The sequence below is a fragment of the Malania oleifera genome, chromosome 12 (assembly GCF_029873635.1).
Source record: "Malania oleifera isolate guangnan ecotype guangnan chromosome 12, ASM2987363v1, whole genome shotgun sequence".
NCBI lineage: Eukaryota > Viridiplantae > Streptophyta > Magnoliopsida > Santalales > Ximeniaceae > Malania > Malania oleifera.
The window spans coordinates 13623461-13695549 of record NC_080428.1 but is presented as its reverse complement, the minus strand read 5'-3'; the positions used below and the strand labels follow the sequence as shown (position 1 = coordinate 13695549).

Sequence of the window (72089 nt, the reverse complement as noted above, 5' to 3'; positions counted from 1 at the left end):
AAATTAAATGAGAGTAGGGAAGAGAGTGACACCACGAGTTTTATGAGGTTCGGCTATACCCGCCAACGTCCTCGCCTTAGGCAACACACCTAAGGATTCCACTATACCATTCCTTTACGAGTAGGAGCAATCTTACACACTCTTTTATGAGCAGAAGCAACCTTACAATCTCTCCTTCAATAGGCTAGAGTTCACCTCTCCAAACGATACCCCACGCTTGGTCTAACAATGATTCAAATACCTGAACCGTCTACAAAAAACAAGAACAAATTTAGTGTATAAAGACACTCTCAACAAGAGTTGATTAGTACAACAATAAAGCACAACTATATACTTCAATTCAAAATAATAATAGAAAGAATTTGAAACTTTAGAAGTATATCACCGTGAGCTTTCTTTCTTGATTGAAAGAATTCAGAATATGCTCAAAAATTCGTGAGAGTTTCATAACAAAACTCAGTAGGGAACTTTAGAGAGTTTGAGAGCAAAAAAGCTTTGAGAGATTTGAGAGTAAGAGAACTTTAATTGCTGTGTATTGCTTGGTGTTTTGAATTCTTAGCCTTGGGAGGTATTTATAGATGTTTATAAAGGAGTATTTCGTGTTCCCCAAGTGACTTGGAGTGCTTCCCAAGTTTTCATAACATTTAGAATTCAAAAACTCAATTTTGGAAACTTCCCATTATTTTTAAAATTTGAATTCTCAAAGAGTCAATCGACTGGGTATGAGGAGTCAGTTGCCTACATCATTAAAAAACTAAGAATTTCAAAGGTTGTAAGGAGTCAGTTGACTGGGTCATTATAAGTCATTTGCCTGGGTCCTCTTGGGTTCTCTTAAAATCATTCTATTGATTTGTCATTCACCTGTATCAACATTGTCAGGCGTCTGGACAGACCAAAAAACTGAATTTTCATTTTGTTTTCAAATTCTATTTGCTTTTTTGCTTTCCCCAAAATAGTTTAAGACTTTTGAAAAATCTTTTCTAAGGTTTTTCAAAATATGTTCGCTAAGTCAATGAGTTTCTTAAAAAGCTTCAAATCCAATCATATCATCATTTGAATGAAGTACTTACATAGAGACTCTTTTAATACTTTAAACATATTCTAAGCTTGGAGTCTTCGTGCTTGTCATTTGCTTATTCCATCTTGCCTTTGAGCTTCAATTCTCTAAGTTTTCATTGTGTCATTTTGGAATTTATGCTTTCATGTTTTTTAAGCTTTTATTCCCTTTTGTAGTCTTGTAATAAGCTTCATGATTAAAGACCTGATTCTTGAAGTATCATCACTTTCACCAAAACATGTTAAATTACCTTTAATTTGTTATCATCAAAATAAGATTAGTAAGTCATGTTAGGCCAACAAGACCGGTTCCAAATCATTTTGTAATTCCTCTTGAGATAGTAGAGTTTTTTATCCCATCCGCCCGCGGAGTAGACATAGTCGAACCACATAAAATTTTTATTTCATCTCTATTTATTTTCCTATATCTTTTATAACATATATACTACAAACTTGAAATTTTCCGATGATGGATTCTCGACAAAATGCATTTTCCTGTCTTCCAAGTGTTATTTTGATTTTTCAAGAAAACATTATATTTATTTTTATTTTTTGTGCTAGGTGACCGCCTCTGTCACCATACACTCAGTCATGGCTACCAGCCCCACTCCCATCTGCTCCGCCGCCGCGAATCCTTCCCAGTGTCGTCAATCACCATTCGCAAGCGGAGAGCGTCAGAGCGGAGTGGAGAGGAAAAATGCTCTAATAACATGTAAAATAAATAAAAATGTATATTCCGAAATTGTTTAATATATAAAAAATGCTCTGATACCACTTGTTAGCACCGGAGGAGTCCATAGGTGTGCTTGATACACATGGGTAAGCACCAACTTGACCCAAAAGCTTAAGCCAATTCGATCTTGAGTCCAACCAGGTATATAAGCACCAATCATTTACTCACTTTTTCCAATGTGGGACAAACTCACAAGTGGAATTCTCAATAATCTTGAAAACTAAGGTGTAGTCTCAAGAGGCGGGGTGAATTGGATTTTAAAACATTTCTCTTAATTCCTTTTAAGACTTCTTAACCTATTTTATTTCTTTTAACCAATTCTTGACTTGTTTGTTTAATTTTTCAGTCACACAAGAACTTAATTTCTTTTATACAATCAACAACACAACTATTTAAACAATCAAGTAATCAATCAATCCACCAAACCAATTATCCAATCAAACACAATATCCAAACGAAGATATATAAGATACAAGATTCCAACTCTTGTTTATCGCAGCCCTGAAAATATGAAAGTTTGATTCAAGTCCTGTAGAGAATGTAATTTGTTTCTCAATTTAATATTCAACAAAACATTCACACTCTTCCCAAAATTCAGAATTCAAATAAACTCTTAGTTAATTTATCTTTGGGATGTAAACCAAGTAACGTACTCCCGTATGGTTTCCGTAAAATATGGTTTAACCAACGTACTCCCTTTCGGTTTCCACAACCCAAATCAAAATTAAACTTTAAGTTTACTTGATTTCCAAATATACGTAGTATATATGATTACCAATTAAACCATCCACGCAATTTATATGTACTGAAAATAAAAAGTAAGGGAAAGAGAGAGTGAGATCGGAATTTTTACGAGGTTCGGCTTATACCTAGCCTATGTCCTCGCCTTTGGCAAACCACCAAAGGATTCACTCAAATCAGTTCCTTTACCGGGTGGAACGACACCGATTACGCACTCCTTCAGTAGGCTAGAGCCCGCCTCTCCAAACGATGTACCCTCGTTCGGTCACCCCTTTAATTAGGCTAGAGCCCGCCTCTCTAAGTGATATCCCCACACTTAGCCAACAATCCAAATAACCTTGAACCATCAATATTTACAAGATACAAATCAAATAGATGTGTACAAAGAATGCTCTCAAATAGAGCTGATTAGTACAATTGAAAAACTAGTATACTTCAATTTAAAATTACCAAAGGATTGTAGCAAGAAGCTTAATGTAAATATCATCGGTATACTTCTCTTGATACGGATCAAGAATTCAATTCATATACTTCAGAGAAGATGTAAAAAAGCTCAGAGATTTCTCAAGAAATTCGCAGCAATTCAGAGCTTAGGGCAGATAGCAAGATAGCTTTGAGTGAGAGAGCTTTTGAAAGATTGTTCAATGCATGCTAGGTTTGATTTTCATAAACCATGTATTTATAGGCTTAGAAACACTCTCATTCGTGTTGCCCAAGTTTACTTGGAGTGCCCCCCAAGTTTCTAAAAAGATTAGGGCGCAAGTAAATTAAATTTGAAAATAAGAAATTTGAAAAATCTGACCGTTGCCGAACTTCGGTTGCCTGAGGTGCAACCTCAGTCACCTGAAGTGGGTTCAGGAGCCTGAAGATACAGGGTTAAGCGCCTGAAGCAACACTGCCTATTTTAATTTTATTTAGCAAATTCTTCGATCGCTTGAGGTTTACACCTCGGTCGCCTGAAGTTGTCTTTTTCTTATTTTTCTTTTCTTTTTCAAAAATATTTGACTTCCTTGTTTTTTTGCTTTTAAAATAAAGTCTCTAAATCCATTTATATCCCCTAATGAGCTTCATTTCATTCACAATGACATTTTTACCTTTGAAGTACTTACATGAAGATTTCCTAAAAAATATAAACACTTCTTGTTCTTTGAAAACTTCATGGTTATTTTTGAGTTTTTAGTTCATTCCATCTTCAACTATCTTTGAGCTTCCCTTTTTGATCACTTCATGATACATCATACACCTTTGAGCTTGTTGGTGATCTTTCAAAACTTTGTTGGTTTTGTCTTTTTCCTGAAAACATCATTACTTGAACACACAACACATGAAATCTTTCCTTCATTTGTTACCATCAAAACAAGAGGTGAAAACCTTGTTAGGCTAACAATCTCCCCCTTTTTGATGATGACAAATAAGGAACAAAAATCGAGAAAAACTTTTAGAATGCTCCCTCTTACAATAAGCATAGATTCAAGTAATGTTTTATAAAGTAGTCCAAAACTCAACAAGGTATTTGCAAATCCTTATAACATATTATAATATTGTATATTTATCAAGGCATTTGCATATCTCATATATTGCATATATTCAACATCCATAACTCATATATTTCATATAGTTAACATTCATAGAAAATTGCATTTTCAACATTCAGCTCAGCATTTTCCATTTCTATAAACCATTCATATATTTTTGCTCTCTAAACCATCTATCCCCCTTTGACATCATGCAAAAAGGGATACAAAATTGTAATACAAAGAGCAAAGAACCATATAGATACGCATCAAGGTAAAAGAGTCATAAGTAGTACAAACCAAAACACATCACTAAGATGTGATCCACAGCAATACAATGCATCACAAAAATAGTTGTATTTAAGTTTACATCTTAAAAGCTAAGAAACTTAATCATAATGTCTTTCATAGTTAGCACTATCAGAGGCATCACTTGCATCATCTTCTTCCTTTTTTTCTTCATCTTCATTGTCATCATCACCATCATCTTCAGATTCTTCATTACTAGCATTCGTTTCTTCTTCTTCATCTCCTTCTTTATCTTCTTCAGATGCTTCTGCCGATGAGTCATTGCTACGGGGTATGGAGCTACTGTCCATAGGATCACCATAAGAAGAACTACCCCGTATTTGCTCAATGTGCGTAAGACGCTGATCTAAGGAAGAGTAGTTATCCTGTAGAGACTTAAGACCATCACGCATATCTTGGATGAAGGATGTGAATTCATTATAGAATGATATGAACCAAGAAAAAGCTTCAGTTGCGAATCCTTGAGCCTGAGGTGGATAAGAAGGTGCAGTTGCTGCTTTCATTGTCTACCTCCTTTTTAAGAACCACTCCTGATTTCATTTTTCATATCCTATCTGTTTGAGGGTCGTGGAGATAAAGAGGTCATGCCTAGTCCTTTTGATGAAAAAATCTGATGAAGATGTGATATTCTGATTCACAAAGATCATATTAAGAGCTCCCTCATATGGAAGAGTAACTCGAGTTGCATCCATCTTACCCCACATCCATTTCATAATAAGGCTAGCCAAATCAAGTTTCTTCCCCTTTTACAAACACCACAATACAAAGCAGTCTATATACGAGAGATGGTCATATGATCCGACTTGTGGTAGAATGTTATTAGTGATAATCTTTTGGAGGATTAGAGCTTTCATGTTAAGCTGCTTATATAGTGGTGGATGTCCAAAATAGGTAGGTTCATTCTCCATTATCAACGGTAAAAATTCTTCTGGTGTAAAATCTTGTTGAAGTATCCAAGATTGGGCAAATGTAAGGCATTCAAACTCTCCCCGAGTAATGTGGAGAATGGGAGCTAACGTTTGAGGAGTGAGGGCTATTTTCTTTCCCTCAACTTTAGTTGATAAGATATTCTCCCCTTGAACCATATTTCCATAGAATATCTTGACAAGGTTTGGAAAAAGTCCTTTAGCTTGGTATACAATAAAGTTTTTCCATCCTATGTTGTGGAATAACGATAGGATTTTATGAAACTCAGTGTTGAAGAATTGAACATCAAGAACCTTACCGAATATAGGATCTATAGACTGAAGATGGGTTCGATATACATGCTTTGAATGAGGAGTTACCAACCATTGCTCAATGTTGGTATCATCTCTGCTTGAAGACGAACCACGATGTGTCGTTTGTTTTGTTCGAGGCATCGTGAAGTTTTTGGAGCAAGCTAATGGCTTCTTTCAAACCCTTGAATAGGTATGATCGTGCTAAGAGATTCTGATTTGAAGGTTTTAAAGCAAGAGATTGAAGAGAATCTGGTGTTGAAACTTTGGGTGAGTCATGCGATACGGTTTAGGAGCCTAAAGTCTAAAAAAGAATAGGGTTTCGTGCATTTAATATATAAGAAATTCGCAACTTCAGGCGCCTGAAGAATAAGTTCAGTCGCCTGAGGATTTTTTGGAATGAAATTCAGCAAGCAGTAGCTATTCAGTCGCCTGAGATCTAGAGCTCAGGCGCCTGAAGTACATGTAGGTGCTTAAATTTATCAGTTCAGTCAACCGAAGTTCTTCAATTTTTGAAATTTCCTTATTTTCTTGTTTTGAAACCTTTCTAACTTACTTCCCTTATTGTATAATGGTTCAAGATTCTCTTTTAGACACACACCTCTCTTTTAGTAAAAACTTATGTAATAAGCTTTTTCTTTTCTTTTGATTTTCATTTGAACATCCAACCTTCACGTATCCTACTACTTTCTATTTTATATGTGTATGATGTTCCATAATATTTAATATTAATTGAAGTTAGTATTTCATTTATGGTACCCATATTTTCTTGGATTCGGATGATTTATCAAGGGATGTTTCTTTGATTCTTCATATTTGTTTAGTCTTCACACCCTTTCTTTTAAATGGACATTCAAACTTTATATGTCCCTTTTTCTTACATTGATAGCATATGGTGTTAGTGTAGACATTAGAGGATGTGTTAGCATAATCTTTGGATGCTTTCAAAAAATAACCCATGTAAAGATTCTTTTTCTTTTTATTTTCAATCCCATTAAATCCAATGCCTTCTTTGTTTAAGGTCATCCTTTGTGAGCCTATCATTTTGTCAAAGTTTTCCTTTCCTTTTGTGAAATTGTAAATGATCTTTTCTTTGTCTTTAATTTGATTTTTAAGATCATTTATTTTAATATCTTTCTTGTCATCAACCTTCTATTGTGATTTCTCTAATTCTTGAGATAATTTTCTGATTTTATCCTCTAATCCATAAATATATATGTCTTTCTTATATTCCATAGAAGATAGGGATCAAAGATCTTCTATCATCTTTTCATTTTTGCTTTCTAGTTTCTTGATTTTTAAATCTTTTTCATTTTCAGCAAGATTTTTAGATTCTAATTCTTTTATTGCAGCATCATACTTATTTTCTATTTTCTTGAGTTTTGAATCTTTATCATTTTCAACAATCTTACTTGATTCTAGCTCTTTCATCATCCCATCCATCTTGTTTTTCAATGAAGTGTTTTGTTTAGTTACTTTGATTAGCATCTTATGTACTTTGAATAAATCATTTTATAATTCATCATAAGATGACATACACTCATCATTGGATTCATTTGATGAATCACTACAAGAATTATTTAAGGATTTGGATGAGGAGTTTTCCTCATCATCCCATGTCATAAAGCAAGTGTAAGCAACCTCTTGGTCACTTGATTCACATTCCGAACTACTTGTACTATCCTAAGTAGTGACTTTCATGACCTTTTTGTTTTTCTTCTTAGACTTTTTCTTTAGTAATGGACATTCCGGTTTTATATGTTCAACTTTGTTGCAATTATAACATGTAGGAGTTTTATTTTTAGATTTCTTTTTTCTAATTTCTTCTTCCTCCTCTTCATCTGATTCAAACTTGGATTTTCTTTTGACTTTATTTTTCCTTCTTAGTATCTTTGCAAGTTTATTAGATATGAAGGTTAGTTCATCTTCATCCATCTCTTCTTCACTACTGGAGTTTCCTTTTGAGGCTTTGAAGGCTATAGTTTTTTGGGCTTTGGTTTTTCCACTCCTTTCATTCATTGTCATTTCGTATGTGAGTAGAGAACCTATTAGCTCATCTAAGGAGGTTTTTTTCAAATTTCTTCCTTCCGTTATGATAGTGGCTTTTGGTTCCCATATCGGTGGAAGCCCTCTAAGAATTTTTCTTATCATCTCATAGGTAGTGTAGGTTTTTCCTAAGGCATTTAGGGAATTTATTATGTGAGTGAACCTAGTGTACATGCTAGTTATAGATTCATCTAGGTTCATCTTAAAAGCTACATATTCGTTTGTAAGCATATCAATCCTATTATCCCTAACATCTATAGTGCTTTTGTAAGTGACTTCTAACTTGCCCTATATTTCCTTAGCCGATTTGCAAGTCATTACTCCATTAAATTCATTAGCATCTAAAGCACAATATAAAGCATTCATGGCACTAGAATTAACTTGCAGCATCTTATGATCTAAGTCTGTCATATCAATTTTCTCCTTAGGAACTTGTTTTCCTTCAACTAGTTTAAGGGAAATTAGGTCACCATTGTGACAACCTCCCAAGCTTTCAAATTCATAGTTTGAAGATATATTCTCATACACTGTTTCCAAAAAGTATAGTTCAAACCACTAAAGATGGGTGGCCAGGTTGAGGATTGACCCTTTCCGAAGGGAGTTACTCCTATGTGTGCCATTAGATCTTTCTATAACTACTTGTTAGGATTTTTTATAACCCCGCTCTGATACCAATTGAAAACTAAGGTGCAGTCCCAAGAGGGGGGGGTGAATTGGATTTTAAAAAATTTCTCTTAATTCCTTCAAAGACTTCTTAACCTATTTTATTTCTTTTAACCAATTCTTGACTTGCTTGTTTAATTTGTCAATCATACAAGAACTTAGTTTCTTTTTATACAATCAACAACACAACTATTTAAACAATCAAGTAATCAATCAATCCACCAAACCAATTATCCAATCAAACATAATATCCAAACCAAGATATATAAGATACAAGATTCCAGCTCTTGTTTATCGCAGCCTTGAAAATATGAAAGTTTGATTCAAGCCCTGTAGAGAATGTAATTTGTTTCTCAATTTAATATTCAACAAAACATTCACACTCTTCCCAAAATTCAGAATTCAAATAAACTCTTAGTTAATTTATCTTTGGGATGTAAACCAAGTAACGTACTCCCGTATGGTTTTCACAAAGTATGGTTTAACCAACGTACTCCCTTTTGGTTTCCACAACCCAAATCAAAATTAGACTTTAAGTTTACTTGATTTCCAAATATGCGTAGTATATATGATTACCAATTAAACCATCCACGAAATTTATATGTGCTAAAAATAAAGAGTAAGGGAAAGAGAGAGTGAGATCGAAATTTTTACGAGGTTCGGCTTATACCCAGCCTACGTCCTCGCCTTTGGCAAACCACCAAAGGATTCACTCAAATCAGTTCCTTTACCGGGCGGAACAACACCGATTACACACTCCCTCAGTAGGCTAGAGCTCGCCTCTCCAAACGATGTACTCTCATTCGGTCACTCCTTTAATTAGGCTAGAGCTCGCCTCTATAAGCGATATCCTCACACTTAGCCAACAATCCAAATAACCTTGAATCGTCAATATCTACAAGATACAAATCAAATAGATGTGTACAAAGAATGCTCTCAAATAGAGCTGATTAGTACAATTGAAAAACTAATATACTTCAATTTAAAAATACCAAAGGAATGAAGCAAGAAACTTAATGTAAATATCACCGATTTACTTCTCTTGATACGGATCAAGAATTCAATTCATATGCTTCAGAGAAGATGTAAAAAAGCTCAGAAATTTCTCCAGAGATTCGCAGCAATTCAAAGCTTAGGGCAGATAGCAAGATAGCTTTGAGTGAGAGAGCTTTTGAAAGATTGTTCAATGCTTGTTAGGTTTGATTTTCATAAACCATGTATTTATAGGCTTAGAAACACTCTCATTCGTGCTGCCCAAGTTTACTTGGAGTGCCCCCCAAGTTTCTAAAAAGATTAGGGCACAAGTAAATTAAATTTGAAAACAAGAAGTTTGAAAAATCTGACCGTTTTTGAACTTCAGTTGCCTGAGGTGCAACCTCAATCGCTTGAAGTGGGTTTAAGAGCCTGAAGATATAGGGTTAGGCGCCTGAAGGAACACTGCCTGTTCTAATTTTATTCAGCAAATTCTTCGGTCGCCTGAGGTTTACACCTCGGTCTCCTGAAGTTGTCTTTTTCTTATTTTTCTTTTCTTTTTCAAAAATATTTGACTTCCTTGCTTTCTTCCTTTTAAAATAAAGTTTCTAAGTCCATTTACATCCCCTAATGATTTTCATTTCATTCACAATGACATTTTTACCTTTGAAGTATTTACATGAAGATTTCTTAAAAAATATAAACACTTATTGTTCTTTGAAAACTTCATGGTTATCTTTGAGATTTGAGTTCATTCCATCTTCAACTACCTTTGAGCTTCCCTTTTTGATCACTTCATGATACATCATACACCTTTGATCTTGTTGGTGATCTTTCGAAGTTTTGTTGGTTTTGTCTTTTCCCTGAAAACATCATTACTTGAACACACAACACATTAAACCTTTCCTTCATTTGTTACCATCAAAACAAAAGGTGAAAGCCTTGTTAAGCTAATAAATCTCCCCCTCACTTGTGAGTTCCAATTGCTTCGCCTTGAACGAAAGCTATCTTATCCCTCATAGGACTAATTCTCTAATAGTTTGCTCAAGTGGGCCTTACCACTGCGTCTTACGTGTTTCAGATTGTATTCCCCAAGTGGGCCTCCGAGCCAATTTTACCTCCCACGTTTTGACCCTATTTGGATCTATCTTAACTGCTTAGATGATCTTTATTAGCCTTAGTCACATACTCCCACACTTAGAGTTATGAACCATCGACTCTAATACCACTTGTTAGCACCAAAGGAGTCCATAGGTGTGTTTGATACATATGGGTAAGCACCAACTTGACCCAAAATTTTAAGCGTATTGGAGCTTGAGTCCAAGCAAGCATATAAGCACCAATCATTTACTCACTTTTTTCAATGTGGGACAAACTCACAAGTGGAATTCTCAATAATTTTTTAGAGTTATTAGTTTATTTGTTAATTCAATTGTTAGTTTAGTTATGGGTTATTGTGTATATATACTCTTGTAATCTTCTTTTTGTATATTGAACAATTCCAGAATATACAGTTTATTTATTTTACATGGTATAAGAGCATTTTTCCTCTCTGCTCCGCTCTGATGCTCTCCGCATGTGAATGGCAATTGACGAATTGTTCGTCGTTGCTGGGAACGAAAGCCACAAGACCTGCATTGTCTTCGGTGGCTGAGGCTTTGTCGGAAGATTGCTTGTTCTCTGGCTCCTTAAACTCAGCAACTGGATCATACAAATCGTTGATTCCGCTCAGTCTTTCGAGCTTGATCTGTCTAAGCGCGACTCGCTTCTCTTTGAAGCTTTCTCAGATCATCGCGATTCGTATGTGCAAGTCGATGTTCGCCTCTCTGAACACTGCTCACTGGGCTCCTTTGATTGTTCTGGTATTGTGATTTGCTTGCAAATCTTGGCCGCTTTCAAGCGAAAAAAAAAAAATCGAATATACCTTCTGCATTTCGTTGTTAGCAAATCATAATGTTGTTGCGGGTTTTGTTCTCTGCGAACTCTTTAACTCTTTCTAGTTTTGAAGTTCAGAATTTCTGCTGCCGTCTAATTTTTTTATTTTTTCATTTCTTTCTTCAATCTTTTTGTTTCTTTTTCTATTTCTATGGTAGAACCTGAGTTTTCTGCGCATTCTGCTTCTATGGTAAATGCTGATTGTGCTCCAAGTGTTCGAAAGAATGACACAATATAGTTAAGAATTTCACTTGTGACTTTGTCATATATTGGAAAATTTGAGTGGATGATGGGTGCTTATATACATGGTTGAGTTCAAGACTCAATAGGTTTAAGTTTTTGAGTCAAATTGGTGTTCACTCATATGTATCAAGTCCACCTATGGACTCCTCCAATTTTAACAAGTTGTATCAGAGCCGACAATTCGTAATTTTGAGTGAGCGACATCGTAAAAAGTCGAGAGGTGAAACTAATTATCCTGACGTGCTAACAATTGGAGGACCAAGTGTGTGACCAAGATCAATAAGGATCATCTAGGTTAGGGATGAATTCGAATAGGGTCAAGACGTAAGAGGTAAGATTGGTTCGGAGGCACGTGGAATGCAATCTGATGCACGTAAGGGGCTAGTAGTAAGACCCACTTGAGTAACCGTTGGAAAATTGAGCTTATTCCCGTAAGGAAGACGGTTTTCGTTTAGAAGGGAGTAGTTGAAACTCACAAGTAATAAGAAGATTGTTGAGAATTTTACTTGTGAGTTTATCCATATTAAAAAATTTATCCCACATTAAAAAATTTGATTAATGATGTGTATTATATACGTTGAGTGTATCAAGCATAATGAACTTCTAATTGCAGGGAATTGAGAGAACAGAGTCTTGTGGACTAGAAGGATTTGATGACGCCGTTTCCTTGGCCGCCAGCTTTCAACCTCGTCTTCGCCCTCATCCACGGCCTCTAGGGCAAGCTCGTCAGTCTCCAGGTCTCCGTCTTTTCGCCTCTCCAGCAATCTCTCGAACGAACCAGACAAGTCCTCGGCCTGTCTCCACTTCGTGTCCGACTGCGACGGAGAACCGAAGGTCAGTCTGGTGGTATTCCAGATCCAGGGGAGCATCCGGCGGCCTCTCCATCTGGGCAGGAGCAGAACAAAAGGAAAAAAAGCGAAAAGAGAAAAGAAAGCCAACAAGCAGCTGCAGCATCTCGTTCAGAGAGAACAGATGAGAGAGGCAGCAGGAAAGGCTAGAGGGAAAATAGGAAACTAAAGAGGAATTTGAAAAATTAGGAGAGAGAGAGAGAGGGAGGGGGGGGGGGGGGGGGGGGGCGGAAGGACGGTTCAAGCTCCTCAACGCGTCCGTGATACTTAGCTTTACACATTGAAATTTCTTTCCTTGTATGGTTGGGATTGAAACCAAATTTTAGAAGAATCCATCAGTTGTTGGTTTGCAACAGTCTGTCTCTGTGAGTCCAGGAGGGGAGGAAAAAAAAAGAGATGGGAGAGAGGAAGGTGCTGAACAAGTATTATCCTCCAGATTTTGATCCCTCGAAGCTGCCGAGGGTACGTAGACCAAAGAACCAGCAGATAAAGGTGCGGATGATGCTTCCCATGAGCATACGCTGCAACACCTGCGGCAATTACATCTACAAAGGCACCAAGTTCAATTCCCGTAAGGAAGACGTCATTGGCGAGGTCAGTTCCTTTCGTGATCCTATCTTTCTTTTATTTTTATTTTAAAAGGCTAATATTTCTGAATGAATACATTTATACGGATGGTCTCTGTTTCAATTTTCAGTTATTTTCTGTAATTTCCATTTGTTTCGATTAAGTCCCATCTAACTTCAAGTTCCCAAATTTACTTTGTTGCATATTTGAAGTTACCTTGAGATACAGGAATAATTGAAGATTGCACTCTATTTTTATGTTCATTGCATAATCTCGCTGCATTAACATTGACTAAATTTTATATTTTGATTTTAAACAAATTCTCTTGGTTGTTGGGGATTATTCAAAATTAATTTTTTGTTTTTTATGAGTAAAGAGAAATTTGTATTAGCAGGGCATCAAGGGGATGCCATCCCAAGGTGCAAAGCATCAACCACTTTGTAGAGTGTTGCAAACATCAAGGAATACATTAAGATCATTAACAATTTGCTCACTAAGCCAACTAGAAACAACAGCAATCCACTTCTCTTTGCAAATCTGAAGTGGTGTAGCTGTATCTTTGAAGGCTCTCTTATTTCTTTCTTTCCAAGCACACCATGAGGTGGCTAGAGGGTTGAGATTCAAAGCCTTTTGCTTCTCCTTGATGGCTTTGATGCCATTCCAAGCCCAAATCTCCCCTTCAATGGAATTTGCAATAACCCACTAATATCCAATCAAGGGTAGAACCATATTCCGCCCCCGGGCATATGGCTGGGTGGTAAGGGCGAGCCTTAGAACATGCTGGTAACCCCAGTGGTCCGGGTTCGATTCCTGCTAGTCGCACTGCACATTTGCGATTTATCTCCTGCGTGTTGGCTGTGGGCACAACTGGCGTAGGCAACAGATTAGTCTGTGCAAAAATGTTTGGGATACTGTTGTTAATCCAAAAAAAGCGTAGAACCATATTCCAGAAGTTCGTCCAGGGGCACTGGAGAAGAATGTGGTTAACTGATTCTGCATTAGCCATACAAAGAATACATCTATTTGTGATTGTAAGCCCCCTTTTCTACAGATTGTCAAGGGTTAAAATATTTCCATGTGACTCCCAAACAAAAAAAGCAACCTTTGAAGGGGTTGCTGTCCTTCAAATATGAATCCAAGGGGAGTTGTTGCAATTTGTGTTTTGTTCAAAGCCCATTTTGGTCTGTCGAGGATGTTTTGGTAGCATAAATTATAGACATTTCTGTAAAAGCCAGAGAGTGCATGAAGTTTCTAATCTGTCACATTCGTAGTAAAAGGAATATTCCATAAAATTCCTTGATTAGTGATTTGGAGATGATTGTTAAGGACATTTTTGTCACACATGAATGAAACTTAAAGTTTAAATCATAAATTCTTACTATTTATATGATTACAATCACTACTCTCTCCGCAAAGCCCTGTCCAGAGGAGGTTTTCTTCCCCATGTAACCTTGAGGCCCTCAAACCTTCGAAGGCTAGATGGAAGGAGGAATTAGCTTATTCAGCCCAACTTGACCTCGAAGAAGATGAGAGCAGTTCACATCCTAGGGAGCCATTGTCTTGCAGGTAAGATTTTATCAGAGAAGGCACTGAATGAACTTGCCATAAGAGTATTATTCAAAAAGCATGGAGCTTTATGGTGAAATGTCCATGATATATTTGGGGAGGGGGGGGGGATGGCTTTAATTTTATTTTTGCCAATGCAAAAACCAAGGAAAAGGTTCTTAAATAAGCCCCATGCTTTGTAATGGGACAAATAATGGTTTTATCTGCATGGAAACGGTGGAAAAGCTTTAGTGAACCAACATTCACTGAAGGACCATTCTGGATATAGATTTGAGGGCTATGCTAGCATATCTCAAAGAGGAGAACATCAGGAGAATAGGAGAGACAGCAGGAAAGATCCTTGAAATTGACATCCCAAACAATTTCATAGAGCTATAGAGGAAGTTTATTAGAGCAAGAGTCATGGTAAACTTCATGAAGCCACCACAGCAGGATTTTGGTTGAAAAGAAAAGAAGATAACCAATAGCTTAGGTATGAAATTAGAGCAAGAGTCATGGTAAACTTCATGAAGCCACCACAGCAGGATTTTGGTTGAAAAGAAAAGAAGATAAAGAAATATGGATGAAGTTTAGGTATGAACATTTAGATTACTGCTGTATATGTGGTAAAATGATAAATGTCTTGAGGAAGGTAGGTCAATGATCAATTGGTGAGACAGTCTATGGATCCGATCTGAGAGTGTCCTATGGGGTGTTTCGAGAATTAAGGTCGGATGATCATCAAGGCAGGAGGCAGAAGCTGAACAGAAAGGATCTCCAAACCCTAGGTCAAAGACAGGGATGGTGCGTGAAAACCAACCTATAGAAGTGAGTAACAGGGTATTGGATACCCAAATAGTAGAAAATCAAATGGAGACAAGTGTACAAGGGAATAACAACGGCGGGGAAAACACTGCAGGAGGTGAGTACGAAGAAGTTGGGGACATTCCTAATTCAGAGTGCAAAGCAAAAAAAACCCAAATCAATAGAATAATGACAGATGTCCTAATAACTAGTCTGAAGGTAACACAATGATGGGAATAAGTGAAGTAGAGATAGCAATAGTAGAAAAGGGAAGGGGAGAGAGCACAAGCTCAGTGGGGTCAAATGAGAACAGGAACAAGGCCAACGCCCAACTAGAGAATCCAGAGGCAAGCACAATAAGAAAAAGTACAAGTGCCAATCTGCAAAAATGCAGAGGTATGATTCTTGGCTGATTGAATACTTCAATAAATTATCATTGAAAAGGAAATCTATTTGTGTAACTTCCCTCAGCTGGAAAAGAAGGAAGATGAGTGGAGGTTACTTATTATTGGGAGTTGAAGAAGTAGTAATGGAGATGATAGAATTCATGTCCAAAGATGAAGAATCAGGATCAACAGAAGTAAAGGGAGATTAATCACTCAGAAAATCAATAGATTCAAAAAAATCCAGAGGATGATGGAGGGAAAAGATTACCCAAAAGACTCAGATACTATTTCATGAAGAATGCAAATAAAATAGCTGAGGAGGCAGGCTTAACCATGCCCCACAGGTTGCCATGATCATTTTTGGCTTGGAATCGTTGGGGGCTGGGCCATAGCTTGACAATTTGATACTTAAAAGGCCATGATAAAGGAGAATAAACCTGACTGCATCTTCCATTCTGAAACTAAATGCACATGTACGAGATTGAAAAGACTATTAGACTCAGGAATCACACGGCTTCAATTGTGGAACCATACAACACCAAGGGTGGTTTGTGCTTGAGTTGGAGGGAGGGAATGCAAGTTCAGATAGTGGGAGAAAACACCAATCTAATCTCAGCACTAGTCAGCCAAGGAAAGGAATTGTGGCTTTTAAACTGTGTTTATGCCCCACCATATCACTGGAACCATGCTAAATTCTGGGAAAATTTTAATCAGATGCTGGAGGAGTTTCAAGGGCCTATGGTATGTGTGGGTATTTAAGCTTAACAGGTTCCATGGATAAAAGGAGGAACAAGGGAACCATCTCCCTCCAAAAAAGGACCATAGACTGTAATGAATGTCAAGGTCTCATTGACCTAGGCTTTAGTGGCAATCCTTATATGTGGAGCAATAGAAGAGAAGGATGGGCAAACATTAAAGAAAAGACTGGGCTGAGTTATTGCAAACATAGCATGGAGTAAATATTTTCCCTGAGCAATTGGGAATCATTTACCAGCTGTCGAATCAAACCACAACCCCATAGTGCTCGACACCCCGTGAGACCAACTTCCTTAAGCTATTCAGAATTGAATGGATGTGGATCAGAGACCAAAACAGCAGCCAAATTATTCAATAAGCCTGGGAGCAGACAGTACAAGGTTCTAATGCATATGGCCTTTGCAGGAAAACAACAAATACCAAAAAAAGCCCTTAGGAGATGGAACAAGGAACACTTTGGGTTTGTTTTGCCTGATGAAATGGCTCAGAAGTCAAATTGATGCAATCCAACACCAACTGGCAGCGAGAGAGAACCTGATGTTGAAGAAGCTCTTGAAAGGAAGTTAGAAGAATAAACCTTAAGAGAGGAACTTCTCTGGAGGCAAAGATCAAGAGTTAAATGGATGCTTGAAAGAGATGCAAACTTCAATTTTTTTCATTTCTCAACAATCATTAGATGAAAGAGGAATTTTATTGACATGTTGAAGAAAACAAATGGTCAATAGAAAGATTATCGTATTGAAATAGGGAAGGAGTTTGTAAGCTACCTTGAAAATGTGTTTGCCAGCTCAAACCCAATCAGTCCAGAACACTAGGACCACCTAATTATCGTCTGCGTATCATCTGAAGAGAATGCCAAGCTCTGGTTAATGGTCACGGAGGAGGAAATCAAGGAAACTGTGGGCCCAATGCACCCTTTTAGGGCTCCAGGACCTGATGGAATGCAAGAAATCCTGTGTAATGTAAGCTACAAGCTGATTTCCGGCCTGTTAATCAGTTGGCTGAAGCCGTTTATGGAGAAATTGATTTTTCCCAACCAGGCTTTTGTAAAAGGGATTGCAATATCAGACAATCTGCTCCAATTCAAGAAATTTTTCATTCCTTTGAGAGGAATAATAGAAAGGAGCCTTGATGGAATAATAGAAAGGAGCCTTGGTGGGTGTTAAAATTGACCTGAGCAAGGCTTATGATAAAATGGAATGAAATCTGATCCTAAAAAACCACTTTGATTTTGGCCAATACTTTACCAAAGTCATTGAGGAATGGATAAGCACATCATCCTTCTCACTGTTAATCAAGGATCATTAGGTTTCATAGAAAATCACAGAGGGTTAAGGCAGGTGACCTGTATTCCCCCTTCCTTTTTATTATTGCCATAGGAAAAATACTTTTGCAGATGCTACTGCGACCAGAAGAACCAGGGGAGATTCACGGGATTAACTAGCAAGAAATTGCCAGCCTATAAACCATCTTCTCTTTGTGGATGATGTATTCATTTTCTGCGGAGCAAATTATTAAAATGCTGAAGCTTTAATGGAGGTCCTGGACACCTTCAGTGAATGGTCTGGCCAAACCTTAAATAAGGAATAACTCAGGGATTATTTTCAGTTCAAATATAAGTAGAAGAGGGGCAGCCTCTTTAAAGTCCAGTCTGGGACAAAAGGAGCCTATAAGCCATCCTCTTTGCGGATGACATATTCATTTTCTGCGGAGCAAATCATTAAAATGCTGAAGCTTTAATGGAGATCCTGGACACCTTCAGTGAATGGTCAGGCCAAACATTAAATAAGGATAAGTCAGGGATTATTTTCAGTTCAAATATAAGTAGAAGAGGGGCAGCCTGTTTAAAGTCCAGTCTGGGGCTAAAGGAGTGTTGAGACCAAATGTAAAATGCCTGAGGATGCCTTTTAATTCAGGGGAAACCAAAGAAAAATGACTTTGTGGCAATAATGGAAAAGCTATCAAACAAACTGTGTGTCTGGAAATCCACAGTTTTATCCTATGCTGAAAGAAGTATGCTTCTAAAGCCTGTGGTGATGGCATTGCCAGTGTAGGCTATGGCAGTAATGAAAATCCCAAAATCAGTTTGCAATAATTGGAACTCCCTGGTGAGGAATTTTTGGTGGATAAACAATAATGGGCAAAGATACCTAGCTCTAAAATGCTGGGAAGCTCTCTGCAGGCCTAAGTAAAAGAAGGGTCTAGGTTTTACTGTTTTAGAAGGTTGGAAGACAGAAATAAGTTGCTGACTCGGTGCTTTCCGGATTGTGTTTGCAAATTGCAGCAGGAGGCAAAGCTTCCTGGACCACCATGCTTGAACAGAAATATTGTAGGAGCAGCAGTGTTATGTTGCTAAAAGAAAACCAAATTATGATTCATACGTTTGGAATACCATCCAAAGTTGCAGGGACATCATAAGGAGAAGATCATGTTATTAGTGGGCTCAGCAGAGTGCGTTAATAGTTGGACAGACCTGTGGATTCATCACTGCCTGGGTTCATCCCCCACTCCGAAACAAGACATAGACATGGATCCACTGTATGGTGCCATCCAAGGTACAGGAATTGTTACTGAATGAGGATAAGAGTTGGAAAATGGAATTGATACAATTTATTATTGATGATCAAAGCAGTGAGGCTATCAGCTACAATATTCCAATTTCTCTCGAGATGAGTAAAGATAAAGCAAAGTGGATTCCAAACAGCACGGGTGAGTTTACAGTTAGATCGCCTACTAGATTGATCAAAGTAATTCTTCGAATGACACTTCAAACCTGGAACAATATGGAAACAAAAAATCCATGAGAAGCACAAAATCATCCTGTGGAGAGTCATCTCAGGCGCAACCTAAAAATCCAACTAGTATTTCAATTAGCACCTCCTGCCCAATCTGCGACTCAAGTATAGAAAACTCAACAATCTCTTCTTCAAATGGCATCTTGCTAGATCCCTGTGGTTCTTCTTCTAGGGCCTAAAGATAGACAATATCAACATTGAATATCTGGCTCGCTGGGTAGAAAAAACTCTGAATCTGAAAACTCTCTACTATTGCAATAATCCTTGGAGACATCATCTACCTCTCTTCACTAGCATCCTGTTTGAAAAGGTCTGGAAGCTTAGAAATGGAGTTATTTTTCACTGAAAAATGATAGATCGGAGCAAGATTGTAGAAGAGATTCTGAATGCCTTCGACAAGTGCAGGGAATGTAGAAGCAGCTCTTAGCCTTCTGCCAGCATTAGAGAGTTCAATTTTGATGCTGCCAGATGACCTAATATTGGGAAAAGTTTGCAGCTTGTGTAGTCAGGTATGCCGCTGGTGCCATTCTTGGGGCCTGGTAAGCCCCCTTTAAGACTATTGATCCCTTGGTTTGAGAAGCTTATGCTGCCCGGTTTGCCCTGTCCAAAGCTTTCCCTCAAGGGGAATCACCATGTTATTGAGGGAGATTCCAAGACAGTGATAGAAGAGATTGCTATGGAGGGCCACATCCCTCAATGGGAATATATAACTCTGGTGGTGGAAATCAAAAAGCAATTGGTCATCTTCCTTGCAAAATTTATCTTTATCTTCAGATAAAGGAACTCAGTTGTGCATGCATTGTGCTTGTGGGCAGCCTCCTCCTGTATCTCTAATGAGGTTTGCCTACTAGGTAGGTGGAGCCAACATATGAATCAACTTCTGCCATTCTACATAATCTAGGACGACATTGTCCAAACTTGAAGTGCCATAAAATCTTTTTTTGCCATCCCCATGCAATTTATTGTAGGTTTACTCCTACCTAAACACATACTAATTCTCTCTTCCTTTCCAGTGCGTTATCTTGTCAATATTGCAAGTGCTTAAATCATCTCAACCACCCTCTTCTCTTTTTTATCCTGCTAGCATAACTTTTAGCTTACTATGAAAATGTTCATTCTTTGCGTCATCTTTTAAAGTCAGACTGCTAATCCATCTCAACTTTTTCATTTCTCTTAGTTTTTGAATTTGTTGTTTTTTAGCTACACAACATTCTGATTTTGATCTATATAACAAAGATGGTTGTGTAGTTACCTATTTGTAGGTATCTGATGAGCACATAGTAGTGATATGCTCTTCTCCATTTAATCAAAACTCGTTTAACTCTAAGCACCTTATCTTGTTCAGATGAAATGCAACAGAAGACCCAGAATTACCAACAAACCAATGTTTATAGGACTAGATAACAATAGCCCAATTATGTTTTGTTGTTAAGAGGTCCTGATTTGACTAATTCAAGTGGTAGCTAGGAGAACAAAATTGAAGAAGTGAAGCCATGTGGATATTTAAAAGGAACTGAGTTGCCTTTTCCTTTCTGCATAAATTGTGTGTTGGAGGCATGAGTAAGCATTAGTAAAGTTTATGCTACTTGCTTTTTCTTTTTTTTTTTAGGGGTGAAAAGCTTAATTTCTTTCTAAATTGAAATTTCTGTGTCTTAGCATAAATATTGTAAGCTTAATGTTGTATATATAACTTTATATGGTTTCCATATGCAATTTAACTATTTAGTTTCCAGTGTACATTTATCTACTTCTAAACTTTAGTATCCATATAAATCTAATGACATGAAAGTTTTGGGTGTCGTTTTTTCCTATTCGAAGCACCAAAGTGATGATATTGAAGTTTTTATCTATTAAAAAAAGTCCTAGCCGTATCTGTTTTTTTATTATTTTCTATTTCTTTTTTCCATTACTTTTGAGATTCTTAGATTTTTCAGGGTTGATTTCCTGTATAAGATTCGAATGTGATGCTTAGTGAACTGAGTTGTTAATGTTAATCCTTTCCAGGCTTACTTGGGAATCCAAATATTCAGATTCTACTTCAAATGTACAAAGTGTTCAGCTGAGCTTACAATAAAGACAGATCCACAAAATTCAGATTATGTTGTTGAATATGGCGCAACGCGAAATTTTGAGCCTTGGCGTGCAGAGGATGAGGTGAAATTTGTAGCTTTCCATGCTACTGCATTTACATGTTCAGTTATCTTTCTATCCCAAAAAAAAAAATGTCAATTATCCCAGCATAGTTCTTAACATTGAATTCATCTATGAACAATTTATTTTTCCTTTTTTTCAGGAAGCAGAGAAGGAGAAGCTGAAAAAGGATGCTGAAGAGATGGGGGATGCAATGAAATCCTTGGAAAACCGAACCTTGGATTCAAAACGAGAGATGGATATCCTTGCTGCATTGGATGAAATGAAGTCCATGAGGGTACTCTCTTATAATTGGATATCTTTTATCTGGATAACTTGCATAAGACCCTAGATGCCAAATAATTTAGGACTTTTCTGATGTATCAATTGCGATTGCTTGCAAGTTGATACCTTTTGATACAACAGACAAAAATAATGAAATAGATTCTTGTTGTGTGGCATTCATTCTATGCTCGAGCTGTGAATGACGACCAAATTGATCCTTTGTGTAGGTTCTATACTTCTCCGTTGACACTGTTGACACTCTATTTTTGCCCGAGCCAAATGTAACAAAGGGGTTACTATATTATTATTATTATTATTATTTAGTATTTTTATTATCATTATTATTATTATTATTTTTATTGTTATTATTATTACTAATATATTATTATTATTTTTATTATTATTATTATTATCGTATTGTTATTATTATTATTATTATTGTTATTATTATTATCCTTATTTTTATTATTGTTATTATTATTATGATTATGATTATTATTATGATTATTATTACTATTATTACAAAAAATACAAAGCAAAAATAAAAAAGAGAAAAAGGTCTTCTTTTTAGGGTTTTCAAGAACAAAAGCCTATAAATAGGCTACACGCACACACAAGAAGGGGGCGGAGACAAAAAAACAAAAAAAGGAAGCCCGGAGGCCTCCCCGCACAGCACCTCCCTCTCTGTGCTCGCCTGCAACTGCAACAGCAGCAGCATCCGATGATCTCCTTCTCCCTCTCTCTCTCAATACCCTCTCACTCTACTCCTCTCCATCCACGGCAAGAGCAACCGTCCACCCTCATTCTCACCTCCCCTCTCTCACGCACGCAGCTCCTTATCTCATCTCACAACCATCTTCCACAGCCACGACATCCAAGAGCAGACCCACCACTCTTCCCTCCCGGCACCATCAGAAGAAGAGCTTTCACGGCCATACACCCACAACACAGTGGTCGAACTCCGGCCATCCCTCATGATCCTGGCTGCTCCTCCACACACGCCAATGATCATACTCTCGTTCGCAGACACTCAGAGGCGTCACCACGGCTGAGAAGGCAGCAGCTTGCCCATCTCCAGCCAGCCATCATTCTCACACAGTCACCTCACGACTTACCCTTTGTTCACAAGACTCGGGCTCTCCTCTGTTATCCTCATCGCCACAGCCACTGCCGTCGACTCTCGGCACCAGCATTGTCGTCTCGACCCAGCCGTGGCACTGCTCTTCTCTGGCAGCCCTTGCAGTCCCCCAGATCCTGGCAGCCCCACGTTGAGTCTCACACCAAAACATACACCTTTACACACATTTTAACACACCAAAACACACACAAAACCACACAGCAAAACCACAAACACACGCACCCCATGCATGCTAACACGCCCATATGTATATAATTTAATATTTTATTTGGTTTAAAATATTTAAAGTTTAAGTTTTTATTGTATATGTATATTATTTTTATTATTTCATATTTTTTGTTTATTTATTTAGGGTTGTGTTGTATTAATTTTCAATTTATTTTGTTTAATGCCCACATATTATTATTGTAATTGTATTATGTAAGTCATATTTAATTAGGGTGTTCTTATTACCATGTTTATTGTTTACATGTTATTTAGGGTTTTTAATTTATTTAGTATATTTATCATGTTTATGGTTTATATTGTATGTAGGGTTTTGGTTATTTTATATGTTATTTTAGGGTTTTCATGGTATGTTTTGGATTTTAATTGTACATTTAGGGCTTTAATTATCACATGATTTATTTAAGGTTTGATTGGTTTCTCACAATATTGGTATTAATGGTAAGGCCTTAGTTGTTTTCATGGTTACTATTTGTACCTAAAGTATATTTATTTAAGGTTTGAATTGTTTCTATATTATCATTTTTATGAATTAATAGTTTTTATATATATATTGTACGTTAACTTTAGGGTTTGATTATTTTCACGTCTTTACTATTATATTATGATATGTATTGTATTATCATTCTTACTATTATTGTAGAGTATTATTAATGTATGTGCTATGTTATTATAGTAAGTACGTTATTGCTTTAATTATAGCGTATTATTAAGATATGTGACTTATTATTATAGTAAAAGGTGTTACCATATATATACATATGTATGTCAAGGTAAGTATTATTATCATAAAAGGTATGTCTTATTATTATATATATAGTAAGTTGTCTGTCATTATTATTATCACAGTATGTGCTATTATTATGTACATATAGTAAGATATTTATTACTATTACGTATTTTTAAAATTTTAGCATAGTATAGCTCGTTATGGTGCTGTTTGGTAATTTCAGTATTTAATTGTACTATATGTTTATACTTTATGAATTGCTGTCTTTATTTTCTTTAAGTAATTTTGTATTATATTATTATGCCTTTTGTGTGTTTTCCTATGATTTTAAAGAGAAGGGTATGAGCTTTTGGGCTTCACGTACCCCGGTTATGAGGAAATATATATTATATATATTTTTGTGTGTATTTCAAAAATTCACTAAAGGGGAGTAATATAAAAGATTTTTCAAATTTATTTTGGGATAATTTCGTAATTAATTAGGTACCGTTCATAGGAAGGGGCGCGCAGGAGGTGCTCGTACCTTCCCCTCGCGTAACCGAACTCCCAATCACGTCTTTGGTAACGTACACCGATTCTACCCTTAATTGGGTAGTAATAAAGTGTTCTAATTACACTAAAAGTTTAGTGGCGACTCCATTCCTATTTTTTCTTGAAAATATAAAATAATTTTTATTTCGCCACCCCGGCGCACACGCGCTTTGGGACGTCGCGACAGCTTGGCGACTGGTGATGCTGTAGAGAGTCGAGCTAGTAATTAATTAGAAATTATCTCGAGTTCAAATTTAATAAATCTTTTAGTTGCTCCTTATTTTGTGAACATTAATTGTAAGTATTTTATTTCCATATTTTTTTAAATAAACATAGTAATTGCAAATATTTTATTTCCAAATTTTTTTAATTGCAAATATTTTCTTTCCAATTTTTTTTAGATAAAGAATATTAATTGTAAATATTTTATTTTCAAATTTTTTAAATAAGCATAGTAATTGTAAATATTTTATTTCCAAATTTTTTAGATAAACATATTAATTGCAAATATTTTCTTTCCAAATTTTTTTAGATAAGCAAATTTTAATTGCAAATATTTTGTTTCCAAATTTTTTATTGCAAATATTTTGTTTCCAAATTTTATTAATTGCAAATATTTTATTTTCAAATTTTTTAAATAAAGCATTTTATTTGTACATATTTTGTTTCCAAATTTTAACTGCAAATATTTTGTTTCGAAATCTTTTTTATAAATTGCAAATATTTTGTTTCCAAATTTTTTAAATAAAGCATTTTATTTGTACATATTTTGTTTCCAAATTTTAACTGCAACTATTTTGTTTCCAAATTTTAAAATAAGCGTGTTAATTGTAAATATCTTGTTTCCACATTTTGAATAAGCATGTGATTGATTGTAAACACTTTATTTCCTTTGTTATTTGAATAAACATGTGATTAATTGTTAATATTTTGTTTCCTTTGTTATTGAGTAAGCGTGTGATTACTTGTGAATATCTTGTTTGAATAAGCATGTAATAAAGGTGAGGGTAGAGAGTATAAGTTAAAATGGATGAATTCACACACCTGCACACGCCCTATACCCGGGTTTTTCTAATAAGAATAGATAGGGGTATAGTAGCGTTTGTCCCTTCGTAGCTTAAGCTTGATGGAGCCTGCGAACCACCCCGCTCAATGCGAGTTTTGTTCGGACCCCTATGGGGGAAGATGGAATTTCAAATTGGGGACTTGTATTTATAGGGAATAGAGCCTACCCACACGTACTCGTCTATGGTTTTCCCTAACTACGATTGAGCCATGAAGAAACCTTGTAAAATAGGTGTATCTACCGTGGGTTGGGATAGAAGTCACATCCTTCTTCACATTATGTAATCGAGTCTTTTGTATATATGTTTTTAGATACTTTGTAATATGTCTTGCATTTTGCATCCATTCTAGGCATCCATACCACTTAGCCAATATTTTGGAAAAGCCCAATAATGAGACCATGACCCATCCTTTCAAAAAAAATAAAACACTTGGCCTAAGCATTTTAAAAGATGGGTCGGTCCCATCCTTTTCAAATAAATCAGACCCAACTCTTTTTAAAAACAAATCTAGGCCCGTCCTTTTTCTAAACAAAAAACCTGACCTAAGCCTGATTTTCAAAAAGGGCCAAACCCATATTTCAAAAGGGGGATTTGGCCCTATTACTTAAAAATCCAGGCCAACATTTTTAAAACAATCCAAGCCCAACTCTCTTTAAACACGGGCCTCGACCCATCAGAAAATATCTTGAAACCCATATTTTGAAACACTCGAGGTTCAAGTGCACATCAAAGTCCACAAGCCTGCGTTGAACCCAATGGGTTGACTTGCCCGAGTTAATCCCAAACCCAGATCATAACCTGATCTTTCGTAGGATCTAAGGTACATGGACCATCATCAAGGAAAGGTATGGTCGAGGGAGGAATTGAATTGAATCAGTGGTCCATCAATGGTTGGCTTAATTAGGAAACCTTTCATTAGTCGATAGGGATTTTTCCAGAATTCTGGTAAAGTAGTTATTTAGGTTACATCGCATTCATGCAATTCATGCATAATTTCACATATGGCCATGCACAATAGGCTGCATGCATGTTCATATCTCTGTTTGTATGTATGTGTGCACTTGTTACATCCATGCATAAACACCCATTGCATCCCATGGTCATGCATTAAATACTCACGCATTCATGCATTACATAATCATGCATTTGTGGTTCTAAGAAAAGGAAGTTTTGATCCGTAGCTCTCTTAAGGAAAGAAGCCGCCTGAGTAATCAAAAGCAATATTGAGACCACTACGCACCCGTACAACACCAGGCTAAAGGCAAGAGAAATGAGTGAACAACTGAAAAACAGAGTTATGGGTCTGGAACAGGGACAAGATTAAATAAATGATAAAATAAGTAAGGTTCTAGAACTGCTAATGAACAAAGGAAAAACAGTGTTGGTTGATCTTGAGACAGATGCGGACCCCGCTCATCCTCCAGGCAAAGGTCATTAGGATTAACAGAGTCGAAAGTATTAGACCCTTCCATTACTTTCAAGCGTTCTTCCAGTACGCCACAGCGACGCTTGGCCTCGGATCTGTTTATCCCCATATCAGAAGCTACTAACGGGGGAATTCTTGCCATTGGGAACCCCTGTGCCGGCACATTAGGGATGAATGGAGAGATATTTGGCGTTGGACCTTCCATGACGACAGGTGGTGGAGATGATGTTTGTCCATGAACTGGGGTGAACCCTGGAGGATCAATCTGCACTGCTTTTCCTTTGTTCATCAGCACCTCTAGAACCTTACTTATTTTATCATTTATTTCCTCTTGTTCCTATTCCAGACCCATAACTCTGTTTTCTAGTTGTTCACTCATTTCTCTTGCCTTTCGCCTAGTGTTGTACGGGTGCGTAGTGGTCTCAATATTGTTTTTGATTACTCAGACGACTTCTTTCCTTAAGAGAACTGTGGATCAAAACTTTCTTTTCTTAGAACCACAAATGCATGATTATGTAATGCATGAATGCGTGAGTGTTTAACGCATGACCATGGGATGCAATGGGTGTTTATGCATGGATGTAACTAGTGCACACATACATACAAACAGAGATATGAACATGCATGCAGCCTATTGTGCATGACTATGCGTGAAATTGTGCATGAATGCGATGTAACCTAAATAATTATTTCACCAGAATTCTGGAAAAATCCCTATCGACTAATGAAAGGTTTCCTGATTAAGCCAACCATTGATGGACCACTGATTCAATTCAATTCCTCCCTCGACCATACCTTTCCTTGATGATGGTCCATGTACCTTAGATCCTACGAAGTATCAGGTTATGATCTGGGTTTGGGATTAACTTGGGTGAGTCAACCCATTGGGTTGGTTCAACGCAGGCTTGTGGACTTTGATGTGCACTTGGACCTCGGGTGTTTCAAAATATGGGCTTCAAGCTATTTTCTGATGGGTCGAGGCCCGAATTTAAAGAGAGTTGGGCTTGGATTGTTTTAAAAATGTTGGCCTGGATTGCCGAAGCCCCCTTTTGAAATATGGGTTTGGCCCTTTTTGAAAATTAGGCCTAGGTTGGGTTTTTTGTATAAAAAAAGGTTGGGCCTAGATTTGTTTTTAAAAAAGTTGGGTCCGATTTATTTGAAAAGGATTGCATCGATCCATCTGGGCCATGGTCTCATTATTGGACTTTTCCAAAATATTGGCTAAGTGGTATGAATGCCTTGAATGGATGCAAAATGCAAGACATATTACAAAGTATCTAAAAACATATATACAAAAGACTCTATTACATAATGTGAAGAAGGATGTGGCTTCTATCTCAACTCACGGTAGATACACCTATTTTACAGGGTTTCTTCATGACTCTATCGTAGTTAGGGAAAACCATAGATGAGTACGTGTGGGTAGGCTCTATTCCCTATAAAAACAAGTCCCCAGTTTGAAATTTCATCTTCCCCCATAGGGTTATGAACAAAACTCGCACTGAGTGGGTGGTTCGCGGGTCCCATCAAGCTTAAGCTACGAAGGGACAAACGCTATTACACCCCTATCTATTCTTATAAGGAAAACTCGGGTATAGGGCGTGTGCAAGTGTGTGAATTCATCCATTTTAGCCTATACCCTCTGCCCCCACCTTTATTACATGCTTATTCAAACAAAATATTCACAAGTAATCACATGCTTACTCAATAACAAAGGAAACAAAATATTTACAATTAATTACATGTTTATTCAAACAACAAAGGAAATAAAGTGTTTACAATCAATCACATGCTTATTCAAAATGTGGAAACAAGATATTCACAATTAACACGCTTATTCTAAAAATTTGGAAACAAAATATTTGCAATTTATAAAAAAGATTTGGAAACAAAATATTTGCAGTTAAAATTTGGAAACAAAATATGTACAAATAAAATGCTTTATTTAAAAAATTTAGAAACAAAATATTTGCAATTAAAATTTGCTCATCTAAAAAATTTGGGAATAAAATATTTGCAATTACTATGCTTATCTAAAAAAATTTGGAAATAAAATATTTGCAATTACTTTGCTTATCTAAAAAATTTGGAAAGAAAATATTTGCGATTAATATGTTTATCTAAAAAATTTGGAAATAAAATATTTGCAATTACTATGCTTATTTAAAAAATTTGAAAATAAAATATTTACTATTAATATTCTTATCTAAAAAAATTTGGAAAGAAAATATTTGTAATTAAAAAAATTTAGAAATAAAATATTTACAATTAATGTTCACAAAATAAGGAGCAACTAAAAGATTTATTAAATTTGAACTCGGAATAATTTCTAATTAATTACTAGCTCGACTCTCCACAGCGTCCCTAGTGGAATCGCCAAGTTGTCGCGACGTCCCGGAGCGCGTGTGCCCCGGATTGGCGAAATAAAAATTATTTTATATTGTCAAGAAAAAATAGGAATGGAGTAGCCACTAACCATTTAGTATGGATAAAACACTTGATTACTACCCAATTAAGGGTAGAATCGGTGTGAGTTACCAAAGACGTGATTGGGAGTTCGGTTACGCGAGGGGAAGGTACGAGCACCTCCTGCGCGCCCCTTCCTATGAACGGTACCTAATTAATTACGAAATTATCACAAAATAAATTTGAAAAATCTTTTATTTTACTCCCCTTTAGTGAATTTTTGAAATACACACAAAAATATATATAATATATATTTCCTCATAACCGGGGTACGTGAAGCCCAAAAGCTCATACCCTTCTCTTTAAAATCATAGGAAAACACACAAAAGGCATAATAATATAATACAAAATTACTTAAAGAAAATAAAGACAGCAATTCATAAAGTATAAACATATAGTACAATTAAATACTGAAATTACCAAACAGCACCATAACGAGCTATACTATGCTAAAATTTTAAAAATACGTAATAGTAATAAATATCTTACTATATGTACATAATAATAGCACATACTGTGATAATAATAATGACACACAACTTACTATATATATAATAATAAGACATACCTTTTATGATAAGAATACTTACCTTGATATACATATGTATATATATGGTAACACCTTTTACTATAATAATAAGTCACATATCTTAATAATACGCTATAATTAAAGCAATAACGTACTTACTATAATAACATAGCACATACATTAATAATACTCTAAAATAATAGTAAGAATGATAATACGATACATATCATAATATAATAGTAAAGACGTGAAAATAATCAAACCCTAAAGTTAACGTACAATATATATATAAAAACTATTAATTCATAAAAATGATAATATAGAAACAATTCAAACCTTAAATAAATATACTTTAGGTACAAATAGTAACCATGTAAACAACTAAGGCCTTACCATTAATACCAATATTGTGAGAAACCAATCAAACCCTAAATAAATCATGTGATAATTAAAGCCCTAAATGTACAATTAAAATCCAAAACATACCATGAAAACCCTAAAATAACATATAAAATAACCAAAACCCTACATACAATATAAACCATAAACATGATAAATATACTAAATAAATTAAAAACCCTAAATAACATGTAAGCAATAAACATGGTAATAAGAACACCCTAATTAAATATGACTTAGATAATACAACTACAATAATAATATGTGGGCATTAAACAAAATAAATTGAAAACTAATACAACACGACCCTAAATAACTAAACAATAAATATGAAATAATAAAAATAATATACATATACAATAAAAACTTAAACTTTAAATATTAAAACCCAAATAAAATATTAAACTATATACATATGGGCGTGTTAGCATGCATGGGGTGTGTGTGTTTTGGTGTGTGTTAAAATGTGTGTGTTTTGGTGTGAGACTCAACGTGGGGCTGCCAGGATCTGGGGGACTGCAAGGCCTGCCGGAGAAGAGCAGTGCCACGGCTGGTTCGAGACGTCAATGCTGGTGCGGAGAGTCAACTTCAGTGGCTGTGGCGATGAGGATAACGGAGGAGAGCCCAATTATTGTGAACAAAGGGTAAGTCGTGAGGTGACTGTGTGAGAATGATGGCTGGCCGGAGATGGGCAAGCTGCTGCCTTCTCAGCCGTGGTGACGCCTCTGAGTGTCTGCGAACAAGAGTATGATCGTTGGCATGTGTGGAGGAGCAGCCGGGATCATGAGGGATGGCTGGAGTTTGACCACTGTGTTGTGGGTGTATGGCCGTGAAGGCTCTTCTTCCAATGGTGCCGGTAGGGAAGAGTGGTGGGTCTGCTCTTGGATGTCGTGGCTGTGGAAGATGGTTGTGAGATGAGATAAGGAGCTGCGTGCGTGAGAGAGGGGAGGTGAGAACGAGGGTGGCCAGTTGCTCTTGCCGTGGATGGAGAGGAGTAGAGTGAGAGGGTATTGAGAGAGAGAGGGAGAAGGAGATCGTCGGCTGCTGCTGCTGTTGCAGTTGCAGGCAAGGATGGAGAGGGAGGTGCTGTGCGGGGAGGCCTCCGGGCTTCCTTTTTTTTTTTTTTTTGTGTGTCTCTGCCCCCTTCTTGTGTGTGGGTGTAGCCTATTTATAGGCTTTTGTTCTTGAAAACCCTAAAAAGAAGACCTTTTTCTCTTTTTTATTTTTGCTTTGTATTTTTTGTAATAATAATAATAATGATGATAATAAAAATACTAAAAAAAAATAAATAATAAAATAATAATAATGATAATAATAATAATAATATAGTAACCCCTTTGTTACATTTGGCTTGGGCAAAAATAGGGTGCCTACAGACACCAATCTTATTTTTCATTATGGTTCCATTTGTTTCGATGCAAAATTCGTTAGATCTCCCTTTTTTTTGTTTGGTATTTTGTAGCTGTTTTTCATTGAAAAATGAGATTACACTAAATATGATCATTATTGTTCGTATGACTACCGCCACTACCACCTCAATCTCCAAGTTAACACCATCATAACCATAGTTTCCACCATGACTGCCACTATTACTGCACCATAACAATTGCCAGTTTGCCACTAATTTCACCATCTGGCAGCACATTGTTGCCTCTGCACAACCACCTCTACTAGCTGTGATTACTACAACTGCAATGACACCATTACTCTGCCCCACTATTACTACCATTACCATCCATCACATCCACACTAGCACTGAATACTGTTTTTTGTGCTAATAACGAAACAAACTGAACTTATGTTGAACTGTGTGTGGGATCATTGTTATAATTCACAATAATTTTTTGTTTCTACTTTTTTCATCCTTTCATTCAAATTCTCCTTTTCTTCACTATCATATGTACTTAAATTTGCATGTGTATTGACTTGCTTTATGCCTTTCAGTCTAGGCATGCTACTGTGAGTGTGGATAAGATGCTGGAGGCCTTGCAGAACACATCTGAGGAAAAGGTATGATAATTATGCTTTTCAGCAAAATAGCTCAGCCCTTTGAATGATACTTGGGAAGTCTTAAATGCTAAAGTGTGATGGAAATATGCTTGCCCTTGCTGTGTCATGGATATTTCAAGACTTTGTAAATGCATCCTATTACTAGTGCAGGATATGGTGATAATTGCCAACAATCTCTAGCTTGGTTCTCTCGAATGCCTTAAAGAAGTTCCTTTTACTCAATTTGAACTTGATTATAATATTCATGCTATTTAATAGTATAAAATTATTTGAATTTTTGGTTTGTTTTTGGTGAAGCGAAAAATCAAGTGGTTGTGTTCAGATTGGGAAATTCTGGATTCAGCTTGAAATTGACTTGAGGCAAAGCTGATCATTCTTTCGAAGTATGATTTATATTCAGTATGAGCGCAATTAACTTTTCTGGGGCCTAGATCAAAGAAGAGTAGCAAAAGCAGTCCCAGATCTCCAATATGATTGGAGCTGCTTTTGTTTCTGTGGCTGAATTTTCAAAAAAGTTGAGACTGGGCCCAAAACAAATGAAAAGGGGTGAGCCCAATTGCGTGATGTAGCCAAATTACTTCCAAAATCAGAAACATTAAAAATGTCATCCAAAATTGTAATTTTAGTGATTTTATGATTTACACAATCACACACTGATTTCTCTCTTGATAGATTTTTCGAATGCTTTGACAAGGTGGAGGGATTCCAGATAGTAAAGTCAAATGATTTCGTGGGCTGAAATGCAGTTTCAACAATAATGCATTTTGGGAAATAGTATAAGAGACAACAGAGTGGAAGCACTTTCAATTTCTTGGAAAATGTGAAGAGTTTTTTCATGATGTATTTTTAATTATTTGTGGACTCTGGCGTATGAGTATTTCTCATGGGAAAATGTAATGAAATTCATCATCTCAATAAGTCGATTTGTTAGAACTTCTCCTGAAAGAATGAAGTTCATTATTATGTTCATTTGTGTTTACCTGAACTTGTTGAATGTACAAAAATACATGCATGCAAGCAAGGACAAATTTGCATGCATGCTGGCACATGCGCCTCCTCCCAACCAATACTCGACTCTACTTTTGGGCATAATACATTTTTTATTTTTTGCACCTGATCACTTCATTATATGATTGAATCTAACTATATCAGTTGTTCAATATGTTGACAGGAAAAGAAATTGGAAGAAGAGGATGAAGCACTGATTAAGTCTATAGTATTCCATGTTAGTATCTGAGCATCCTACTATTGCTTGCCTGTGTTCATATCCCACAGCCATACTGTTGTGGAAACTGATCTATAATATGGGTTTCTTTCTACTGAAATTCTATGCAGGGATCTGGAAATTTTGTTCGAAGGATCCATGACGAAGATTTTGTTGATGAAGAAGATTTAAATCAGCTCACAACTAATCATGGTGAAACATCAAGTGATACTTCAAAGGTGTGGGATGGTGATCTGGAGCTTTTAGTGTGTGTTCATAAATCTTACAGAGTCAAATCACTTAATTTCTTTTGTTAATAGTAATTTATTTTTATTGTTTTTCATTGATCATATATGAATGAAAGTGAGAAGATTGAATGTGTTTTTTTGATAAACAAAGAATTGTGTTAAAAGAGAGAAGAATGTACATCAGTAAATTAGAAAGAGAAAGGAAAAGAATAAAGAAAAGACAGTGAGAAAAAGAAATCCTCCCTTTACATCAATAAAAACTAGTTACAAAGAATGCAATCTAAATAGAGAATGAAACTCAATGTAACAGGGCCAACCAATCCTGCTGCAAGTCTTCCAGAGAAAATATGACGAAAAAAACCATTTGCTGACACCCCCAGCGATGCAGGATATACCACTCTACTTCAAAGCAAATTGTTAGTAGTAACCACACCTTTGAATATTCTAGTGTTCCTTCCAGCCAAACACCAAATAATAGCCATAAGGGTGCAAACTGCAAAGCCATAGAGCTTTCCTATCCTTTCCTTTTCCAAAAGCCCTAAAAGTCATGGCATAGAAGGCCGTCAAAGTGTATGAACAGACTCAATTTTCACCAAATATACCAAATAACTTATTCCAAATGGCCAACGTGAAAGGGCAATGAAGAAAGAGATGTGCGCAAGTCTCTCCACTCCTCATGCAAAGGACACAAAGGTCGAGGGACAAGGCCTTATTAGGTCTTCTCTTTTGAAGTAAATCATTGGTAATAATTCTTTCAAGTATCACAGTCCAAATGAAAGCTTTTGTTTTTGAGGGAGCTTTAGTTCCAAATCAAAAGGATGCAAAGCAAAAGGATCTATAGTAGGATCACAAGTCAAGTGGGTGAAAAAAGATTAACAAGAGAATTCCCTAGAAGGATCTAAACTCCAAACCCGATTATCACTCCCCAAATGAACATGAAAATATCGAGCAACTCGATCAAAAGGATCATCTCATTAATCTCTTTCTCATTTAGATTCCTCCCAAAATGGAAGTTCCAAGAATGCTCGTCTTCTTGCGATAGAAGAAAAGCATAAATTGGGGTGTAATGAAGATTTATAAATGAAAAAATGGGGAAAGGACTAGACAAAGGCATCTTCCCCACCCAATGATCCTCCCAAAAGCGAATACACTCCTTATTACCCACTGTAAAGTGCACTTTAGGAAGGAAATAATCATAAATCTGAGATACAAACTTCCAAGGACTTGAATAAGTAATGTTAATTCCCACTTTATCATCCCACTCATTTTGTAGCATTCCAAATTTATGAATTACCTTATGCCAAAGCGAATTAGGTTCTAAAGGAAAGCACCAGAACCATTTCCTCACCAAAGAGATGTTTTTGGACACCAAGTTACCAAAACCCAAGCGTCCCTCCCTTTTAGGCCTACAAATAATCTCCAACCTACAAGATGATCTCTACTACCCTCTATACCTCTACACCATAAGAAATCTCTCATTAATTTCTCATGCCTCCTCACTAATCTCACAGGGATTCTAAAAATAGAAAGGTAATACAAAGGAATGGTAGATAGACAAGCATAGATAAGGGTAATATAACCCCCTCAAGTTAAGAACGCTCTTTTCTGCCTGTCTAGTCTCCTAGCCACTCTCTCAAAAACAAGGTCCCAGAAAGAGTCTGCATTGGGATTGCCACCAAGGGGGGACACCTAAATAAGTAATAGGACAAGTCAAAACAGCACAACTAGCTAGCCTAGCAAAAGAATCTACATTAATACCTAGACCCACCAAATCGCTCTTAGAGAAATTAATTTTCAGCCCAGAAACTTTCTTAAACCACCCATAAGATAGTGAACAAATTAGAGAAGCAAATTATGTTATCTGATAAGAAGTATCATATATGAATTGAAGATGAGAAATGATGCAATTCTCATAACCCATCTTTAACCGCTCCACCAACCTTCTATCTCTTAATCATCTTACTCAAGCCATCAACCATGATGGTAAAGAGAAAGGGAGAAAGAGGATCTTTTCTTGGACCCCTCGACGCATGAAACCAAGACTTTGCCTTCCCACTTACTAAGACAAAAAGACCATAGAAGATAGACACCCTTCGTGACCCATTTCCTCCACCTTCGGACGAAACCTTTTCTAGCCATAATCTTGTCCAAGAAGCTCTAGCTCACTCATCATAAGCTTTCTCAAAATCCAATTTCAACCCAAGACCCTCTTATTCCTAAAAACAGCATTTTTAACCACCTCAATAGCTATCAAAGTAGAATCTAGGATATGTCTGTTATTTATAAGCACTTTGGCTAAGAGAGATAATGTCCTCCAGAACAGTAGCCAACCTCTTAGATAACACCTTAGTCAAAATTTTATGGGCACTAATTACCAAGCTAATAGGCCTAAAGTCCTTGACTTTGACTGCACCATCTTTTTTGGGGACCAAGGTAATAAAAGTGGAATTCAAAACTCCTCCCCACCGCTTCATTGTGAAAGAATTCAAGAAAAAACTTTGAGGTCTCCCAGCTATCTTGAAAGAAGGCCATAGTAAAACCATTTGGCCTAGAAGCCTTTTCTCTATCCATCTCAAAAATCAAGCTTTTAATCTCCTCTTCTTCAAAAGGTCTCTCTAACCAAGTAGCTTTATTAGTTGATATAGGAACCAATCCACCCCTCAATCATAACTCTACCGTCATCCTCCTTCTAAAAGAGATTCTTGTAAAATTCAGAAATTAGGCCAGAGATGCGGTTAGGATCCCTAATAACCTCTTCCCTATCATTCTCAAGTTATTTAATGAAGTTCCTTGTTCTCCTATCAGTTGCCACCCAATGGAAAAGCCTAGAATTACAATCCCCATTCTTGACCTAATTAATTCTAGAGTTCTGTCTCCAACTCATCTCTTCTTTAAACAACTTGTTCAAACTCATTAATTGGACTTGTCAACTCACAATGTCCTCAGAAAGTGGCCCCTTAGCCAATTGCATCCAGTTCCTCAAGAATATTGTTTTTTCTAGACCGAACATTACCAAAAGTCTCTTTATTCCAGTTTTTTAACTCTTTCACATATCTCAATATTTTCATAAAAAAAAAACCTTCCCAAACTTCCATAGTGCACTCACCCCACCAATTCCTAACCAAGCTCCGAAATCTGGATGAGTCAACCACATTTTTTCAAATCTAGATAGAGGAGGCCCCCACTTAATAGGATTAGATTCAAGAACCAAAGGGATTAGAAATCACTCTAGGGAGTAATTCTTGAGTAAGGGTTGGAAAGGTATCTTCCTGTTCAGTGGTAAACAAAAACCTATCAATCCTAGTAGCCACTGTTATATTGCCATCTGTGAACCAAGTAAACTAGCAATTCAAGTGTGGGATATATCCCTCACCTTTCACTCCCTAATCAAAGTATCGAAACCCCTTATGCTTAAGTTGATTTTGGAACCTCCCAACTTCTCATTAGTGGGCCTAATAACATTAAAATCACCCCCTCAAACACCAATGGGGGGAACACATTCCAAAAATTTCAGCTAATTCATCCCAAAAGATGCCCCTCGACCGAGGGTTACTCGGTCCATAGACCGAGGTAAACCACCATTGGCTCTTACCTTTGACATCTAAATGAATAGAAGTGGAAAAAGAACCAATGGAACATCCAATTTGCTTGCAAATATGGTGTCCCAAATTATCACAATATCCCCCAAGGAACTTGTGGACGCTAACCAGACCTAATTTTTGAACCTAGAGTCCCAAATGCTCCTAACAAGAAAACCATCCACCACCTCTAATTTAGAGTCTTGAAGCATAACTAGGTTTGGTGCTACCTTAACATAATTTGACAATGTTTACTAGGGCAGCCCAGACCCCTAATATTCCAGTCCAAAATCTTCATTCTACCACCTCACTGTCCCTTACCCTCTTAAGCTTCCCTTTCTGTAGTTAGCAGTAGAGGCTAATTTATGCAATTCTTTTTCCACTCTCCTCTTTTTCTTCTCATAGGTTCAATGGGAGACAACAACCTTAACAGTCTGTCTACAAGCTCCTGTGGTTCCTGGCTGTCCCTGTCATCTTCCAATGAATCAAGGGTTAATGTCTCTCCTACAGAACTTAATTCCATTTGGCAAGACAGGTAATTCGTTTCTATCAGGTCAGCCACAGGCATAGGCAGGATACCCTTTGCCAGAATTAATTAACTCCTTATAGGTCCAGATTTAGGATCAGTCATAGGATGGAATAAAGATTGGGAAAAAAAAGAATTATCCATGAAAGTATTAGCAGCCAAAGCTTCCTCGTTAAAAAGAATCATCACATTGGGGTGGGATTTAATGGATCTATACTCTTGAAAGAACCATCCCATTGGGATTGGATTCTTCTTGAAATAGTAGGTTTGTTGAAGATTCCTTTCTTATGATTTTAAATTGGCATGCTCTTTGTACAAAAAGTTCATTTTGCTTGATGACTGAGTTGAATGTTCAAGTACTACTACCGTTCTGTAATTTCCTTTGGTTGCCTTTTGAGGTTGAATTATTTCTTGTGAAATGTTGCCTTGGCATGCATAGATCATTGTCATCAAGCATTTATATGATCCAAGGCAGAGGGGTGTTGTGAAACATGATATCATGAATATTTAGGGGAGTTTTACTTGTTTGGCATTGTAAGTGAAGATGATAAAAGACACCATTGCAAACATAGGGTATGAAATCCTTATTTAAATGTAACAAACCTGAAGTCTAGGGAAAATTGAGAAAGTGAAGCCCTCCAGTCGTGTTGTATGTTAGCAGGAACCATCACTTGGAAGTCTCTCAAGTAGGAACTTGCAGAAGAAGCCAGGAAAACAAGTTTATCCAACAGAAAATGTAGAAGCAGCACTTAAATCTTTAAGATTTTTAGCATTCCTCTAACATATGGACCAATCACTTCAAATGTGGCATACTACCATGGTCTTTGCCCCCCTTACAACATTGCCATACCAATCCAATGCATAAAAACTACAAACTTCCTTTTCCTGATTGCAACAGCGCAATGTAAATGTGTGCATGTGCGTGTGCGTGTGCGGGTGAATTTGAATCCAAAATGTCTTGAATTAGAGTCTTTAGCCTCATTTCTTATACACCATTTTTCTATAATTTCCCCTTTGTTGGAAAATTTTCAACCTCAATACTTATGTTGTGGGAAGAGAAGAAACTGCAAACAGTGAATTACAGTTCCCAATAAATTGAGACATTCAAGTCAATCAAACAAAATTTTCTTTGGAAGCAATTAAAAATTAAGCAGAGGTTATAGCATGCGCATCAGAGGTTCTAGCATTAGCATCACATCACTGAATTGATGAGAGAGCCTTAGCTGTGGTTCCATGTTTCTCCGATGATGGAATTGTCCTTAGTTTAGTTTTGTCTTTGACTCTTCAGAATTTCTTCTGTTTTTCAAAAAAGTAATCCTTACAAGGTTTGTATGGGGAATTTTAGTTTCTTAATCAATAAAAAAATTTTCTTTTGAGGAAAAAGGGTGTTCATTCAACATTTATTTTTGAGACCAACAAGTGGCATCATTACTCCATTATACTCTCGTTAGTGGGGTAAAGATGTCTTGTGTAGGAGTTACATGATATTTTATTCAGAAAAACCGCATCTCCATGGGTGAAATCTCCCAGGGAAACCAACCATTTCATGTTGGTTTGGCTAAGAGCAAATGGATTTGGCTGGTTCATTTCCATGGAGAATATTCCAAGTAAGGGGGCCATCCAAATGATTTGCATGCTTGACAGTAAGGAAGCTTCAGGGTGGAAGAACATGTTTGAAATGTTGGAGTAGTTCATAGAGCTTAGCAAAGTTTGCAAAATAGTGCAAGTAAAAATGAGGAAAAGAAGGCTGAAGGGGAGAAGAAACTTAGATGCTTGAATTGTGGTTTTATGAATGTGAGCCTTGGTGTAGAATTATTGCATTTGACAAGTGAGAGCTATCTGTGATCAGTTTTCAACTGTGTGGGGGTCCTTTGGTGGTGGTGATGGAGTTTTTCTTGGCAAGTGGAGGCAAGGAAGGCAACACGTCATTTTTGGAAGGTTTAAGCATGAAAAAAATTTAGGGATGTTGCCAGCAAATCATGCGAATGAAGGGGGAACTTTTTCAAAATATGTGGAGGCAGCGCAGTAGAATACAATAGATCAGCCCCGTGATAGAGAAGGAATATGTGGGGCTTAGGCCCAATGTACATGATAATGGGTCTAAACAAATAGGGCCAGACTTAACTGATACTGGGCTCAACCCTTTTAATCCAAATAGAAGACTTTAACAAATGAAGGCCCAATGAAGAAAACCTCAGCTCAGTAGGGGCTTTTGCAGATGGGAAAATGAAAGCCGTTGTGGCTACAAGTCTCCAAGTGCCCGTAAGAAAAAGAAAAGCTTTTTCTCTTTGAATGGAAGTCATGAATAGTGGAACAAGCAATTGAGAACTTGCAGAGTGTCACGGTCCCACATCGGATGTGTACTAAGGAGATCTTGGGCTTATAAGGATAGTTTGGGTCCAGTGGATCAAAGCAGACAGTACCTCACCGGAGTTGGGCCCAAGACCATTACACAGAGCATATTTCTTGGGTGGTTGGGGAGTCGGAGACTAAAGCTATTGAGAACTTGTAGAGCAGATATCATTGGGTGAACACAAGAGGGGCTGTTATTGGATCAGTGTGATATGCAGATTTGTCCAAATTTGTAGATGGTGAATCTTGGCAACAAGCTGGTCTAGTGGGTTGTAATGAGGCGGAGATGGATGGGTTAGGTACGGTCTTGAATCTTTAGAACATCAAGATCTTTGTGTCAAGAATTTAGTGACAGTTCAGAGTATGGATGAAGTCCAAATTTTAGGGGGGACCTAACCAGTCTCAGGATGGCTTTAAACCCAATGCATCTATTTTAGTTTTCTCAAGTTCGACTTTTGAACCTTCGCAAAAGGATTTTCAAGATTTGGGCAATGAGTCTCTTGGGGCCTGCTTAATAAATGCTAACAATTCTTAAGTATCCTTCCCACACCTAAGCATTTTATTTTACTTCTAGTTCTTATTTGTGCCACAAGGAATCAATCAAAGAGGAGAAATTTCATATGATGGATCTTCTAGTTGATGGGGGCCAATTGGGAGGCTCAAAAACTTCTTGAAGAGTTGTGTTAGACCTGTGATTTGGGAAATTGTTAGGATTGGTAGAATGGATACAAGAGAGGAGAAAATCCTTTAGATTGAGTAGGGAACTAGGTAGACTTGCTTCCATGGTTAGTTATGAGAACACAGAGAGGTGTTTGGGTAATAGTAGAATTAATCAATGAAGCTCCTTTCTTGGAATGTTTGGGGTTTATGGTGCACTAGGAAGCATAGAGTGGTTAGAGACTTAACTAATAGAGTTTCGCTTGATATTTTATTTACACAGGAAATTAGGGCAGAGGTGGTAGATAGTGTTTAGTTTTTGGGAGCTAATACTTAGAAATTAGGCATTCAGTTCTTCCTTGAGAGTGTGGGGCTGATTATTATGCGGGACGCTAGGGTAGTGTCCTTCATGAGTTGTGCGGTAGGGTTTCTTTCTATTTCCATGTTGCTAGAAGTAAGGGGTTTTGGGGATTCTCTATTCACTTTAGTTTGTGCCCCGTGATATCTACGATATAGGAGTACTTCTTTGATGAGTTGACTAGTGTTTATGGCCTTTGTGGTCTACTTTGGGTGGTAGAAGGGGATTTTAATGTCACTTCCTTGGCAAGTGAGTAGTTAAGGGGTACTAGGATGACTAGCAATATAAGGATCTTTGATCTTTCATTTGCGTTTGTGAGCTTAAGGATATATCTTTGAGCAACGGTCATATTACTTGGGTTGCGTAGGGAGGTAGAGTCTTCCTCCTGAATTGATCTTTTTATGTTCACTAAAAATTGGGAAGATGTTTTGCCAAATGGTGCTCACAAGATTACTATTAGTCAAGTTTTGGGTCATTGTTCAGTTTTATTGGAAGCTAATCCCATGAAGTGGGGCCTTACTCCATTTAGATTTGAAAATATGTGGTTGATGCACCTTTCTTTCTAAGAGTCCATTATGCTTGGTGGAGAGAGAGAGGGGGGGGGGGGACAATTTGAAATTATGGAATAAAAATGTTTTTGGAGGTTTAAAAAGCAAAAGATTGTTATTGATAATGAGATTAAAATCTTGGATAGATGGGAGGAGTGTGGTTCGGATGGTGAGGACGATTAGATTAGGAGGGGTCACCTAGGGAATGTTCTGGATTTGATCATGTTTTGGGAGGGTAATAGTTTGATGTAGAAGTCTATGGTCAAGTGGGTGAAGGAGCGGGATTATAATGCCAAATTGTTTCTAGGGTGGCAAAGGGGAGGAGGAGGAAGTGTTTTATTAAATAAGCCAAGTTGGACATGGGAGGTGGGGTGACTCCGAACTTATTGGGAAAGAGATTGGGATTTTTATAGGAACTTGTATACTGAGAGTTTCCTATTGGTGAGGACCTTGCTATTTGGTTGGAGAGATCTTGAGATTGAAGAGGTGAGAGGGGTTGTGAGATGAAGAGAGATAAAGTTCTAGGGTGGGATGATTTTACTATAACTTTCTTTCAGGATATTTGGGAGGTCATTTGGGAAGATATTGTGGAGTTCTTTCATGAATTTTACTCTAATGGAATGGTGGAAGAGTGCTAACTCCAATTTATTGCCTTTGCTCCTAAGGAGGAGCTATCTAAGAAGGTGCGATTTCCAGACAATCAGCTTGGTCACTAGTCTTCATATTTTGGCTAAGGTTTTGTCAAAAAGGTCGTGAGATGTGTTAGGGGGTACAGTTACTTTGGAGCAATCTGCTTCCATTAAGGAAAAGCAGATTTTAGATGCTGTTTTGGTTACTAAGAAGTAGCGGAGGGCGTGAAGAGGAGGAGAGAGAGGAATCTTAGTCAAATTGGATTTTTAAGAAACATATGATATGGTGATTTGGAGTTTTTGGACTACATTATGGCTAGAAAGGGCTTTGGTGACACTTGGAGGGGGTGGATTAAAGGAAGTTTATCATTGGTAACTATTCAGTCATAGTGAATGATCAACTGAGGGAGTGGTTTAAGGATTTGTAGGGGTTGAGACAAGGGTATCCTCTATCCCTTTTCTCTTCACTCTTGTTGATGTGCTAAGCCGTATGTTGAGACAGGCTCATGGCCTTGATGTGATTTAGGGGCTTAGGGTTGTTAGGGAGGAGTTAATAGAATATTGTTTGTTTTCCTTATGTTCTATTGACCTTTCAATACTGGATTGCTTGCCATAAACCCACAAATGTCACTCTAGGTTTTCCTAATCTTATGATCCTTTGCCTTTTTAAACCTCTAAGCCTTTTAGTCTTGACATCAGCCCCCAAAACACTAATTGTTTTTTTTTCCCTAGTGAATTTTTCCTGAATATTCAACAATCTACCTTCAAAGGTTATCCTATATGGACCCCATTCTATCTAGAAGTCTCATACCACTTTCCCACCCTACAAAGCCTAAATTTAAAAGTTAATTTTGCCCTTTCAGATGAATAATTTTAGACATTGTTATTTTCAGTATATAATGATGTTTGCATTCGAAATGCTTTAGTTATTTTAATTTGAGGGTGATTGGAGTGGGCTTTCACCGATTTTATCTTTGGGAGAAAATGAAGTGAGGTAGGTGTCATATTGACATAGTGAGGTGAGTAAGCATCACATTCTGTGTGTCAGTTATGGGATTGGCTTTGGTGTGGATAGGAACCTAGTGAGTTTTTTTTTTTCCCTTTTAAATCTCAACTGTGCTGATGATGCCATCTTCTCCTTTAGCAAGGATGGAAACATGTTCAATCTTGGTGGTATCCTTGAATGGCTTGGAATTTTGTTAGGTTCTATGAAAAATGATCTAGGAATCATGTTCGTATAAATTTTGAGCATCCCACAGTTGTAATTGATTCAGTAACCACAAATTATACAGACCCTTAAACTACATTAAATATTATATTTTTTTGTTTAGATTTTTGTTAGAAAAAAACTTTAAAACACAAGAATTTTGTGATTATGAAATTCACAGGCTACAAATCACAGACAGATTTTTAAGTAACGGTTCACATTTTTTTGATGTACATAAATAGGTAGATATATATGCGAACACACACACACACACACACACACACTATGCTCTGGTTTGCATATAGCTGAAATTTCAAGAGCACAATTCTCAACCTGCTCCTTTCCTTCTAAACCAGACCGTGTTTCCTTTTCATGCTTCTAGTTCAGATAATGCCATCTTTCCCTCTATCATGTCTCTGAACTTACAAAATCTCTCAATGTGTATGTTATCCTAAAAAAAAAGTTTTTAATGCATTTTTTAGAGCTTTAATGCAAAATTTAGAGTTAAACATGTATTGTGGCTATTATTTTTCTGCAGAGAAGAAAGATTTCTGAAGAACTTCCTGAAAAACCAACAGATTCTCTTACGAAGGCCAGTTTTTCTGATCGCTCTAACAGTAAAGGTTGGTCTATTTGTGATTTATAACTATTAGAGGTTTATAGTTTTCTTCATTCTGCGGTTTTGTATTTGAGCAATGAAGTCATAATTATATGACATTTCTACCTTCAAAATTTTGGTCAGTTTAAATGTTAAATAATTTTTTTCCTTTTCCTTTTCCTTTTCCTTTTCTTTTTCTTTTTTTACTTAAACGTTTCTATTAATTTTGTTGATGATGCATTTATTTTTGGAGATGTAGCAAAATAGAGCTATTGCATTTATTCTAGGTAGACTTAAGTTTATCTTGGTTTTATGAATTGCAGCGTTTAGTTGCAAGGCAATAGGTTTATGGGGAAAACAATAGAGCTTTTGAAGGGGGCAGAGTGCCGAGGATAATGGCAGTTTGATGACGTCTCCAGTTGTGGTGGAAAACACATAGGAGGTTGAGAAAACTATTTTTAGTACTCCAATACCTGTTAACAGTTGAATGTGAGCTTTAGCTCCTGTGGTTGGGGTTGATTCCTCCAAGGGGAGGATTAGGGGTTGAGGATTGGGGTTAAGGGTTATGATCGTACATGGCTGCCCTTATGTGAGAATTGTAGATTGCATACCTGCACCAAAAAAAAAAATCCTTTTGACAGCCGTGTATTATTCTCTGATCTAAAGCACCAATACCTTGTCTTTCCTGTGTGAGGTAATCCTGGCCTTCCTTCTAATCCTTCTCTCTATTCTAGGAAATTAACTTTGGGACAATATCATCCTAAAAATTAGGGGGTGGATTCCAAGGGTGCTAATATGGTTTTACTACTCCTAATTGTGGGATCCTATCTATTTCTTTTGTTTTTTTGGGTGGGTTGGGGTACATGCCCTGCTGATGAATCAAACCTGTATGTGGCATGGATTTGAGTAATGAAGAATACATGATATGTTGTGCAAATGAATGTGCAGTGGAAACAAACGATCTTACAATGCAGCAATCAACAGTGAAATATACAGAAAAACACAATCACGCAGATTATATGAAAGCAATAAAACAATGACCCCAAGAATTACATGGTTCGGCAATGTCTACATCCAAGGGAGCAAACGACCGTAATTTTTCACTGTCTTTTGTCACAAGACATATGAATTACAACATACAACATACAACATGTATATATAACCCTCACGAAGGTTTTTCCCCTGAAACCCAACCTATACAACTTCCCAATTCAAAATTTGAAAACCAGCGCTGAGTAACTGAGTAAAACCATCGATGGTTTTAGACATACTGATCGGTGCAAAACTGCAAGTGCATAATATTGTAGTTTTGTAATAAAGTGATGAGAAGAGTATCGTCCTCAGGGATTGGTGACTTACTTTTGCCAAGTACCAAAATTATACTAATCTTGACTTTATTTAGAAAAGAAATTTAGATTTTTGTAAGTGCAAAAATTGAAATAAACTCAATTTAAAGAAAATTTTCAAAAGAGAATGAAATTGTTTGCTCAAGTATCAAATTAATGAGAAAGAAAACTTCTAGGAAATCGATTTCACTTGGTTTCTCACTATGCTTTACTAATCTAACTAATAGGAATTAATTTTCTCTGTTTGTTAGCAAATCTCAAATTCATCCAAAAGCCTCTTTTGATAATCAATTAGAAACTATTCTTGTTCATTATTTAACATAAGAGTATGCAAATCAATAAAGTAAGAACGCATTAAAACCCACGATTTTAATACTATATAGGTTCATACAAGTCTTTTGATCTCTATAATTACCTATACTGAAATATCCTATATCTATCCTATAATTTCCCCTTTTGGTAGCAAATCACAAGATCAAGATCATTTAATTAATGGCCAGTTAATTTAAAGCAATAAACTCAGAATAAATCAGACAAACATAGACGAAAATTACTTCAGATTAGCACAAAAAAGAAAGCATAGTTTGAAACCAGATTGTTTTCCTAGAAATAATAAAATTACTTCATGATGAAAATAAAATCCTGCATAAATGAATTCAACATATTTTCTTTTCTCCGGAGAATAGAAGAAAAACCAACACACAGAAGAGAAGTCATGTGCAGCCCCTGTTTCAGTTCTTTCCTACTATGACTGCCCCCCACGCTGCTGTGCATGTATTTTTATTTTCTATCCTCTCCTTCAGCCGAAGCCTTCCCAAAGCCTCCAGAAAAGAAGACCTTCACGGCTGCCTCCTTTTTTTTTTTTTTTTTTCCAACCCAGTGCAGCCCACCAAACGAAAAACAAAAGAAAGCCTCCTGTGCATGTTCCAAAAGAAGACCTCCAGACCCCACTTTGAAACCCTACCTTTTTTTTTTTCTTTTATGCGCCTCACCTCCCATCCTCCCTGTGTTGCATGGCCGGGCCACATCAGATGGCCCGGCCTCCCATTTTTTGTTTTGTTTTCAATTGTGCTCCAGCGCCTACGCACAAGCACAACACTTCTTTCATTTTTTTTTTTTCAAAAGCCCATGTGCAGTTCGGCCAGCTCATTTAATTCCTCCCAGGCCCGTCTTCCAGCATCCTCCTCCAGCCTTCTTTTTTTTTTTCCTTTATGCGCCTCACCCCCCTTGCATGGCACTGCTCACGTGCCTCTTTTCAAAGCCCACTAATTGACTTTTCTTCTTTTGCTTCAAGGTGGCTTCGAAATTAAAAAGTCCAGCTGCTCTTTTTTTTTTTTATAATAGTTTCAAAGCCCAGCTGCCAATTTCATTCTCCTTGTTTTCGTCATGCACACGGCTAATTTTTTTCTTCTTCTTCTTTATTCTTCTGCACATGGTTCAAGGTGCATGGCCGAGCTGCTTTCACGTACGCGCACATGGCTCACGGCCTTGCTTTATGTTTAAATTCCAGATTTAATTTCCAAAAGAAAAATCTTCTTTCTTTTCTTCAAATCTGCGATAAAATTAAATGACCGCAGTGAGACCTAAAATCTGCAAAAATTAAATAAAATTAGGCCAAAGTTTAAAGTTAAGAAGTAATAAATTACTCTAATTTATGTCACTCATCACATACCGTCGATGGTTTAATGGCAAGACCAAACAGTCGATATAACACTGCATAACAGTTGATTGTTTCTTATGTATTTGACAAAACCGTCACCGGTTTCCTCCTGCAAATCAGCAACTCTGTTTTCAACTATGTTTTCTCTTTGTATATGCATTCCACTCAGCATATGAGCCATATATTACAACATGATAACTATTGAACCTTTAGGAGATGGAAAACATACCCAAAATTCATCCTCATTCATTAGAGATTTAGGTCTTGAGCTGGTCAGTCCAACAGGGAAGAAGTGAAAATATTAGTGCATTCTAGACGAGATTAAAGGAGGAAACTTGGGAAAAAGAGAGGGAGTTGTAAAAGCTGGAATGTTCTATAAATTATGATGGGAGTAAAGTGCGATAAACTGCATGCATTAGGAAGTATCTCCAAAGGTTTTATGTTGGAGTTTAAGGGGTTGGGGGATAGGTTTAAGCGCAGGGCAGTTTGCGAAGTTGTTCTAGGGTGTAAGCCTGACATTGTTTTCTTTGAGGAAACTAACACGAGATGATGAATAGCTTTTTGGTTAGGAGGGTGTGGAATTGCATATTTAAAGATTGGGCTTGTATGTGGACATGTCTTTGTTGTCTGGGATATGAGATTTACCTCTAGGGGGATTATCTAGTGGGGTATTTTTCTGCGTGAGTCCTTTTAGAGATTAGAGGCAGAGGGGGATGGGGGTTTGCTTCTGTTTATGGTCCAAATTTCCCTCACGTTACCACTATGTTTTTGGGATAAGTTGGGGAATTTGTGTAGAATGCAGCTCGCATTTGTGTTTTGGGGGTGGTGGTGGTGGTGTTTGATTTTAGTTTATTATGACTTATTAAGTGAAGTAAGGGGGATCCAACTATAGCTACCACGCGAGGGTTTGATGGCTTTATTTGTAATGGTAATTTGAGAGATATGCCCTTGTTTGATATTTGATCTGATTCAGGGGATAGGCAGGTTGCTTCAGATTTTGATAGGCTCCCTGTCAGTACGTATTGCCAGGGTTGCTCGCTTAATTTAGTACAGGAAGCTCATATGTGCCAGTTTCAAATGACTTTCCCATTGTTTGATGAGTCTAATCAGGTTAAGTGGGCCCTTAGTCCTTTTCATTTTGCAAATGTGTGGTTGATTCCGTGATTTTTATAATTAGTGGTTGGTTGGTGGAGTGAGTGCCATTTTCAAGGGTTGTCTGCGTTTTTTCTTCTTTAATTGAAACTTTTGAAAGAGAAGCTTAAGGTTTAGGACAGGGAGTTTGAGATGTGAGGATGAGAGAAAAATGTCATTTTAAGGGAATTCAAGGTTTAGATAGAATTTGAGAGGGGTTGATGATGGAGGATCAAGAGAGGATAAGGAATAAGTTGATGAACAAATTCGACAAGACTTATTTAAGGTTGGCTGGAGGCAGAAAATTGGGAGTAATGGGTCAAGGAGGGAAAATTGTAATACCTCTTATTTTATTTTATTTTAAAAGGATACAAGTCGAAGGGAAAGCAGGAATTTGATTAGGGGATTGAAGGTAGATGGGTTATAGTGTCTAATCAGACCTAATTGCAGAGGATATCACTTGGTTCTAAAAACTTGTTTCCTAAAAGAGAGTAAGTTAAGGTCTATGATTTACAGTTTGGATTGGAGTCTTATTTCTAAGGAAAAAAGGTGGTTAGTTAGAGAGACTATTTTTGGAGGAGTTGGAGGTGGTGTTTAGTATGAAAGGAGATTCAGCATGAGGCCTGGATGGTTTTACTATGGTATTTTAACATCATTACTGGGTTATTTTGAAGGTGATTGTGGAAGGTGGAAGCATAGCTATTTTTCTATAGGTGGTTAGAGTTACTTTGCTTTTTGCTCATTTTTCTACCATTTATTTATTTATTTTCTCCTTTTATGATTCCTGCTTGGGTGGCTAAGAGTTTGGAGAAGTTGATGGGAGATCTTCTTTGGAAAGGGGTCGGTGGCAGAAAGAAAGGGCCATTAAGACCCAGTTTGGAACTTGGAAAATATTGGAAAAGGAAAGCATGAAAGAATTTATTTTTACATGTTTGGTTATAAAGGAAAATGAGAAAGAAAATAAAAAAAATTATCAAATCAATTAAAAAATATGATTTCACACATCATTCACGTTTAATCTTTCTTAAGTTTTAATTTATTGAAAAAAATTCATTTTTAATGGTCTTTAGTATAGAGAGAAAATGCAATGGAAAATAAATTTCTTTCTTATTTTCCTTTCCTTTCCACGAACAAAATTCTTGGTCCAAAAATGGACCCTTAGTGAGTTGGAACATGGTGAGGAAACCTAAATCTAAAGCTGGTATGGGTATAGGAACGCCAATGTTTGAGAACATCTCTTTAGGAGAGGAAAATGAATGTGGCATTTTTCTTTGGAGGTTGAATCCCTTCGGCATGAGGTATTTAGGAGCAAACAAGTTTGTGTGTGTGCATGTATTTTTTTGTCCCCCTGGTTTGTGGGGGTGAGGGGAGGGAGGGCGCATATTTCTCATGCTACTCCTGGGAAGTTTTTGTATCAAAATTATCCAACTCTAATTCCTGGACTCGATACAGGGTGGGGGTGGCTCTAGAATTCATCTTTAGTAGGATGTGGATAGGGCATATAGACCCTTTTGTGATGCTTCCCCCTTATTTATGTGATCTTTTGAACATCCATGATGCTCTGATTTTACATTTCTATAACTGGGTTGATATTGTTCTTTCTTGGAATCCACCGCCCCCACTTTTTTTTTCCTTGTGGTGTAATCTGAATGATAGGCAAGTGTATGATTTAGTTCTTGGCATAGTTGTCAGAAAATGCTAACACCCTAGCAAACCCCATATTGGTATGAACATTCTGAAACGTCGTACATTTTTGTTCTGGAACATTAAATCTAACAATCTAAAGTTTTAATTCAATATTTTTCGCGTAACAAATATTTTTTTACTAGTTAAAACTTAAATGTGAGGAATCATCACATTTAATTCTATTTTTTGTCACTATTAATCTATTTTACAACAGAAAATCTCTTCTAGATTTAGGAACACCTTAACATCCTCTCCAAGATATACAAGTGCCATTACATTTTTTGCCCAATATATCTATTTAAGTATAGCCCTATTGTTTCACATTTTAGAGCATGTGGCTTACTGTGATCCCACTCCCTTTCCATGTTCTAAGTAACATTGGTTCTTGGAGTTCCATTCTTGAATATTTTCAGTTTCATCCTTCTTAGGATGTGAGAATTTGGAGTTTTCATTGTTATGTCCCTTCCCCCCCCCCCCCCACCCCCCCCCCCGCTGCTAAATACTTTTATTCTTATTACTAACCAATTTATCATCCTTTCTTCTTTAATTTTATTTGAGAGGCCAAGGTCCCTTTTAAAGTTAAAATTTTTGTTTGATGCATGATAATAAGATAAATATTAATGACTGTTTGTTGTGAAGTTATCTTTTTAACATTGTAGAGAAGAATGTTGGTTTAGTCCAAGCACTTTGGAAGAGATGTTTTCTATTAGATTTTAAGGCTCTGGCGGAAGGAAGGATGCTGAAATTTTCAAGAGTTGTGCTCTGATTGCCATGGTTTGGTGCATTTGGTCAGGAAAGAAATTCGAGAATTTTTTGGAGTTAAATTCTCCTGGGCTGTTTGTTTTGGGAGACTGTTTTGGGAGAAGGTGGTCTTCTATGTGTGCTTGAGTGTCAGTAGTGGGGGCTTTTCCAGGAGTTCCCTTTGTCTGATATTCCAAAAGACTGGTGATCTTTGTTACATTGATTAAGATTTTTCTATTTTTATTTTAATTTTTTTTTGTTCTTTTGTATTTTTTTTTTTTCCTTTTGACGAGTGAATTCGTGGTCCTATGCTGCCCATATTTTCTCTTTAGGCCCATTTGGAACTTGGAAAACATTAGAGAGAGAGGAAAGGAAAAATATGAATGAGTTTTCCTTTTCATGTTTGGTTATCAAGGAAACTGAGAAAGAAAGTAAAAAAATTACCAAATCAATCAACAAAATTTTAATTTTACGCATCACGAAAGTTTAACTTTTCTTAATTTTTATCATATTGGAACAAAATTTTATTTTTAGTAGTATTTGATATAGAGAGAATATAATAGAAAATGAATTTTCCTTCTTGTATTCCTTCATTTCCTTTTCCCAAACAAAATCTTTGATTCAAATATAGCCTTAGTAAAATGTTATTTTCTTGTCAAAAGAAAAAATCATCATAAAAGGGTACAAAATATTGTGCATTTAGCAACAGGTTTGCCATAAAGCAAAATTTTATGTTGACCTCGCAGGTGTCAATGAGCAGATTTGACATGAGCAGGAAATTACATGCCAGCACTTTCTACCCGAGTCAGTTGGGTTGGTATCTAGTAAAAGTTGGTAAACTAGTACCAGTAAGAGTCACTGACTATTGCAGTTTTATTTGGAAATAATTGACATACCTTTATTTCCAATTTATGATCTGTCATTTCTTTCAAGGCATTGGGAAATGGAAATACAGAAATGGCATTGCCTCATTTAATTGTATTGAAAAGAAATGAATGTGTTTCAACTTGTTTCTTTACAAAGATTTGATGTTTTTGGGTCCATCAAACTTTGCCCGACTTTGGTTGATGCACATTCTGGTGCAATAAAACTACCAATTTCTCACTTTTATGCATTAAAAGTGATGCTGTACCAATTGGCAATGAAGAAAATAAAAGCTAAAGACTGAAACTTAAATAAGAGAAACTAAAAGGAAAATAAGACAGAAAATTCTCAACTGCCTATTGAGGAACAGATGTAACGAGTAGTCAAAAGAAGTTTGTTTTTCAAAATCATCATAAGAAAAATTGAGTGTAGCTTTTGAAACATTAGAGAAATGATTCGTTTTATCATGTATGTATAAAATAAAATATGTTATGACTACTAAGGACTCTGTTTTTATCATCTATTTAAAAATAATAAAAAATATAAACTATTAAGGATTCATTGGGACCCTTCCCTCAAATGAAAAGATGTGTTCTTACAATTAGCTTCTTCTATTCTAGATAAGGAAGCATTTATATAGGCTTTTCCCCTAAATCTAACTCTGGAGACAGATATAGGGAAAATAAATTTCAAATTTTTAAATAAATAAAATTAAAAGAAAATTCCTTCAATTCCTAAATGAATAAAGTTAATGATTAGACACATAAATCTTAAATCATCTTCTTTACACATCAAAAAGAAATTGGACTTGAAATTAGCTGAATGAACTAGCTGTGTTTTGCAGTAGTGGGGCCATGGAGTTGATGAAATTGTGTTTGTTTTGACTCTAAACTGAGCGCTGGATGACAATCCCATGCAAGAAATTGTTTTGTAGCTTTATCAATAACCTAGAACACTATAGGAAGAAAGGTATTTAAAATTTTATAATCATAAATTATCTTGTCGCTAGAGTGAGTCAGGGATTCACATTTTTGCAGTCAACTCATGTATGTAATAAGATAAATGAATAAATATGGAGGTAAGGTTCTGAAAAGGTTTCTATGGCATGTCATTGGCAAGCTCAAGGCAAAGCGAATGCAAGATTTGTAAAATGCCTTTTGTTTTGATATTTAATTGTATCCTCATTTGATGTATGCCTCTGAACCAAGGGTTAGTCCAAGGAGCATTTTTTCATCTTTTAATGAATCGTTTCATGAGGGTTGCGGCTCTAGATGATTCTTGTATGTTTCCAATTTCTAAATATAACAATCGTGTTCTGTTTTTTTCTCTCTCAATTTTTTGTAATTTGATTAGTGTGTTTCTTAGCCATTTTACTTCTTCTGATGCCATACATATTTTTTATTCTTGACTGAACTGTGTTTTCAGTTCTTTTTCCTTGAATAGTTTCTGAAAAAATTCTTATTACAGATGCAATTATCTATTATGTCCTTTCTTTCCCGTCAAGGTCCCAATTTCAATTAAGCATGACTAGCTAGTTATGTAGCTTGAATTAATAAATATGATTTTCTTAATTTTTGGTGTTCTAGGATAGGAAACTTGTTCTAGAATAGAAACTTGTTGATTATATTATAATTGTTGCAACGTGCCGGAGGGCCATCGCCTGCTGAGGTGACTCTTTGAGCTGCCTTAATACAGATGGTGAACTTAATATGAGAAATTTGAATGGGGTTGAGAAATGGGTCAAAATTTGTACTAGTGGAATCACCGCTAACCTATTTTATGTTAGGTGAGATTAGAATACCTAAAAATTACTTTCAATTAATTTGTTAACTAGCTACACCTAGGGTCCAAGGAACCAATAGTCAAAGGTCTGGGAATCAAAGTCAAGTTTTGGAATATAGTTATGTGAGGGGGTCAGTATGTTCCAAGGGTTGGGCTGTTTGCCCATTAAAGTAGTACGTGAGCTGGGTTCAGAACGTCGCGAGACAGTTTGGTCCATATCTGGTGTGGGCATTAGAGCATTGAGAGGACCTTTCCCAACTACGAGAGGACGGAGAAGGACGCACCTTTGGTGTACTAGTTATTGTGCCCACGGTAAACGCTGGGTAGCCAAGTGCAAAGTGGATAACTGCTGAATGCGTTTAAGTAGTACCCACCCTAAGATGAGTCCTTTTCTATTCCGACTTCTGCAAAGCCTATGGTAACACAGCCGAGATAGTGACAGGTTCTCTACCCCTGCGAGGATGGAGCAACAGCTGGCGCCTCTACACTTGTTCCACGAACGGTACCTATTAAGCTAAGTACAATCACTAATCCACATTAATTGTCCTTTAATTTAACTTTCTATTACCATTCTATTTAATATTGGTCTGCCTTTCATCCTAATGGTGGTTTGATATGGAATACAAGGCTTCTCTCACCTCAAGAAACCATTAGAGAGTGCTAGTGCCTAGTGTGCCCCTCCTAAGGCATCCATCATTGGATTGTTAAATTAGTGTTTTTTAAGGGCTCAACAAGATGATTCATTCATATGGACATGAATTCAAGGAACTCTAAGCATATCATATGCCAATATAGAATGCAAAACGAACAAATCAACTCATTGATGCCACAGCCAGAAGCACTTGCATGTGAAATCACATACCATATGGAAATGCATATTCAATTAGAACAATTTCAAATGAATAAGATGCTCAAAATTCCCTAAAATTGTAAACCTAAATGAAGTCAAGGCTTACATGAGAGGTCCCCTTTCTTCTATTTTTGATTTTTGATATTTTAATTTTTAAAAATTCTTTTGGACTCATGTAATCAATTCTTGATGAAAACACACCACAAGGCACCCTAAGGACCCTAGAAACCTGAGTAAATAACTAGGAATTTTTTAAAGAATTTTCTATAACTTTTTTGAATTTTTATATACTTTTCATCATTTTCTTAGCAAAATTTGAAGCTAATAAATAAAATAATGGTCCTATTAATAATATTAATTAAATACAAACTTAAGTAATAAGAAAAAAAATAAAATATTTTTTAGTTTTTTTTATTTGAAAGAAATAAAAGTAGGAAAATAATAATAATAATAATATGAAAAATTGCCCAGTAGACGCTCTGAATAAAGCTAGATTTGTTTTTTGGTATTTTCATGTATTTTTGAGAATTTTTTTTGTGTATTTTTTATAATTTCAAATGGATTTTAAAAGAAATAGGCTAAAATAATTAAATAAAATTAAAAAATGGAGAGAATCTGCCAGCCTTGCATGAACTGGGTGTAGGCTGGTCTAACAACAACAATAACAACAAAACCAAACCTTAGTCCCACCAAGTGGGGTTGACTATATGAATCCTTTTCCGCCAATTTATGCGATCATGGGCCATTTCTTTTGATAGATTCAAGGATATTAAATCCTTACTCATTATCTCTTCCCAAGTTATTTTAGGTCTACCCCTACCCCTTCTACTACCCCCCACAGTAACTAAGTCACTCTTCCTCACAGGTGCACTATGTGGCCTACGTTGCAAGTGTTCATACCATTTGAGTTGTCCCTTTCTTATCTTATTTTCTATAGGAGCTACACCTAACTTACCACAAATATGTTCATTCCTTAATTTATCTTTCTATGTTATACCACTCATCCATCTAAGCATTCTCCCCTCCAATGCTGCTATTCATCTTTGGTGTGCTACGGTTCCCACCAGAACAAGCACTTGCAGCGCCATCCTCCACCTTCCACCAGCTCTACTAGATAGCCATTGGCCTGCCTTGCCCTTCAAAGACCTTATTAGCCACTGCCGACGCATATTGCTAGAAAATGCCACGTGAGGAGCCTCCAGTCACCTTTGTATGTCTTGTAACAGCTGCCATTCTGCCATGCTCCACCGTTCTCTTCAGGGATTTGCCATTGTTATCACCCTCTCCTCCTCCTCCTCCTGCTTCTGCTTCTGCTTCTGCTTTTTCTTCTTTTTCTTCTTCTTCTTCTTCTTCTTCTGCTGCTGCTTCTTCTCCTCCACCTCCTCCTCCTGCTTCTTTTGCTGCTTCTCCTCCTTTTGCTTCTCCTTCTCCTTTGCTTTCTTCTATCTTTCTTTATTTCTTTCTTTCTTTTTGCGTCTTTTCTTCTGAATTTTCAATGATCCAACAGAGCAGTAACATCAAGCATGGTGCTTGAAAAGCACAATCTCAACTTCAAACAAAGCATGAGAGTATTTTAGGTTTTTAATGAATATTGCTGCTTTAACATAAAACATAATATTCCGACCACAATTTCCATACAAATACAAAATTCTAAATTTGACAGGTGTATGGTATGAAGATCATGATTTTAGCATAGCCATGCAATAAAGCTCAGAACTAACTGAACCATGTAACAAAGATTGGGGTTTAAGTGCACACACAGAAGAAAGACTCCCAACTTTAACATGACTTTGAAGAAATATAAGCTAACTTAACACCAAAGCACATCCACATTCAAGAATATATTATGTTTGTACTTTGATACTGATTATTTAGAACAACATGCTAAGAGATATAAGAATGTGAGGGAGAGATCAAAATCATACCTTGTTTATCTTTCTTCCAAGAACTAGAATCCAAAGAGAAAACCCTAAGAGCACGAAGAATAACCAAGAGAAATAAGCTTTCTTCCTTCTCTTCCCTCCTTGAATGTTCAATCCTCTGTTGAATGTGCGCTCCTCCCAAGCTTGAATGTGAGCCTCCTCAAATCTTGAACACGTAATCCGCTCTCTTTCTTCTCCCTCTGCCTCTCTCTGTCCCTCTGTAGTGTCTGTGGGATCTCGAGCTTTGAGCTTCTTTTTTATTGACTTTTTGGAAGCTAGGGTGTTGCCCTAATCCAACTTCTCCAAAAATACCCTTAAGAATCAAGGAAGTCCTTTTTTTGTACTACAAGGGTGCTTGGACACAAACTTGCCCTACATAAGGAGAAATCCCTAACCAAGTTAGAGATAACCCCATATGTGATAAGAAAAAGGCAATTGAATCTTAAAAATGTAAAATTGGATGCTACAGCTTAGTCCAAGCTTGAATTGCAATTGCAAGGGTCTAAGGAAAGGTAGAGAAATTACAATTAATTATTTTTTAGCCATTTATTGTGCATTATCTTTCAATTAATTGAGAAATCAAATCAACCCCGGACAAAATTGGAAGTGAACAATAGGGCAAGGTTCATCTTTCTTAGACATTGTTTTGGTAGGCGTGCTTGAATGGTCTAGCAGCTTGATTTGCTATTTGAAATTAGGTTAAATAGGCTGTGTAATATTTTCTTGTGTTTATATATAATATATATTTTATTCAGGAAATTATGTGCATCTATTGAAGCCAAACCTTATTGCGTTGGGATCTTGTTAAAAAGTAGAATTCCGTTCCATGTATGGAGGATATTATCAGCCCCATGCATTGTTTTACATCAACGGTATGCTCAATTTGAAGAATATGTGAAAAATGAGGGCTTTAAATTATATTTTGGGTGGGGGGAGAGGGAGGGGGGGGGGGGTGGTGGAGGTGGACAGGCTGCAGCATGTAGCAACCCAGCTGAGCATTGCTCTATTAAAGTGAAGTACAGGGAAGTGATTAGGCTTGTATGGTAAGCTTTATGGAGTCATTTATTTCACATTTGGGGCCAAAAGTTTCTTTATTCTTTTGTTTGTTTGTTTTCTCAAAATCATGTTGTGCTAAAATAGAAAGCAGATGCGCCTTAACTAGTTTTTCTATTGTTGTCTTGAATTATTATGCTTCTGAGATCATGGAATCAGATTACACTTGAATTATTATGCTTTTGAGATCATGGAATTAGATAACACTCTTATGGATACTAAATTTGTGTTAGGTTGGTTGTTTACTGAAAATCAAGACGGTCCAGGAGCTCTCAGTGATGGTAAACTTATTTTCAAATCGTCATCAGTTACAATTTCTGTTAAGAAACCATTACTGGCTACCGGCAGTAATTGTTCGACACAAACAAAAGAGAGCAAGCAAGAGGAAGAGCACCCAAATAAGAGGCCAAGCAGTGGACTGGAGGCGTTGTTCCAAAATTATGAAAGTGACGAAGATGATTAGTGGGCAGTATATTAAAGTTTGTATATGAACATTGAATCTTTTTATGATGTCCCAGAGAATTCATTTAATGTCAGTTTTTGAAAAAACCTTTGCCCCAGTGATCCAGGCAGATTCGGCAGGCAGTAAGCATCCTGGATGGAGATCAGCGCCAAGACAAAAATGGAACATTGGAGTTGTGACTTATCACAGATGCTGTCTGGAAATGTATGAATATGCTAAAGTTTTCTCGAGGAATGCAGGCGAGCTGCTAACTAGTCCAGACAACCTTCTAGTATGGTTGAAGCTTCACCAATTTGTGCGGTTTTATTTTGTTCTCTTAAAATATTTCTGAAAGGTTTCTTCGCTTGCTGTCACATGCTTTTTCACTGCACCAGCCAAAATTGCATCAGCTCTTCAGCTGCATTTCGAAATGCTACCTAACCACACTTTTTTTTTTCGAGAAAAATATATGCAGAAATTATTTTTATTTTGACAAGAGGTTTGGAGGCCTTCATATGCCGCCTTACCTATACCTATATCTAGAAGTTAAATGGTGTCAAAAAATAGCAGTAATGTGGCATATCTGAAGGTAAAATCATGCCTAAGCATCACAACATTTATAAAAGGACTGGTTGAATTAAGTGTTTGATGGAACTTGGAAAACACCGAGGAAATGATGGATAAATTTAATTTTTCATGTTTGGTCATTGAGGAAAGATTATATATATATACAGAGAGAGAGAGAGAGAGAGAGAGAAAGAGAGAGAGAGAGAGAGAGAGAGAGAGAGAGAGAGAGAGAGAGAGAGAGAGAGAGAGAGAGAGGGAGGTGCTGGCAGTCTTTGGATACTTTATGTATTCTCCACTCCATTAAACCTTATACTTTCTTTATTTAAATATATTCTTTAAAATCCAAGTAAAATTGTAAATGATTTTGATTTGATCCTCATTTTTCTTCTTAAAATTATTTATTTCAAAATTTTCTACATTTTTACCCTTTTCTTGGTTTTGAGATATTTTAGTAATTTTATTTTCTAATTCAGAAATATATTTCTTTGTCAATTTCCATAGAAGTTTGGAATCTTAAATCTTCTATATCTTTCATCATCTTTTCATTATTTTTAATTTCTTGATTTTCAAATTTTTCTCTCCTTCGACAAGTTAAGGGATTCAAACTCCTTTATTATGCTTTCATTCTTATTTTTCAATGAAGTATATTGTTCAGTTACTTTGACTAAGATCTTATGAATTTTGAATAATTCATTTTCTGAATTACTAGTACTTAGATTGTCCTATGTAGTGACCTTCATTGCCTTTTTTTTTTTTTTTTTTTCTTTTTGGAATCTTTCATGAGAAGTGGGCAGTTCGATTTTGTGTCCATCTTTCTTACAATTATAACGTGTGAGGATTTTATTTTTTGATTTCTTTTCATTGGTTTCTTCTTCATTTGATTCTGTTTTTGAGTTTCAGAATTTTCATTTAAGTTTATTCTTTCTTCTAAGGATTTTTGCAAGTTTCTTAGATATAAAGACTAGTTCATCCTCATCCATTTCATCTTCATCTTCATTACTAAAGTTTTTGTTTGAAGTTTTAAAAGCAATTGATTCTTGGGTTTTAAATTTTTCACTTCTTTCATTCATAGACATTTCATATGTAAGAAGGGATCTTATGAGTTCATCTAGGGATGTATTTTTGAGGTTTCTTCTTTTCGTAATTGTTGTAACTTTAGGTTCTCATATTGGACGAAGTCTTCTAAGTATTTTCCGGATCATCTCATAGATTGAATATGTTTTTTTAAATGCATTGAGAGTTTATAATATGTGCGAACCTTGTATACATATTTGTTATAGTTTCATCCGGGTTCATCTTGAAAGCTTCATACTTGCTTGTGAGCATGTCTATTCTACTATCTCTAATATCAATGGTTCCTTCATAAGTAACTTCTAATTTGTCCCAAATCTTTTTGGTTGATTTACATGCCATGACCCTACTAAATTCATTAATATCTAAGGTACAATCTAGTGCATTCATGGTACTAGAGTTTACTTGCATCATCTTATAATCAATGTCGGTTAAGTCCGTTTCTTCTTTAGGTACTTCTTTACCATCTACGGTTTTAGTAGGAATTAGGTCACCATGTGTGACAATCTTTTAAGCCTTCCAATCCATTGTTTGAAGATAAATTCTCATCATTTGTTTCCAAAATGTATAATTTAAACCATAAAGGATGGAAAGTCTAGTTGAGGATTGACTCTCTCTAAAGGGAGCTATTCCTATATGTGCCATCTAGACCTTTATATAACTTCTTGTTAGGATTTGTTATAACCTCGCTCTCTTGCTTTGATTTGTTATAAAACATTTTTCGGATTTTGAAATAAGGTCTCTAAGTTAATATTTAACCCTAGAAGGGCTTCAAAATTATTTCATATGATATTCAAAAAGGAAGTACTTACATCATGATCCTAAAGCTTAAAACTCTTTTCTTCAAGTCTTTCATGGTATTTCACTTTATGATCCTTTTGACTTGAACTCTAAGTCAACTTTAAGTGTCCTCATATTCTGCTCATATTGAAGTTACTTTGAGCTTTCTTTTGGAATCTTTTCTTTATGTGAATAAGACTTTGTGATTCTTTGAGCTTTCCATTTTTTTTTTTTAAAACTTTGTCCTATACTCAATCCTGAAATATCACCACTCAACCAAATATGTTAAGTTTCTCTTGTTTGTTATTATTAAAATAAGATTTTAAGCCTTATAAGGTCAATAATTTTTTTTTTTTTTGTTAAAATATTTTTTACTTAGTGTAAATTTTTGTTTCCAATAGTGTTTAAAGAGAAAATGTATAGAAACTAGTTTTTTTTTTTTATTCTATTTTTTTTTCTTGAAATATAATCTTTGATTCAAATGGACTTAAAAAACTGTAAAGAAAAAGAATTTGGTATAAAATATGGTAAAAATGTAGAAACATGGATAACTTTGACAAGTATAAGGAGGCGAGAAAAGATGCAGAAAAAAGGTTGTTAATGAAGTTAAATATAAATCATTTAATAGTTTGTGTGATAGATTAGATACAAAAGAAGGGGAAAAAGATATATTTAAACTTATTAAAACTAGAGAAAGGAAGAGTAAGGACTTAGGAAATGTAAAATGTATAAAAAGTGAGAATGATATTGTCTTGGTTAAGGATGAAGACATTAAAGAAAAATGACGAAGTTACTTTAATAAGTTATTTAATAAAAATCAAATTGAAGGCTTAAAGTTAGGATTGTCAAATGAGAAAAAGACTAAAAAAATGAGATTTATTTGCAAAATTAAAGTTAACGAAGTTAGTTTGCACTAAAAAAGATGAAAAATGGAAAAAATATAGGATCAGATTACACCCCAATTAAAGTTTAGAAATGCTTAGGTGATAATGGAATTATATGGTTAACTAAGTTATTTAATACAATAGAGAATAAACACTTTAATACCTATATACAAAAATAAAGGAGTGATTCAAAATTATAATAACTATCGTGGAATTAAACTTATGAGTCATACAATGAAACTATGAGAAAGGGTAGTGGAACAAAGATTTAGATTAGAAACGAAGGTCTCAAAAAATCAATTTGGTTTTATGTCGGAGAGATCTACCATAGAAGCTATATATCTTTTAAGAAAAATAATGGAAAAATTTAGGAAAAAAAAGAGGGACTTGCATATAGTATTTGTTAACCTACATAAAACATATTATAAGATACCTAGGGAAGTTTTATGGTGGGTTTTAGAAAAAAAAAAGTGTATGTAGTAGGTATACTGATATTATTCAGGATATGTATGATGAAGTAATGACTACTGTAAAGACTATAGATGGAGAAACTAGAGGATTATCAATCAGCATAGGTGTACATCAATGATCTGCTTTGAGCCTTAGATGGACGAGCGGTATAACATTAAAAGATAAATTAAGGAATGAACATAGCGCTATAAGTTAGGTGTAACTTCTATAAAAGATAAGGGAGGGTCGACTCAGATAATATGAATACTTGCAACGTAGGCCACATTATGCATTAGTGAGGAAGAGTGAATTAGTTATTGTAGAAAGTAATAGAAGGGGTATGTGTATACCTAAAATAACTTAGAAGGAGATAGCGATTAAGGATTTAATATTCTTGAATTTGTAAAAAAAACAGAAGAAGATCCATGATAGCATAAATTGACAGAAAAAGATTCATATATTAGACTCACCTAGTGAGACTTAATTTTTTTTGTTGTTGTTGTTGTTGTATGTATATTAAGAGTTTTGCTTTTTTCATGTTTTCGGTTCCCAAAGAAAGAAAAAAGATTAAAAAAAAAGATATATCAAATGAAAGTTTTGATTTTTCAGACAATTAACATTATTGATTCTTTTAATCTTTTAATTTTATTAGAATTAGAACAAATTATTGATAAATACTTTCTTATTTTCATTTACTTTCTCTAATCTAAACAAAGTCCTCATGGAACCGCTGCAAGCAACACATACCGTCAACATCGGGCTGCCACAGCTGATTGATTCCATTCCGGCCAGGGGGTTCTCCATCGCCATTTTAAATTTAAAGAGAGAGTGCAAGCAAGCAAGACACTTAATAGATGAGCCTGTGCCAACATATGCATGCCCCCAGCCAATCCAAAAATAAAATAAAAAACAGGTGAAAGGGTAAGCAACCATTTCACACCCCATCAAAAAAATAAAAACACATCATATTTAACTTAGCCTAACACTTAACAGTGAGAAAGCTTCTCAAAGCATTACACAAGAGAGTTATTTCTGGCCCTTCTTCTTCCACAGCTCCCCAAGCATTCTAATGCCAGAACTCTTCCTCTTCCCACTCCCAAATAATGCATCGTCAAAATCATCAGTGGCTGCACCACCACCACCACCACCACCGGCAAACCAGTTCACATCCACTGGCGGCGCCTCAAATTGATCACCTCCAAACTGCTGTTTATAATTACCCATGGAACCAGTACACCTGTCTGCAGTGTTAATCCTCCTCCCGTTCACATTCCCATTCCCATCGGCAGCAAGCACCGCGGCGGCTGCATCAGCTGCTTTCCTCCACTGTTCCGTCTGCACTCTCAGCTTCTTCATCTCTGCTTCCAATGCCTCCCTCGCCCCTTCCGCCGCTTCCAGCTTCTCCTTCAGCCCTACTTCATTTGCTCTGCTTGCCTTCAGTTCTTCTTCCATTTTTCCCAACCTCAATCCAAATTCTTTCTCCTCCTGCTTTTTCACCCTAATTATCTCGTTCTCTCCGCTCATCAACAAATCTTCCAGCTTCCCCCCTTGTTTCTCTTCTTCTACACTGACTTTCACCGTCTCTATCTCATCCTCATCCTCCTTTTTGTTCAAATCCAGATGATCATTATCTTTGACGAATGATGGTTCATCCTCAACATGCTTGCTGGTGGTCTCTTCTTCTTCTCCGTTTTCTGTTGATTGCGATTGTGACTGGGTAAGCCCCACGGCTACATTGGTCGACTCAACCGAAGCTTTCTCCTCCTCCTCCTCCATCATTGGAACTTCAAACGCATCAGTTTCCGCAGGAGGAGGATCCATATGGTTGTGAAGCAGCTGCTTCTGTTTGATATTGACTGCTGCTGCTGGATCTCGAGCAGCAGCAGCAGGTTTCTTGGGTTTGGTTTTGGTTTTGGGTTTCTTTTGCAATTCCTGCTGAGCCTGTTGCTTTGCAGCTTGGGCAGAAGCCAACTGCAGTTTAAGGTACTTGAGCTCTTTCTGGGCTTGCCCCAGCTGAGTTTCTAAATCTGCAATGCGAGTGCCCAGTTTGATCTTCTGATGATGATTCATTGGGTCGGAGTGCACCGCTCTTGGGGATGATGATCTGCGCAGCTGCCCAGCTGCTGCTGCCGCTGCCACCTTGGACTTGGAGCTCCGGCGATATTGGGCCGACGGATCGGAGTCGGAGCTGGAGGATGTCCTGATGAGCTGCTGATGAACCGACGACGACGTCGTCCCACCTCCAGGACACTGCGTCCGACTCTGAGGACCCATTTCTGACCCCCCCCCCCCCCCTGTTAATTAATTTAATTTGTTCAATCAAACAAAAACCAAAACAAACATCAACAAAAGGCCGTCTCGAATCATCATACACATATGCCTTTATATAAATTTATATTAAAATTTGTCAAAATCTAAATTAAAAATAATCCTAAATTCATATCTCCAAACACTGCATTCTAGTATTATAAAAAAGAAAGAATGGAAGTAAAGATAAATTTGCAGGGTAATTAAATGGAAGAAGGGAGTTGTCTACGAACCTTGATCTGGGAATTTGATTTTTTTGCAGTAGTTAAAATGGAAGGGTGAACAGTGCTGAATGGCGATGAGATCTTTGTTGGTCAACACTCTTAACAGCCTAATAGCAATCTGCAACATGTACGTAATAGTATATGATTTGGGTGGAGGGTGCCCATTAAATTAATAATTATTAAATGACACAAACAAACAACCAAACAGAGGCATTGCATTGATTCGTGAAGGAGAATATGACAAAATCTGGCACCGCGGGCTTGTTGGGGCAATTTTCTGGGAAACGACTGTTAACATTATATGTACATATGAATTATTATTATTATTATTATTATTATTATTATTATTATTATTATGTAACAACAAATCCAAATCAAATGGTACGTACACCTCAATAAATTTTTAAAATGTCCAAAAAAGTATAGATTTGCTACACGTGTGAATCTTGTCAAAGTTTTTAATTGCCAAACGATAAAATAATATAGGATCTCAAGCTCAGATTTGAAATGCAAGGACGGAGAAGGGGCTGTGTGTCGCTGTGTGCGCGTGTCCTCCCAACCTACACAGTAGAAAGTTAGGAACCCCACAGCACACCGTATCACTGTGCGATTTTCAAATTCGCAACGTCTCATCGCTTTCTACTTTTCATTCAAAACCTTTATTAATTACAAACGCACATGCCAACAGCTACGGTCCATTTTACTGTGTATATGCCATTGACCCACTTCGCGATTTACAAAAATTATATATGTTTATTTATAGAATTTCATATATTGAGTATACATAAATATAAAAATTAAAATACTTTATATAAATATAATTTAAAAAACAAAGGAAAATAGGGTAGATAAAGAGATTCAACTATAATAATAATAATATTATTATTATTATTATTATAAAAATATGATTAAAATAATAAAACTGTCTCCTGCGCTATGGCTATGGCTAGGTACACTACATTCTTAATTGAAAGAGTAGTTGGCTCCCTAGCCCCAAGCCCCACCCATTCATCTTACAGAATCGAATCCATTCCCTCTTCTGAGTTTCACTAAACTGATAATATATGTATATATTATATATGTATATATATATATATATAGATAAAAGTTAGAGAGAGGGAGAGAGAGAGGGAAAACAATCATGAAACAGCACTTGTTTTGCCATGAAAAGCTTGCAAGAATGAAAAACAAGAATCATAGTAAAAATGGCAGGAGTCCGTCCATGCGGAAAACGAACAGCAAGAATAAACGAATAAAAGAAATAAACAGAGAACAGCAATCAAGAAAATGGAACTTACCCAGAAAAGTAGGGGCTCACCTCATTGCATCAGACAGTATGATCTCCTGTGGGGATATAATTAAGCGTAAATATCCCAATGAAATTAACTGTAGTTCTACACTGATCGAACATAATATTATTAATAGAGAAGGGAAGACACTGAGCTCTGACTTAATTAGCTAGATATATGGAAACTAAGATAAATGGTGGTTTGGCTCGGACCCTGCGTGTTGCTTCTTGATTGTGGTTATATACGTACATGCTGGCAGCTCTTTTTGAAACGAAGAGGTAGAACTCAAAAAATGCTGGCAAGAGAGAGAGAGAGAGAGAGAGAGAGAGAGAGAGAGAGAGAGAGAGAGAGAGAGATTTGAAGTTTGAAGTTTGAATTAAAGCCGGTGATGAGACCCGTTGAGCAATGTGCGTGAGAGAGGATGTAGGAGTAGGACAGGAGGGGAAGAGACAGGTGGGTTATCTTGAAGAAAATATTTTATTTTATTATATTATTATTATTATTATGTCTTGGGGGTCCAACCTTTTTCTCATGTCTGTCCGTTTTCAAACACTTCACTGGTTTCAAGAACACTTTCATATTTATCGGGTATCTGTAATACCTATTTTAGCCCCAAGAGCAACATCCTTGTTATGGAATACACAATTTAGGTATAAAAATAAATTATTTTTAAATATCTTACTTGTATTCAATTAATTAAATTCTTCTTTTAATGTCTTCCATGTTTAATATCTATCTCACTATGAATTATTGTATAGTATTGACATAAAAAAAATTGGATATGATATCTACATCTGCAATGGTGATGATCATCAACAATTAAGGAAACAATAAAGATTTGGGGAGACCCTTAACAATCTTCGAATGTCTTTTCCAACACTCAAGTCAATATTCGGATTATAAACTTTATAATTATAATATAGAGCACGGAGCGTGATGTAGTTCTTTATCTTCTTAAGCATGCACCATGGAGCGTGATGTAGTGTCTTTAATTTGAATGAGTTATAAGAGTTATATGTTTTCATTTCCCTATTTTATTAGAGTGTTACAAGTCCTTAATTGCATTGAATTATTTCCTTTCATATTGAGATGTCCTTTCATCTTTTTATTGTAAATATTTTATGCTAAATTAGTTGTTCTCAACTCCTATGTAAGCCTCACAAGATACTTTTAGGTTTGGGAGTATTTATTTTCTCACAATATATTTCCCTTTACAAGTAACCATTATTAGTTAAGCTCATCTATTACTTATATGAACAAAATTTATTAGTCATTTATGAATATGACTCATCTGTCAAAAATGCGGGTATAGCTCATTTATAAAAATATAAGTGAAACTTATTTGTCAAGTAAGCAGTTATATGAGAAAAACTCATCTATCAGGTATAAGTACAACTAATTCATTGCATATATAAGCATAACTCAATTGTTAAAATATGAATATTATGAGCATGGTTCATCTATTTATAAGCATAACTCATCTATTAATGTAGGCAAAGTTCATTTGTTTATGAGCAAAGCTCATCTATGTTTTGTTGATGCTGGGCCCGAAGATCCTTTAGGGTTAATTTTCCTCGATATTTTATTACAGATGAGTTTCTAAAAGAGAAAAAAGCTTTCTCACAACATTTATTTACCAATAAATTTTTTCATTTGATTTTTTTACAAAAAAAATTCATACTTAATTTCTATAACCATTTGCCTTTGCCTATCTACACACAAGAGTGTTGGTCAAGTATCTCATTCATATTCTAAGGTATGCTACAATTATTAACAAATTGATTAATGCAATTATGTGAAAGTGAGAGATGTAATATGCTGCAAGAAAATATATTTTAAATCGTGTTAGAATATTACTGAGGGAATTACTACACATCAAGCAAATCTAGTATCGAAAGATTACACCATCTATATGTAGATTATGTATTATAAGTCAATCCTTCTTCACTAGTACAAATAAGCGGCATAAGGAAGTACTCTTTTTTTTTTTTGGCATATATGATATTTTCATACATGTGCAAACCAAATAGATCATAGAATGCAAACGCATACAATATAATTCAATAGTGGTGTGTCCATTGATATAATTACTAGGTAGTCAATTGGAAGGCTAGTATAATATCACTATTGAGGTTTACCATCCTAGTATATATTGCAGTAGGATCTAGAAAATTGAGGTTTAATTGGGTTTCGATTTGGCAATTAGAGCTCTATTGAACCTTAATTGGGGAATTTGGGTAATTTTCAATTCAAGTTTAAAGATTTTGGGTTTTGTGTTTGCATGTTTGTTAGCTTTGGTACAATCCCAAGAGGGGGGTGAAATGGATATTTAAAAGTTCTTTCCTAGGTCAACCAGTCTAACAACAGTATTACGCAACTTAGAATCTGTTTATACAATTATAAATCCAATCATTCACAATAAAACATACACGTGTGGTAAATAAATTATAGAAATGTAAATTGCACACACGATATGCTATCAAGGTTCGGCCAAAGTGCCTACGTCCCCGCCTTGGCTCACTAGCATAAAGATTCTACTATAAGCTCACTTCACGAGTGGAGCGGCACTTAATACAATCAGGTCAATTAACAAGGTTGACCTCAACCTACAACGACACTTTACCAGGATGGTGCACTTAACTTTTCTAACCGAGTTCAAGCCAATCAGGGACTTTTACCAGGGCAAGTCTCCCTCTTTAGGCCCACGCCTAGAATACAACAAATATTCAATATAAATTTTGCGTACACGGAAATATGCTTCTCAACAAGTAGATATGTACCACAATACAGTCCAGGCAATAATGCAAGCACAGATGATACTAAATATGCTCAGTGCTTAATAATGTGTGTTAAACACTCAATCTAATGTAAATATACAGTCAAGATTTAGAGTGTATATCCAAGCAAACTTTGAAACAAATAATCAATGTAAATCAATCACTACAAGTTTCAAAGTGTTTCAATAAGAATATTCAAAATATCTCAAAAAAGATTTTTCTCAAAATAATAGCTTAAGAGATATTTGAAAAATGTATGCTTGTGAAAAATATTTTTGCAAGTCAAAAACACACAAGCTTGATGAGTCCTGCAACCAAGATACAAAGACTCACTAGCTATAAGGATTTTCCCACACAAAAATCTATTGATTAAATCGAGGGAAAAATCCTAGCAAAAACTCTCTATGAAAAATAATAAAGTAATCAACAACAAGGAGAGTTTAAGAACTTTGAATCACTCAATAACACTCTTAGGAATTTGGATTTCTCAAAAGAATAGCAAAAAATAAGTGTATGAACTTAGTATGTGAAAGATATGATCTTTGAAAAACAGAGGATTTTTGGCTAATCAAGTATGCTAATCTCTCTTTATTTTTTCAAATGAACCCATATAAATAGGGAGGGTCAAAATTATGACCATTGGGAATACATAGGGTATTATTAAACTTATTTTAAAACTGATTAAAAAAATTAACCCTGATTTACCCTAATCAATTGAGGTAAAAATTAAAACAACCTGAGAGTTTCGGTCGCCTGACCTATGGTTCGGTCGCCCAAACAGACACAACATAAAAAGTGATTTTTGAAGTTCAGGTGCCTAAATTTAGGTTCGGTTTGTTGACCAAAGGCGATTTCCATTCTGTCTGAGGTTCGGTCATTTAAACCATAGTTTAGCTTCCCACCAAGTTTGGTCGCTCGAGGGTAAAATGAACTGTAAGTTCAAGCGCTCGGAGATGATGGAAAAGTACAAGGTATAGGTTTGGTCGATCGTGGACACTCAAGTCATTTTGAGTTTGGTCGCCCGAATCTAGGTCAACTTTTTGACCAGTCCACGGTTCGGTCGACCGAAGCAATTTGACTTACCAGGTTCGGTTGCCCGAAGCCTCATGATTTTAACCTAAGGTCCATTCTTTGATTTAAATTTAACCCTTAATAACATGTAAAGTATAATGGACTTAGTGTACTAAGTGTGGGAACCTCAGGTCTATCTAAAGTCATTTTGAGCATATTGTCCTACCATGCATGATGTAGATTATTACAGGCCATATAAGGGTACAGTCCATAATTAATTACAACCCAGAATGAAGAATATAAAAACACAATTACAAAAAAGGTACAATATTCTTCAGTCTTCTATAATATCACTATACACCATCATGATATAGCATCCTTTTCAATTTCATGCGTAGAGTGAACCTGCATGTATGCCTTAGTGCAAACATCAGTACTAAGTGTATTTGCCACTATCAAAATGGGATATAACCAATTAGGTCAACAATCTCCCCTTTTTTTATAATGACAAATACTCTATGCAAAAGTGGGTACAACCAAAAAAGGCTCCCCCAGAAGCTCAATTAAATTAACTAATTAAATTAACTAATGTACCTAATGTACCCAATTTTGCCTCTTCTTCCCCTTTTGGCAACAGCAAAAAGGGTTAAAAATAGAGAATTATAAATAATTTGGGCAAACAATGAGTAACAGTCATTTAGATATAAGAAGTAATTTGGGAAAATTTTTGAAAAGTTCTACAGCTTGTCATTTGAAAATAGAGCATTTCCCAAAATAAACATGTACTTAAGTGACCTATTTGAGTTCAATAAAATAATGTTCAACAATTTACATCTAGCATCTCAAACAGTTTAGTATTGAACTACTCAAATCATCAAGTCAAAGAGATAGAATGATCATATAGCACAAAATGACTGAAGGATACCAATTATTTTCGGGTCTCAGCGTAAAAACGAGTTAAGGCTCAGTTTTCAATTCTAATCCGGTAGTTTTGTAGAAAACAGTCTTGTGAGTATATTCTATACTGTGATTTGTAGGTTTTGGAACTCGGTTCTCTATTTAGGGGTTTTGGAGTTCGGGATTTGCTATTCGGGGAAAAGGTAAAGGGAACTGTGTTTATATTGGTTATTTTTGAAATCGGACTCGGTAGAATTGTGGTTCATGGTCCTGTGTATGTTTTGACTACTCATTTAGGGGGATCTAACGGGAAAAACTATGTGTTTTTCATTATTACAGTTTTGGGAAAAAAGGGGTGACGGGCTGCATCCTTAGTTTTGTTTAAAACCAAGCATATATGTTGATTTATACTATGTTATTGGGATGGTCGTGCCTTGACTTGTTTAAATTGTATTTGTTTAGAAAAACATGATTTAGATTACCAAATGGGTGTGGTTTGTTTGGTTATATGAGCATGCATGTGTGTGTGATTGTTGAAATGCTAGTAGGAATGGTGTTCTGAATTGTTCAAGGTACTGAGAGTGTCTGGCTCTATATCCGAGGGCATGTGTTTATCGCCTGCTACGTAGGCAAGAGTGTCTGGCTCTATATCTGAGGGTGTGAGCTTATACCGGCAGATCAGGCTGAAGGGTGTAAATCCACCAGTTAGTGCCAATACGATGCCATGGGAGTCGGGGACTAGCCATGTGACAGTGGCGCCGTGTTCGCGAGTTGGCTACAGGCCAATGCCATATGTCACGGGCTGACTTCGAGCCAAAGGGTATAACGACACCAGGATTGGTGATCATGTGTATGTGTGCGTGTATGCACTATGTAAACTAGTACTGGACTGCATTTAACTACGTGTATGTTACATCATGATAACACTCAAATGCCACACACCGATATAACCTGTGTTCTTCCTTACTGAGAGGTGTCTCACCCCTGCTGTACGTATATTTTTTTTACAGGTCCTTCGAGTAATCGAAACTAGCATTCTGGTGTAGGGAGTGTAGTGGCCGGTGTACTGAGGTTAGCGCTTAGGTAAGTGCTAGGACTGTATTTTTGGTGGGTTTCCATTTTGAGATGTATTTGGACAACCGTTTGTACGTTTTTAATAGAGTCGTGTTCTGCTCTTGTATAGACTCTGGTATGGTACTACATATGTATATATAGAATGACCTTTTTCCGCTGCGTATGTGATTGTTTTTGGATGTGTTTAGGGTGTTTGGGAACCGCACGAGGTCAGACCCTCATCCTTTGTACTGTATCTTTGGATGTTCAATCGGATACAGGGACATATTAGATTATATTTTCACCCCTAGGTCCCATTTCAAGGTTCAGGTGTGACAACTCGGTATCAGAACTAACCAGGTTACTAGATCTCTTAGACTTGGTTAGGCTTAGTTGTGAGTACATACCAGAGTATAGGATATGGATATGGGTAGAGTTGGTTGAGGGTTGTCCAGTTGCTAGACCGAAATTTATCGACGGTATTCCGTGTTTTTCCTAGGATGACGATTCCAGTAAAAGCAGGGCAGATCATTGATGACTTTCGTGTAGGTGTGATAGGACAGACCTAAACCTAGCAGGGAGTAATTAACATGATTAGTGTAGATCATTGTGTTAACTATATGTGTCGTAGGGATACTGATAGATTCCTATTGTGCTACAGAATGGAGCCCAAGGATAATGACCTGGGAAGTGGCTCCAAGAAGACTGTGAGTGATGAGCCTCCTTCTGTGCCTCGAGGTTTGATGAGGCAGGTGTTATGGGAGATTGGGCAGAGTGTGAGGAGACATGAGCTCTCTCCTATTGCTGCGGGGTGCACCATTGAGAGGTTCACACGCATGCATCCTCCGATGTTCTCTGGAGGACCTGACCCAACGATAGCAAAGGACTAGATGGAGAAAGCTAAAAGGATTCTGGAAGTCCTGCACTGCACGGATAGGCAACGAGTCCTTTATGCTACTTTCAGCTGTCTGGGGAGGAGGGTCGATGGTGGACTATGGTAAGTCTGCTAGAGAAGTAGAGAGCCGGTTTAGAGGAGATGACGTGGATCCATTTCAAGGAGGTGTTCTTTGATAGATACTTTTCAGCTTCTGTACATGATGTGAAGGCGGATGAGTTTTCTGCTCTGACTCAGGGGAGTTTGATGATGTAGGGGTATATGGCTCAGTACATAGAGCTGTCCTGCTTTGCACCATGTTTGATCTCGAGTGAGTATGAGAAGACTCGGAGGTTTGAGAAGGGTTTGAGGAAGGATATCCGCAGATTAGTGGGTATGCTTCAAATTCACGAGTTCTTGGTGTTGGTGGATAAAGCCATGGTGATTGAGACCTATA

General features: G+C 36.4%; 2 protein-coding genes across 4 annotated transcripts; one reads left to right on the top strand and one right to left on the bottom strand.

The window, feature by feature from the left end:
• Positions 1-12026: 12026 nt before the first annotated feature.
• On the top strand, positions 12027-57822 carry LOC131144591 (uncharacterized). Of its 2 annotated transcripts, XM_058093316.1 has the most exons (9): positions 12027-12871; positions 21135-21284; positions 21424-21558; positions 32001-32066; positions 33238-33291; positions 33402-33509; positions 43912-43996; positions 57240-57485; positions 57568-57822. In XM_058093316.1, the coding sequence occupies exons 1-8, from the start codon at positions 12674-12676 to the stop codon at positions 57467-57469; spliced, it is 1026 nt and encodes a 341-aa protein (XP_057949299.1). In that variant the 5' UTR covers positions 12027-12673; the 3' UTR covers positions 57470-57485; positions 57568-57822. The 2 variants fall into 2 exon arrangements, with proteins under 2 accessions (XP_057949299.1, XP_057949298.1); XM_058093315.1 differs by having other exon boundaries at positions 57240-57822.
• Positions 57823-61867: 4045 nt separating this feature from the next.
• Positions 61868-65363, bottom strand: LOC131144398 (interactor of constitutive active ROPs 1-like). 2 transcript variants are annotated; one of them, XM_058093031.1, is made up of 3 exons: positions 65050-65363; positions 63741-63849; positions 61868-63476 (listed from the first exon to the last, which is right to left on the bottom strand). In XM_058093031.1, the coding sequence occupies exon 3, from the start codon at positions 63472-63474 to the stop codon at positions 62227-62229; it is 1248 nt and encodes a 415-aa protein (XP_057949014.1). In that variant the 5' UTR covers positions 63475-63476; positions 63741-63849; positions 65050-65363; the 3' UTR covers positions 61868-62226. The 2 variants fall into 2 exon arrangements, with proteins under 2 accessions (XP_057949014.1, XP_057949013.1); XM_058093030.1 differs by having other exon boundaries at positions 65030-65347.
• Between the last annotated feature and the right edge of the window lie 6726 nt (positions 65364-72089).

Excerpts from the sequence above, each read along its gene's own strand:
- LOC131144591 (XM_058093316.1), top strand. The coding sequence starts at position 12,674 with ATGGGAGAGAGGAAGGTGCTGAACAAGTATTATCCTCCAGATTTTGAT. Across the intron at positions 33,292-33,401 it reads TTAAGTCTATAGTATTCCAT|GGATCTGGAAATTTTGTTCG; the intron begins GTTAGTATCTGA and ends AATTCTATGCAG. Across the intron at positions 43,997-57,239 it reads TGATCGCTCTAACAGTAAAG|GTTGGTTGTTTACTGAAAAT; the intron begins GTTGGTCTATTT and ends AATTTGTGTTAG.
- LOC131144398 (XM_058093031.1), bottom strand. The coding sequence starts at position 63,474 with ATGGGTCCTCAGAGTCGGACGCAGTGTCCTGGAGGTGGGACGACGTCG.